Genomic DNA, 72089 nt, shown 5'->3' on the forward strand with positions numbered 1-72089 from the left:
ATTAATATCTATTCACTATTTAACCGGAAGTCACTACAGTGGTTGGGCGGAGGGGGAAGGCTAGCCCAGCTCACCTAAATGATTATATTACAAATTCATCAGTATTAATTGCAAACAAAGCTTTAAAGAGGCAAAAGATGCCCTAATTTATGCTGGAAATTCGGCAGAGTTTCCCCTGTACTTAGGACCTACCAACCTGCAAAGGGGTTTCAACAATACTTCTAAAGCTACAAATCATCTTAACAACAACACATGGCCCCTTTTAAGCCCTCCAACTTAGGCAAATCTCACACAATCTAACAATTCAATTATAAGGCTTAAAATGGATATTTTGCAAAAGTCATTCTAACTAGCTCTAAAAATTCTAAAATTTTACATCACGGTCCTTAGCAATATTATAGAGCTAATGCAAAAGGAATTATAATTTTCTAGCAACCCATGAATACTTTATGAAATTTTATTCTAAGCTCAATGTTAGTTATATGTACCCTAGAGCATACACTAATCTTGTACCTTGTAAATGACATTATGAATATTTTAATGGCAATTAACATTTCATTTAAATGTTCTATGTTTCATATCATATTTATTTGAAATTGTCCATTAGCAATATGTTATATATTATATTCTTATGAGATAAGAATATGAGTGACAGAATATATGGAACATTTGCTATAAATCAGAGTTCGTAGCTAAAGGATATTTTGGTGGGCACATTATATCCAAAGAGTTATCACCTCTGTTTATCTCCATTGATCAGTATGAGATACTGATGTATATGGAATGGTGAGTCTCATACCATCTGATATGAGATATCGGGATAAACACAGTGGGCACTTATATGATAAGTAGGTCGAACTTGCAATGAATAGATTACATGAACATGCAATGAATAGATTACATGAACATGTCATTTACTCAAGTCAATAAAATATTATCTGCGTCATACTAGTGAATATAATCCTCATACCTGAGATGACACAGTTGTCTCTTATATGGGTGGTTTGAGTTTGATACCACTCACATATCTGTACTGTGTATGGATATTTCTGTGTGTGTTGGCTCAGATCGGTCATATGTTAGGACAGATGTTCAGTCAAGAGGGGATCCGTAACCTTGAGTAAGCAGGGTTAAAATTCCTATGCGGATTTGAGCTATTCTTGACAAGATTAAGTTCCTGGCCAGGACAGATGACTTTATCAGGAAAGATGTTTCCTAATGGTAAAGTCTTATATGTCAAGAATTAGATTTCAAATGAGTGCATAAGATACCATAATAAGGGGTTTGACTCTCCCATGACCCTTAATGGGATTAAAATATAATACGAAGGGATTTTAGTGCACGATGATGTATGATTAAAGGTTCATATTTTAAGGTATTCCTTATTACTAATTGGGTGGCCATGGCATGCTATGCTAGGTGTCAACCATGGTCTATGAGATGCCTAAAATGATTTAGAGAAATCATTTATGGTAAGGAAGAGTTCCAATGATATTAACAGTTAATATCATTTTTCATTGCCAATTAGTAATAAGCCTAGTAAGTCACACACCTACACAAGTTAACCACCAAGCATATAATGATTTAATTGATTAATTAAAGAGTTTAATTAATTAATTAAATAGATTTGGTTTGCAATAAGATTGCAAAGTCCCTAGCATGGCTTAAAACCAAATCTTGGATATTAGATGTATTATATAAATTGAATTTATATTTAAAGAGTTTAAATATAAATTTAATTATGAAATTAATTAATGGAGATTAATTAATTAATTAATTTATATGTGATATAAATTAATTTAAGGGAGAAAATTACAATTTTGAGTTGAGAATTCAAAATTGTATGCAAGGGCATTTTGGTAAAATTGCATGGTGACACGTGGCACTCATAAAGGTGTGCCACTTATTTTCCATTCATAGAAGATGATTATTTGATGATTTAATCATGGCTTGACACATGCCTTAATGAGATTAAGACAAAATAGAGCTAGATTAAATAAGATAATGACATGTGGCACTCAATTAATGTCTTTTCTCTTTTATTTATATAAGAGATAAGAAGAAGAATAAAAAAGAAAAAAAAGAAAACTAACCTTCTTATTCTCAAGTTGGACAGTAACTTGACTCTCTCTCCCTCTCTTCATTTCTTCCATAGATTCATCAAGAAAAGCTTGTTATCTTCTAGAATCAAAATTACTAGAAAGTGTTTCTAGTCTTATACATCCATAAGAACCTCACCATAAGCTAAAACCCCAAAGTTTATTGGCTGGCAAATCACTAAAAGGGAGAATTGGGAGCTACCATTGGTGAGCTTGGTGGAGCTTGTGGTGGACAAGCTAGAGGAACTCCAATTGGTATTCTTGAGACTTCTAAGGGTGTAAGAAGTTTGATTCAATGCCCTAAAAGGTTAGAGTCCTCTAAACATTTTTTTAGTTAGGGTTTAATTTATTTAATTATTAAACAATAATCCTTTATGGTAAATGAATGTCTAATGCTTGTTAAAAGTGTGCTTTGGCGTGCCTTTGGGTATTAAAGGTTGGTTAAGACCATAATGCACTTGATATGTTTGCATGAAACCCTAGAAAAATTTTGAATTCCAAACTCTAAAACCCTAATTTTGGGTTCCCAAGGCTTTCAATTTGTATTAGAGCCACTATATTTGCCATTAAGATTGTTTATGGGACTTAATTGTGTGATTGGAAGTGGTTTGGATCAATTTGGATTGGATTCGGATTGGAGAAACCCTAGAAAAACCTTACTATCGCAAAGAACATGGCTTGGACGTGTCCCAGGCCACAGGCTGTGTTTTGGGAATTGCTGAGCACAGCCTAGGCATGACGTGTGACACAGCCTGTGCTTTCATGTGCCCAGGGGCATGTCTCGCTACACGGCCTGTGTAAATGCGTGCCTCAGGCAGTGTAAACGGAGCTTCTGGCTGTGTTACTGGGCTTGGGGGCATGTTTCTTTTTGTAGGGGCATGTTTTTGGCTGATTTTAGGGTTTTTATGCAATTATTGCATAATTTGTGACCCAAAATGAAGCCTATACCTAATTGAATAGTTCAATTAGGATTTTTAATCATACAAATAAATTTTGAAAATTGTTTTCATGAAAATTAAATTTGAAAAACGTTCCTAAATTTAAAATTAAACTAAATGAGATTCAAATTGGTTTTCAATTGAGTATGTGATATTCAATTTAATTTAACATGTATATTTATGTTTAATTGTTAAATGTTAATATGCATGATGGATGATCATGGACAATAAAAGACCAATGTCATTAGATTCAATTCTTTTATTTTTGTTTGGGATGTAATAATTAATTTTATTTATAGTAGCATGTATTATGAGAGTTATGTTACATAGGATGTATTTTCTTTTATTTAAGGACTCTAATTGTAACGCCCTCACTTTAGGTAGTCCGTACATTCTAGTGTTCTGGTGACTAATGTCTATTCGGACAGCCAGGATGTTTGGAACTACACTTAAACTAGAGTGAGGAGACAGAAATTGATGGAATAAAGATCAAGTAAAATTAAGAAAAAAAAATAAAAGAAATAAATTGCAACTCAGTTAAATGAGCCGGAGATCACGGCGATAGGTAACCCTGACGGGAAGTGACTGTGAGGACAATTGCTAACTCCAGACTTATGGGGAACCTTGTGGAATAATTATTTGGGACTTAATTGAATAATTTATGAGGTTTAGATGACAATAAAAATGTCAAAGGAATGTAAGGAAATAAATCCAATTGGTACAGACAATTATAACTTGGTGAACACAATGAAGGGCATTTTTATCATTTCACTCTTAGAGATGAATTTTGACATAAATGTCAATTAAAATTGCAGAGATTAAAACACTAAGAATGAATTAAAATCATGTAGTGTGAAATAGAAATGAGAAAAGAAAAGAAATGAAAAAAAATCAAATTTATGACATAAGCATGACCAAGCATGACATCATTAAATTCTAAGAACCTATGAACATAAGACACCCATTTATTTTGTTTTATTTTAAGTGATAATTATCTTCTTCTCTAGCAATTCTCCCGTCCAGCCCTCTCTCCTCCATTTTCCTCTTAAATTCTTTCATTTTCCTATCATTGAAACACCATTTCAAGCTTCCAAACCATTACCTTCCTTCACCAAAATTGTTGGCAGCCTTGATAAACCTCCGTAGCCAACTGTAAAACCCAAGGAAAGAGGGAAGAAAAGTAAAAGGAAAATCTGGTTGGTAGTGTTAGTAGTATGCCCTAGAGCATATCATTTAGTATGTATCATGTACATATTTTTATTAATAAAAGGCATTTCCACTTTTCCGTTTACATAATATATTTATGTGTAATAGAAAAGGTCCATTGATATTTTGTTAGAAATTCTATTCTTAAGTTGTTAAGAATATGAGTGACAGTATTTCTAGTACAAAGTATCAAAAATAGGTTCACAATCGAGGATACTTCATAATAAGGACATTACTTATCCAGAAAGATTGTATTCATGTTTGTTCCCAAGTTATTTATATGAGATATAAATAAGATGAAATGGTGAATCTCATGCCATATAACAAACATGATAGGCACTTATACATGATAAGTAGGCCGAACCAGTGACACTTATGACAAGCTCATGGAGTTTACTCTTGTCAATGTATTGTCATAAATCATATCAGTGCATATAATCTTTAGACCTGAGATAGCACAATTATCTTATATATAGGTGGTTTGAGTTTGATACTGCTTTCATACTTGTACAGTGTATGGGTATATGGGCATGTGTTGGCTCCTACTAATTATATATAGAGATAGGTGTTGATCAAGATGGAATCTGTTCCTCTAAGTAAATAGAAATAAAATCCTATGTTCATTTAATTGTTCTTGATGTTTAAAGTTCCTGGCCAGGACAGATAGATTTATTCAGAAAGAGTTTCTGATGAGAAAATCTTTTTAATCAAGAACTGGAATTAAAAGAGAACATAATATTCATAGCAAATGGAGTTTGACATAAACCATGACTCCAGCTTGAGTTGGGATTTTGTAACATAGATATTCTATTGCATGGTAACATATGATTATAGGTTCATTTAAGGTAAACCTTATTACTAATTGGGTAGCCATGGCATGCTATGCTAGGTGTTAACCATGGTCTATGAGGTGCACAAAATGATTTAGAGAAATCATTTATGGTAAGAAAGAGTTCTAATGATATTAAGAGTTGATATCATGTCTCATTGACAATTAGTGATGAGCCTAGTAAGTCACACACATATTCAAGTTATCACCTAATTAAATATGATTTAATTAATTAATTAAAGAGTTTAATTGATTAATTAAATAGGTTTGGTTTGCAATTAGATTGCAAAGTCCCTAGCATGGCTTGAAACCAAATCTAAATTATTGGATGTATAGTATAAGTTAAATTTATATTTAAAGTATTTAAATATGAATTTAATTAATAAAAAATTAATTAATAGAGATTAATTAATTAATTTATATTTGATATAAATTGATTAGAAGAAGAGAAATAATTATTTTGGGTTAAGAACTCAAAATTAAGACACAGGGGCATTTTGGTAATTTCACTGGGTGACATGTGGCACTATGAGATGGTGACACATGGCACTACACATAAGCTTGCAAAATGTTTTTAATCATGTAAGATGATTAAAATTAAGGTTAAATATAGGTTTGACACTTGGCACAATGTGATTGGGTCAATTAAACCTAGAATCAATCAGTGGGTGACATGTGGCAAGGGTTTTATGTGTTGACCTACCTATATAAGTGTTGTTATGAAAAGAAAAAAAGACAACCAGCAGCTGCTCCTCTTTGTGCCGCCACCCAAAGGCTCCTCTCCCTCTCTTTTTCTTCATCTCTCATCTATTCCAAGAGATTAGCAAACAATCTCTTGAATTAAAAATACTAGAAATTGTTTCTAGTGTCCTGTTTCCATCTTTAATCTCTTAAAAGGAAAAACTTGATTTTCTAATTAATAGAAAAAGCTTTAGAAGCTATTCAAGGGCTGCCATAGGTGTTCTTGGTGTGGACAAGCTAGAGGGATAACATCTGGTGTCCTGAAGACGCATCCGAAAGGCACAATTACACTGCAGTGCATCAAGAGGTTAGTGTATTTGTTCTTGATCTCATCTAGGGTTCTAAAATTAATCTGATTAATTTTAAAATTTTAAATGGCAAATACAAATCTAAAAACATATTAAAAGTGTTTTAATATGTTGTTTATCATTGAAATCAAATAGATAAAAATAAATCTTGCATGATGCATGTGACCCTAGGTGAAACCTTTTGAATTCAATGGTAGAAACTTGTGTTTTTCATGCTTCCGCTCCTTCAATTGGTATCAAAGCCACTATATTTGCCATATATATTGTTGATTATATGATTTAATTGTGTGTTTTGATCATGAGATGATTTATCCATTGCTGATTGCAATGGATGTGTTGCGGCATGCTTGAAGAACACCATCTTTGGTGTGCCAATTTTGGCTTCCATGGGTGGCTCAAGGTTTGGCTTTTTAATTTGCAATTGTTGTACGATCTAAAAGCTCATCCTATGTCTAATTAAATTATTTAATTAGAATTTTAATCACACAATTAAATTTTGATTCAAATCAGAATTTTAAAAATTGTTTGAATGTGATTAAAATCTGAATTTTAAAAGTTGTTTGAATGTGATTCAAATCTGAATTTTTTAAATTGTTTGAATCATATTTAAATCTAATTTTTTAAAGTTGTTTGAATAATATTCAGATCTGAATTTTTAATAATTGTTTAAATATGATTCAAATCTGATTTTCTAAAAATTGTTTGAATGTGATTCAAATCTGAATTTTAAAGGTTGTTTAAATGTAATTCAAATCTGAATTTTTAAATTTGTTTGAATGAGATTCAAATCCGAATTTTTAAATTTATTTGAATCATATTCAAATCTAGATTTTTAAGTTAAATATGAGATATTCAATTTAATTTAAGTATGTATATTTTATTTAATTGTTAAATAGTGATATGCATGATGGATGATCATGGACTATAAAAGACCAATGTGATTGGATTTATTTCTTTTATGTTTCTTTGGGATTGTAAATTAATTAATTTATTCTAATTTATTTTGGGCATGTATTATTAAGTTTGTAATAATTTTTGGGTTGTAATTTCATTTATTTATGTTCTTGTAAATTCGCCTTGGTATGCCAAGGATTACTATGTAATATTGGATTGCAAGAAGTTCAAGGAGGTCAAGAGCATTGGTGGGACCAGTGGGAGGAATTCAAGATCAAGTTTTGATTATGTATTCCTTCAGCAACTCTTGTAAAATGAATGAATAAAATACACCTAGGAATGCCCTGATTCAATTCTTGGTGGCTCAGAATTGAATCCCTTAGAAAGTCCATGATCATACCATATTTACTGCTTATCCATGAATGCATGAGATGTATGGAAATGTATGCAATTATATGATATATGCATGCTAAATGGATAATGTGCAAAGTGAGACCTTAATAGTAATTAGGATGACTATAAAATTTTCCAAACAAATGATTAAGTTGGAAATGCTATAATTAAAGTAATTATAACATGAGCCCTCCATGGGGGCAATTATTTTAAGAAATTTTAAATAATTACATAAGATGTAATTAATTTAAGAGATTTTCTTAAGAATAATTGTTAAGCATGAGATTTTGTAAATATGTAAATAGTTTGGTGCCCAATATTGGATGTACCTGAGGATATTAAAATTATTTGTATAATTACTGGCTCAATGGGATCAACTTAACTAATACAAGATAAGTCAATAATGGATGTACCTGAGATTTTGAGCATTAGGGGCTAGGTAAAGGATTGAACCTCACATGAGATGTGATGGGCAAGGAGTTGCTTACTTATAGTTTATTATAATTCCAATAATGGATGTACCTGAGGATGATCAATAGAATTATAAGAATTCAATCACCCACTAGAAATCCATCCAACTAGGATTTTCGTTTTCTACTTTGGAAGTGTAGGATTCGCTAAGTTAGTGGGAGGACCAATTTGATTAAAAGACCATAATCATTTTGATTAATTACTTGATACATTTACTAATTAATCTAGTTATTTTCTGCAGTTAATTTTTTGATAATAATGAGCACAGAACAACCACCGCCATCCAATATCCTTGCAAGTATACTTGATCGCAATAGGTTGATAGGACCTAATCTCTCTGATTGGCTAAGAAATTTAAAACTTATCCTGAACCTTGAACATATAGGATATGTTCTAGATTCAAATGTTCCCGGTCCCTTACCTCCAAAGGCCACTCAAGAGGAACATGAAACCTTGGATAAGTGGAAGGAGCATGATATGAGAGCTAAATGTTACATGCTTGCTTCCATGAGTAATGAGTTACAGAAGCAGCATGAGAACATGCAGAGTGCGAGTGAGATCCTCCTTCACCTACAAGAGTTATATGGTGAGCACAAGAGGAATGCTAGGTATGAGATATCTAGGCAGCTGTTTCGCATGAGAATGTCTGCGGGACAGAATGTTGGGGATCATGTCCACAAGATGATTCGGCTAATTGAGCAGTTGGAACATCTTGACTTCAACATGGATTTCCAACTATAGACGGATTTGATCCCTTCCTGAATCTTTTGGAAATTTTGTGACAAATTTTCATATGACTAAATAGGAATGCACCTTAGCTGGTTTACTCAACATGCTGGTTATTGCCCAAAAGAATATGTCGGGTAATAAAGGAAAAGAGGTAGCTTTGATTGCATCTTCTTCTGCTAGAAAGTCCAACAAGAAGAAGGGCAATAAGAAAAAGAAATCTCATATTCTTGGTCCTTCCAAGAAAATAGCTAAACAAAAAGGGAAGACTAAAGCTGATGGAGGCAAAGGAAAATGTTTCCACTGCCAGAAGGATGGGCAATGGAAAAGGAACTGCCCAGAGTATCTTGCTTCTCTAAAGCACAAGAAGGATACACCTTCGAAAGGTATGTACATATCTTGTTATTTAGATTCTGATGATACTCATAGTTCATCTACAGCTTGGGTTTTAGATACTGGTGCCAGTTCTCAAATTGCTAATGATATGCAGGAACTAGCAAATAGTAGTAGCTTGCATTCTCGAGATGTTAGACTCTGGACTGGTAATGGCTCGACTGTTGAAGCTTTAGCCATAGGATCTAAATCTTTTTACATGTCTGGACATGTTTTGTGTTTGGATAATATTTTATATGTACGTGATGCTTTTAAGAACATCATTTTTATATCTAGTTTGACTAGAAATGGCTATGAATTTCGGTTCACAGATGATGTTTGCAATATTTATTTTGGAAATAAATATGTTGGTTCGGGTTATATGAATGATAGTCTTTATTATTTGGATAATAATGACAAACACAAAATGAATGCAAGTGATCTAAATGAATGCAATGCCATGGTGAAAACCAACTCAAGTTCAAAATATATTTGGCATTTAAGGTTATGTCATGTTGTAGAAGATAGGATTGCAAAACTAGAGAAAATGGAGATTTTATCCTCATTGGGCTAAGCCAGAATCTCTATGGGTTCTTCTTCATATGTGAGGTCTGGATTCACTTCAATTCTTCTACTGGTAGTACATGAGATGGGTCTGATCGATACCTCCTCAACATAGATACATGAAAGACATTATGTATCTTCTCCAACTCTGGAGGTAGTGCCAAACGATATGCCGAAGGACCCACTCTTTCCAGAACCTCATATGGCCCAATGAAACGAGGACTCAGTTTTCCCTTTCTGCCGAATCTCATAATTCTCTTCCAAGGGGAAACCTTGAGGAAAACTTTCTCACCCACTGCATACTCAATATCCCTTCTTTTCAAATCAATGTAGGACTTCTGACGGTCTGATGCAGTCTTAAGTCGATCTCTGATCACCCTGATCTTCTCCTCAGTTTGCTACACAATGTTGGGTCCAATCATCTTTCTTTCACCCACATCATCCCAACACAATGGGGTTTTACATTTTCTGCCATACAAAGCTTCATATGGAGGCATCCCAATACTTGATTGGTAGCTGTTGTTGTAAGCAAACTCAATCAAAGGCAAGTGTGTATCCCAACTGCCCTCAAATTCAATCACACAAGCCCGTAGCATGTCCTCCAAGATCTGAATTACCCTCTCAAACTGGCCATCTGTCTGTGGGTGGAATGCAGTACTGAAGTTCAATCTAGTTCCTAGGGCTCTCTGAAGACTACCCCAGAATCTATAAGTGAACCTAGAATCTCTGTCTGATACAATGGATATTGGCACTCCATTTAGTCTCACAATCTCATCGATGTACAACATGGCCAATCTTTCTAAATTGTAGTCCATCCGGACTGGCAAAAAATGAGCAGACTTGGTCAATCTGTCAACAATGACCCAAACTATATCATGACTCTTCTGTGTCCTCGGAAGTCCTATCACAAAATCCATTGTTATTCGCTCCCATTTCCACTCTGGTACTGGTAGTGGATGTAACAATCCAGCGGGTACTTGATGCTCTGCCTTTACTTGCTGACAAGTTAGGCATTTGGAAACAAACTCTGCCACATCTCTCTTCATTCCCATCCACCAGTAATGCTCCTTTAGCCCTCTATACATTTTTGTGCCACCAGGGTGCATGGAAAAAGGAGACTCATATGCTTCCTTCAAAATGATCTACCTCAAATCAACATCATTAGGAACACACATTCAGCCCTGGTGTAGCAGTAGACCATCATCTCTGATTAAGAATTCTGGTTTCTTGCCTTGTCGGACTTTTTCCAACAGCTTCTGATACCTTTCATCATTCTGAGCAGCCATCCTGATCTGATCAATCAACACTGGTTGTACATGCCATGCAACTGCTATCTACCCATCATCATTAATCTCTAATCTAGCATGCAATGATCTTAACTCATGTACTATAGACAAAGGAATAATTCGTAGACTTGCCATAGTCTTGCGACTTAAGGCGTCAGCCACAACATTAGCTTTCCCTGGCTGATAGTCTATCAGATAATCATAGTCTTTTATCAACTCTAACCATCTCCTTTGTCTCAAATTCAACTCTTTCTGGGTGCCCAAATACTTCAAACTCTTATGATCTGTGTAGATGTAACACTTTTCCCCATACAAATAGTGTCTCCAGATCTTAAAAGCAAACACTATAGCTGCTAGCTCCAAGTCATGTGTCGGATAGTTCCTCTCATGCGGCTTTAGCTGGCGTGATGCATAGGCAATGACATTTTGATCTTGCATCAATACACAGCCTAACCCATTGTGAGAAGCATCACTGTAAACTGTGTATTCTTAACCCTGGGTAGGTAAAGTAAGGACTGGAGCTTCAGTCAAACATTTCTTCAATTCATCAAAACTCTGTTAGCATTTATCCGTCCACTGAAATTTCACATCTTTTCTAAGCAGCTTGGTCAATGGAGATGCCAACATGGAGAATCCCTTCATAAATCGACGGTAGTATCCAACTAAACCCAGAAAACTGCGAATCTTTGTGATATTTCTGGGTGGCCTCCAATTAAGGACAGCTTCTATCTTACTTGGATCTACCTTGATGCCCTCTTCTGATACTACATGCCCCAAGAAAAATATTTCTTTCAGCCAAAATTCACATTTCGACAATTTGGCATATAGCTGTTTCTCCCTCAAAGTCTGCAGTACAATCCGCAGATGTCTATCATGCTCTTCTGCACTCCTCGAATAGACCAATATATCATCTATGAATACCACAACAAACTGGTCGAGGTATGATCTGAAGATAGTGTTCATCAGATCCACAAAAGCAGCCGAAGCATTAGTTAATTCGAATGGCATAACCAAGAACTCATAATGGCCATAACGGGTTCTGAAGGCAGTTTTAGGAATACTCTGCTCTTGTAATTTCAGCTGATAATAACCTGATCTCAGATCAATTTTGGAGAACACAGCTGCACCCCTCAACTGATCAAACAAATCATTAACGTGGGCCAATGGGTATCTGTTCTTTATTGTCACCTTATTCAACTGCCGATAGTCAATGCATAATCGGAGAGTGCCATCTTTCTTCTTTACAAACAACAATGGCGCTCCCCAAGGTGACACACTAGGGCAGATAAAGCCCTTGTCAAGCAATTCTTACAACTGCACTTTCAACTCTTTCAATTCTGCAGGTGCCATTCTATATGGTGTTATGGAAATTGGGTCCACACCAGGCATAACATCAATCTCAAACTGTACCTCTCTTTTTGGAGATAATCCTAACAATTCATCAGGAAATATATTCGGAAAGTCACACACAGTAGGGATGTCCCTCAGTGCTGGACTCTCCACTTGGCTGTCTATCACATGTGCCAAGTATGCTTCACACCCCTTTCTGATCATTCTTCTGGCTAGTGCAGCCAAAATGATGTTTGATGGCAGTAAATGCCTCTCCCCGTGTACTACCACATCACCGTACAGAGGGAGACCAAAAGTGACTATCTTCAGTCTACAGTCAATCATGGCGTGATGCCTGGCTAACCAATCCATGCCCAAAATGATATCATACTCTCTGAAGGGCATTTCAATCAAATCTGACAGGAAAACATGTCCTTCGATCACCAAAGGATAGTCTCTATAGATTCTGTTGACCCGGACCTCTTGTCCTAACGGACTAGTTACTAGCACTTCAAAACCCATTTGCACACATGGAATAGCAAGTGAACTGACTATGCTAGCACTAACATATGAATGGGTTAAACCCGAATCAAACAACACAAATACATCTTGATCAGAGATAGAGAATGTACTAGCTACCACATCAGAAGTCTCAGCCTCTTCTCGCTGTCTCTTTGTGTAGTCTCTAGCTGACGCACTTCCTTGTGCTGACTGATTAACTGTGCCCTGACTGCCAAAAGCAGTGCCTCTACCTCTGCCTCTTCCTCTGCCAACTAATTGGGAACCTCTGGGAGTAGGACTCTGAATAGATCCCTCGACAGTAGTAGGAGCTGGACCATATTTAGGAGCACTAGTACAATCTTTTGCTAAATGGCCCTTGCCTCCACAGTTAAAATAGGCTCCAGTGGCCCAATAGCATTCCCCCATATGAATATTGCCACAAGTCTCACAGGGGCGGGTAGAATATGAACTCCTGCTCGACTGCTGACCAGACCTAGGGGGTCTCTGTCCAGAAAATCTGCCCCAACCAAATCTTCCACCTTGACCCCAGCTGGGTCCACTAAATTTCTTCTTTTTCCCAGAAGTACCACCAGAACTTTGTTCAACTGATTTTTCCCCCTTGTCTTCCTCTAATTTTTCCACTTTTTCTGATTTTTCTTTTGTTGGGGTCGCTTCTGATTCAATCCTCTTCAGCTCAAGTGCTTGAGACATAAGTTCTAAAAAGTCGCTGTGTCTGAATCCCACTACTTGCATTCTTAAATTGGGCTTCAAATCAGTCTCAAATCTCTTGCATCTTGCCTTGCTGGTAGAAAGGAGACTCCCAGCATAGTGACTTAAGCGGGAGAAATCCCTCTCATACTTTGCCACTGATCGGTTCCCTTGTTTCAAACTCAAAAATTCTTGCAATTTCTGATCAACATATGCATCTGGGATGTATTTCTGTCTGAATTCTCTAATGAAGTTATCCCAAGTCAGTACTGGTGGTTCAGCCAAGCTGTGGGGGATGGTCTTCCACCAATCATATGCATCCCCTTGCAGGAGAGACACAGAGTATTCAAACTTCAGTTCATCTTGGTAGTGCATCTTCTTAAATACTCTGTCCATTCTTTCAAGCCATTGCTCTGCCTCTAAAGGGCCCACTGTACCCTTAAATTCTGTAGCCCCATACTTCAGTAATTTATCATACTGTCTGGTTGGAGGCAATGGTTGTGCCACAGGTGTCTGGGGTGGAGCTTGAGCAGGCATACCCCCAGCCATTTGATGAAACATCACAGCCATCTGCTATGCGAATCAGGCAGAAATCTGGCATTTATGGTGGTGCTCTGATCCACTGACATTTTGTAAAGCCGGGGCTTCCTCTTGTGCCTCAGCTTCAACAGATTGCTCAACTGAGTGATCCCCTTCTTCCATTTCAGTCTGAAGTTAGGGTATCTCCTGAACAAATAACACAAGGAGATTTCCCTCCGTTAGTTCATATTTATGATGTAATGCACTGTATGTAACAAATATGGACATTGAGCAGTTGTACTTAACAAGGAAAAGACACAAATTCTCAAGTTAAAACATACTTCAAAAATTTTGCTCTGACACCACTAAAACATGTCACACCTTACCCCTTTGTAAGGCATAACATGATCCCGTAGAATACCTAATGAACTACCGAACTTCACCTACCGATAACTTATTAAGTACCCTACAAGGGATTTTAAAACAATTTTCTTATTTTTGATAAGTGGTGAGCATTTTCTAATAGGTATTTAAAACATTTAATTAAATTTAAAACTAGTTAATATTTTTTATCCATTTTATTTTTTCACAAATTTTATAAAAATTTTGACAGAGTTCCGTCTGTATTTTGAGAAAACAGTTCTTCAAATACCTGAAAAAAAAAAAAAAACACTTCTAATAATTTTTCAACAACTTCTTCAATTTCACAATCAATCTCAACTATTTTCTCAAATATCAAAATTCAGCCATTGTCAAAATACTGTCAATCAATATCATTCATTCATATTTCTTTGAAGATAAACAATTTATATATACATCATACTAAAATGTACATTAAGAAAATCCAAACTAAAATTTATTACAAATTTTATATAAATTTTGTACAAGCTGCTCATGACCCATTTTTACATGTCCATACATTTATGTGCAATACATACATCAAAAGAAATATTTACAATTAGGGTATAAATTATACCCGATAACTTCAAGCTGACAGATTCTCAATCCTCAGCGGCTCAGTCTGCTGCTCCTCTAGTCTCTAAATCTACGACAGCAATAAAAGCTATCGCTGAGTACTAAGACACAGTAGTGCAAAACATACTAAAAGACTCTTTATGCAGAATTTAAATCACATTTATTCAAAAATTGAACTAAGCATGCGAGTTAAACACAAAACATGAATTATGAGATTTTATTCCAAACAATTTCATTTTGAAGTATTAAACACATTTCATAAAACCCACAGTTAGATCATGCCATTCAAAACAAATATAATCTCAATAGCCAGAGGCTAAGGAGAAGTCACATCACAAGGCTAGCTAGCTCAAATATAAGGATATCCATTCAAATCCTCTTCTACTAGCACACCTCAACACTGCTCCAGAGAAAGAATCAAAATTCGAAACTAATTACCCCCACTAGTCATGTTAGTGAGGTGTTCAAATATATGGTCATGACACTGTGGTTTCAAAACTTATCTTAACAATTTGCTAAACATTGCTATTTCAAATATACACAATAACTTTCACAATTTAAATCAAAACATCATAAATAATGTCACAAATAAACTTTCAACAATTCAAAGCAAAAGTAAAATACATATTTCATTCACTTTATCAATGAATTTTAAAGCATAGTGATGTTGTGCACAAACCTCAAGCGAGTCGCCTCTTGGCCTTGACTCGGTTCCTCGGGTTCTTTCCCGGTATTCTTTTCAACTGAAACACACAATTTTACAGTGTTTCAGTACCATAACTTAGCATAAATCCAAAAATAAATTTAACTTCACTTTTACCTAGCTCTAACGTGCTAAACTCGACGTTTTTGAAATTTTGTGTTTTGGGGTTACTATTCACTTTACTATTCAAGTCAAATTGTTGACTTTCTAAGGCTTAATAGGTATGGGAATTCCAACTTCACCCACATACCACATTTTGGTCACTAAATTTGTTGGTTTTGGTTGTTTATTCAAATTCTAAGTCTTTTAGGCAAATTTGATAAATTTTCAGTTTTGGTGTCTAAGGTTGCACTGTTCTATTGGTCACTTTTCTGTTGGAATTTGGTAAAACTTTCTTCATAGAAAATGTTCCCTATTGTCTTAAGTTTATTCTCCTTTTTGAATCACTCCAATTGGAGTTTTGTAGCCCAAGTTATAGCCATTTGAACCATAGCTGCCGGATTAGATTCAACCCAGATTTTCTGGGCAATTTTGGTTCTAGTAGTTTTAGGTCACCAATTTGGGGTGGCCAAATGACTTGGTTAATGGCATAATTTGGGTTTGTGTTCTTCATGAAAGTTTTAGGTCTATATCTCATCTAATCACTGGTAAAATTTCAGGTCATTTAGACCTGCCTAGCTCAAGTTATGGCCAAATGAACAAATACTATTCATTTGATCAGTTTGTACAGGGCAGACTGTGATTTTCTAAGTTTGGTCAATTTGTTTACTAGGTTTTGGTCACTTTTTGGGCATGCTTCCTAAATGAAAATTGTGTCATTTAGTATCTATTTTCATTCCCAATTGGTTTCATACCAATTGGACTTGTAAAATTTCATTTTTAGTCTCTCAAAGGTAACTTGGTCATGCTGCCAGCAGCATGACCACACTCAATCCGAATTTGCTTTTGATTCAAACACTCCTAATACACCTCATTAGGTTACAATTGACTATTTCTCTCCTTAAACTAGGTCAAGGACATCATTTACAAATTTCTTACATTTTTGTCTCTAAACCCTAATGTTCAAAACCCTAATTCACACTAATTATTGCATTTAACCAATTCAATGCTTTTAACTATAATCATTCAACTAATTAAGGTCCATATACTCATTTAAATCAATCAAACCATGCAACAATACCCTCATACACATGCTGGCCGAAATTCAACTTGGTCCCTCAACAATTTGTTTCATTTCATTTTAAATTTATTTACAAGTTAATCAAGCTAAAAACACAACAAATAAACTAATTTTGCATCTTAAATCACTAACCTTGTTAGGTGTCTTTTTCCTCTTCTTATTTCTCCTCCTTTCTTCTTCTTTTTGTAGGCAATAGCTAAATCAAAGGTCTAGGTTAAGATTTACTTAAGGACTTTAGGGGGATTTATGGTTAATTTAGGATATATGAAGCTTGACTTAAGAGCTCTAATGGAGTTTTGAGCGAGAGAACTAAGGGAGAGAGAGAGAGGCCGGCTGGTTTGGGAAAGAAGACCAAATGATATTTTTTTTTCTTTTTATTTCTTTTATGTATTTTGTCTTATGGAAGACCAAAAAAAAAATCAATTTAATTAATTTATTAATTATAGGATTTATGACATCATGCATGATGTCATGCATGATGTCATCTTCCTTCACTTTTTCATTCTCTTTTTTTTTTTTTATTAGTTCTTTAATTTAATTCTGGATTCTGAAATTTTCTTTTTTCCGATTTTATTTGACAGTTAGGTCAGGATTCAGCTCTCGGGGTCAATTGGCCAAATTGCCCCTCTCCGGTCCAACCCGGTTTGCAAATAATTCAATATTTCTTCCGGCTCCTTGACCTAATTATTTGACTGGCTTAACAATTCTTTTTCATGATTTTCTCTTTTTCACTGTGTTCGTAAGGGTCCTAAGGACCGCGGCGTCATATTTTACTGTTCGAAATTTGAGTTTAAAACGACTTCGCAGTCCTTCCCGAAAAGATCACCCATCACTGTGACTCTCGGCTCGTTTAACTTCTTATGTTCTATTTTTCTTATTTATACTTAACTAATTGGACATTACTAATTATTTGTATTTATGGTTTCTCTAGTTGTCTTAGGTGTGGTCCTAATCCCTTTAATTGTCCTGACCGACACCGGTCACCAGAATAGTGAAATATACCAGGCTATACAAATAGAGGTGTTACAATTACACTAAATGTAAAGATGTCAAAACACAAAACCATAATGTAAGTTTAATAATCCAAAACTTCATAATAATATCATAGAATACCTTAAAATAATGAAATAATATTAAAATAATATTTAAATACTATATATAACTCCGCCTAAGTAGTTTGCGCTTAGCCGGTCCCAAGCCCGGATAAAGGAGGAGGGTTGCGGTAGGTGACAACCAGCGTAAAAATTTCGTCACACCCTATGATATGGATTCAAATGATATAAACGTTGGGGCGTCCTCTACTAACGACGCGCTACATCGGAGCCCGGGTGTAGTGATAAATATGCAAGGGTGTAGGGCGTTCACCGAAAGCGACGCGCCATGCCGGCGCCCGGGTGTGGTGTTAAGTGAGCAAGGGTTCCCACATCATGGACGGGTGTGGGTAAAGAAGTTAGTCCATAGGACAGATAATAGAACAAATAGTGGAACAGAACACAAGATAGACATAGAAAACAATAGAAGATATCATAGAAGGAGACTAATTAGGAAGGAGCAGGACAGGGTTGGTACTTGGAATGTTGGATCACTTACAGGAAAATTAATGGAGCTTGTGGATACCTTGGAGAGGAGAAGGGTGAATATTGCTTGCATTCAGGAGACTAAATGGGTAGGAGAGAAAAGTAAGGAAGTGGGTAATTCAGGGTACAAACTGTGGTTTACCGGAAAGGAGAGAAACAAGAACGGAGTGGGTATAATCATAGACAGAACATTGAAAGACGCAGTAGTAGCTGTGAAAAGAGTAGGAGATAGAATTATACAAGTAAAGCTAGTACTAGAAGGAGAAACAATAAATATAGTTAGTGCTTATGCTCCACAAATAGGACTAGACAGTGAAAGTAAACAAAGGTTTTGGGAAGATATGGATGATTTAATGCAAAGCATACCGAATGAAGAGAATGTTTTCATTGGTGGAGATTTGAATGGACATGTAGGAAGTGATAGACGAGGTTATGAGAATGTTCATGGAGGTTTTGGTTTTGGCAGTCGAAATAAGGAGGGAAAAAGCATCTTGGATTTTGCTATGGCATACGACCTAATACTAGCAAATACCTACTTTATAAAAAGAGAGTCACATTTAGTGACTTTCAAAAGTGGGCAACATAGAAGCCAAATCGACTTCCTCTTAACTAGGAAGACAAATAGAGCTCTATGCAAGGATTGTAAGGTCATTCCAGGAGAGGCTTTAACAAGTCAACATAGGTTGGTGGTCTTTGATGTCAAGTTTAGGAACAATTCAAGTAAGGTCAGAAGAAATAGCGTAGCTCGAACAAAGTGGTGGGAGTTCAAAGGAGTAAAGCAAGTGAAGTTCAAAAATGAGCTTCTCGAGTCCGAAGTATGGAACCTAGATATGGAGGCCAATGATATGTGGATACAGATGGCATCAAAGATTAGAGAAGTAGCTAGAAAAGCACTTGGAGAGTCTAAAGGACATGGACCACCCTCAAAAGAGAGATGGTGGTGGAATGAGGAAGTACAAAAGGCAGTGAAGAGAAAAAGGGAATGGTATAAGAAATTACCTAAATGTAATAATAATGAGGCATATGAACAGTACAAGATAGCAAAGAAAGAGGCAAAAAAGGCAGTTAGTCAAGCAAGAGCACAGGCCTTTGAAAAGTTATATGAGAAACTTGGAACTAAAGAAGGGGAGAAAGATATTTATAGATTAGCAAGGAGCAGAGAAAGGAAATGTCAAGATCTCAATCAAGTTAGGTGCATTAAGGATAAAGAAGGAAAAGTGTTGGTGAAAGATGAGGACATTAAAGAAAGATGGAGAAATTATTTTAATGATCTCTTTAATAATAGTCAAAATGGTAATAGCGTGAATATAGATTATAGAACAATAGAAAAGAATGTAAATTATACTAGAAGGATTCGATCTTTAGAAGTAAAGGAAGCACTTAAGAGAATGAAAGTGGGTAAAGCCTGTGGACCCGATGAAATACCAATTGAAGTGTGGAAGTATTTGGGAGATATAGGAGTGGCATGGTTAACTAAATTATTTAATAAGATTTTAAACTCAAAGAAAATGCCTGATGAATGGAGGAAGAGTATTTTAATACCTATTTTTAAAAATAAGGGAGACATACAAAGTTGCTTAAACTATAGGGGAATTAAACTCATGAGCCATACTATGAAGTTGTGGGAGAGAGTGGTGGAGCATTGACTACGTCATGATACTTCTATCTCTCTCAATCAATTTGGTTTCATGCCCGGTCATTCAACTATGGAAGCGATCTTTCTCATTAGAAGCTTGATGGAGAAATATAGAGATGTGAAGAAAGATCTACACATGGTTTTTATTGATTTGGAGAAGGCTTATGATAGTGTTCCAAGAGAGGTCTCATGGAATGTGTTAGAACAAAAGAGGGTATCTATTAGGTACATACAAGTATTGAAAGATATGTATGAAGGAGCAACTACTATTGTGCGCACAGTGGGAGGGGACACAAGAGATTTTCCGATCTCAATTGGATTACACCAAGGATCAGCCATAAGCCCTTACCTTTTTACATTAGTTTTAGATGAATTGACGAAACATATATAAGAGAGTATTCCTTGGTGCATGATGTGTGCGGATGATATTGTTCTGATAGATGAGACACGAGAAGGAGTCAATAGAAAGCTAGAACTTTGGAGAAGTACTCTAGAGTCAAAGGGTTTTAAGTTAAGTAGAACGAAGACAGAATACATGCATTGCAAGTTCAGTGAAGGCCAAACTGGTGATAGGGAAGGAGTTAGTTTGAATGGAGTGGTACTGTTACAAAGTAATCACTTTAAATATCTAGGCTCAGTCCTTCAAGTAGATGGGGGATGTGAGGAGGATGTTAATCATAGGATTAAAGCCGGATGGTTGAAGTGGAGACGTGCCACGGGAGTTTTATGTGATCGTAAGATTCCCAATAAATTGAAAGGAAAATTTTACCGTACAGCCATACGACCGGCTATGTTATATGGTAGTGAGTGTTGGGCACTGAAAGAGTCATATGCATCTAAGATAAGAGTTGTAGAGATGAGAATGTTAAGGTGGATGAGTGGCCATACTAGACTAGATAAAGTCCGTAATGAGAGTATTAGAGAAAAGGTAGGAGTGGTGCCAATTGAAGATAAGTTGAGAGAAGGGAGATTGAGGTGGTTTGGTTATGTGAAGCGTAGACATACGGAGGCTCCAGTTAGACAAGTAGAGCACATTAGGTTAGAGGATAGAAAGAAAAAAAGGGGTAGACCTAAATTGACTTGGAGAAGAGTAATACAACATGACTTAGAAGCATTACACATTTCTGAGGATTTAACCCAAAATCGTTCAGAGTGGAAAAAGCGAATCCATATAGCCGACCCCAAATTTTTGGGATAAAGGCTTAGTTGAGTTGAGTTGAGTTAAATACTATATATGAAAATGTAAAATTTATATTTTAAAAAAAAATCAGGTTATTACAATATATTTATTACTTTAACTACTACATCACAAAGGGTGTCTTCAAGTATAATGGACAATAGACCCTTCCTCTTGGACTATGCATTTCTCCACCTTAAGCCAAAACCTCTCTTCTTCTATAGGACTGCAATAGGTAAGTGCCACTTTCCTCAATGGGTAAAAGCCTTTATCTTAAAATGGGCAAATGCCACTCCTCAACAGTGGACAAAGCCCCTCACTCCATAGATTGAAAGCCAAGTAACTTTTTCACTATACTCCAATTTATAATGTTAATTTCCTCAATTCTAATCTAATTAGGAATTATACTCAATTCAGGAATAACACTAAAATAGGAGTTCCACTCTATATAGGAAATATTCTTCTATCATATTAAGAAATATTTATCCTACTCAAACTAGGAAAAGGGTCTTCCAAATCAACTAGAATTTTAGGTCATAAATCTAACCATTCTATCATAGATACTTTGTTAATTGGTCACTCATTATGGAAGATGAAGGCTTAATGAGATGAATCAATTGGATGCCTAGCTTCTATGATTATAGGCTTATGATTATTATCTTCTTTACTTGCATTATTTAGGAAAACTTGAAAGCATAAAATTTTGAATTGATCAAGAGGGAAAAAAAATTAAAGTACAACCCAAGCCATCAAAATTACAAGTTTATAAATTATTCTAAATAAAGTTAAAAAAAAAAAAAGGAATCAAATCAATTATTTTCCATTGAAAGAGGCAAAATATGAGCACATGGAAGCAATGGAGTTTTGCTAGTAGTAGAGGCAAGTAGTGGTGGAGGATCTGTCATCTTTGACATAGAAAGGAAAGGGAAAGAAGGTAGTCATTGCAATCAGAAAGCCTCAAAGAAGATAAGACTCGAAAGAGGGATACAATGATGCGGAGGCTGGAGGCATGTTCATTGTGATGGTGAATGAATAAGGAGGTGAGAGATTTCAGACTTTAAGATTAACATAGTTTATCTTTTTCTTTTCTGTAATAAAGAGAAGCAACAAAGCTCAAAACAACTGGAACCACAACTTCTAGTATAGGCAACACTATAAACATCATGTAACTTTACGGTCAGCATAGTTTTTCATTTTGATGAAAGTGATAAACGATAATTCTTTTTTAAGGGACATGAGTATTTTTATCTAATTATTTAAATTAATAATTTTAATTTGATTTGTTTGAACTTTTCAAAATTAAAATCAAAATTTAATTAAAATAATTGTAAAATTTAAAAACTAAAACCAAACTTATCCAATTAAATCAAATTACTATAAAATTTGAATAAAAAAAAATAAATTGAATCTATTTAATTTTTTATTTTGATTTGAAGTCTGTTCGCTCTTAATTATTATGCTTTTAGCTTCAATTAAGCCTGTTTGTAATTATGATGGATGAGGAGAGATTTATTGGGGTTGATCTAAGACAAGTAATTTCTCCATGAAATCATCCTTTTTGTTATTAGATGAATCAAATTGGGGTCATAAGCTTGTATGATATATAGTGTGGAAATGGGAGGATGGATCTTGACCAAATATGATTTTTGCTAAGTTCTTTAATGGAAACTTTTAACCGATGAAATGAGAACTGGGAGACATATGATCAGAGTGGTTGATGCCTTAAGCTACGTGGGTCGTTGATATTAGTTGATGTACCGTTGACATTAGTTGATGTACCATTAATCAAGTGGTTGTAGGCTCATTAAATGTAGAGCTCGATGTTCTTGTATAGTTGTTGTCATCTTGAATTGGCCTTTCATATTGTTTTGGTTCATATTCAGTTTCCATCAGTTTGACTCACCTTGTCAATATAATTTAGTCATCTGTTCATACTGTTGACTCTAACAAGAAGACATACATATCTTTCAGGATATTAATTTTAGTTTCATTTTCAGCCTTTATCATCAAGCTAAAATTGCAATTTACTTGAGAGGGACATACCTTTTTCAATTTCACTAAAATGAGAAATCAAATAAAGGGATAAGAAATAGAAAGCATATCATTTCGATATTTTCTATTCACAACAAATATAATTATCACTAGACTTGATTCACTATAGACTTAAAATATAAATATATAAGATTCATATATTTAATAGGTGAGTCTTATTATTCATGTTGTGTTTTGAGTTTATAGCAAATTAGATCTAGAAAAAATAATCCGAAAGAAAAAGGAAAAAAAAAAAAAAAAAAACCTAATTCCATGGTAGTTCCTGCATAACTTGATAAAGCAATTCTATACTGTCATCATCATGAGAAACACAAGGTGGCATAAATCCCCCATCTTGGTTATAGCTATTATCTGCTACAAATGGTTCAGTCCAGAAATCCCCCAAAGATTCTTCAAAAGTTTGAAATGATGTGAAACTTTCTGCAATCCTACTTTTATCACATGGAGTAACGAGAGCAGAATCAGATGTCATAGGGAAGAATTTACTAGAATGTGTTTCCGGGGATAATGGGGAACTTTCTAATATTAGGTGCGAGGGACCATTTGGAAAGAAATTTTGAGCTTCAAGTAGTTCTGCATTCTCTCTGACATCGCTTTGGGAACTTTCACTTGCTAGCTCTTTCAACCCAGATGGGTTTTGCATTTGCTTGCGTTTCACTCTCTTCTTTAGATGGGAGTGCCAATAGTTTTTAATTTCATTATCTGTTCTTCCCGTTAACTTGGCTGCAATCAAGGACCATCTGCAATATGACAGAATTTTGTCAATTTGAAGGATTCTGAAAGTTAATTAAGATGAGAAATTTTATGTGCAATTGGTTAAAAATCTGCATTACAAGTGTAATTAACTTCAGATGAATTCGAAAAGAAACACAAATCCATACTTATTTCCCACTTCTTGGTGTAATTTGATGATCATATCATCTTCTTGCTCGGAGAAGCTTCCATGTTTTACACCAGGCCGCAGGTAGTTCATCCACCGTAATCTGCAACTCTTGCCACACCTTGACAGACCTGTAAAACACAATCAACCTAAGAATTATAGTCCCATTACTGCAACTAGCTATTTCCCAGTTGCTGAAATCTTCAAGAAAAAGTTGCGTACCTGCGAACTTGGGAAGTTCTCGCCAGTTCCAGTGACCATATCTTAGCACATAAGCTCTTAATTTCTCGTCTTCCTCAGGACTCCAAGCACCTTTCTTGAGTCCATTCTTGTCAAAGAAAGGAGCTCTCACCATCTTTGACTCAGACAGAGAGTGTTTCTTTTGTCTGAGATTTAAGAAATTCAGTTCCTCAGCTAGATCATCAAATCTTAATAATCATCAAAACTTGCAGGGTTACCAGCAATTATTTATAGTACCCTCAATTTGAAACTTGTAAAACGTGCTAAAATTGTTTATAGATACCAACGTAAACAAGCATGGAGAATGGATTTTCAGAAGGTGCAATGTACCTGTAACTTTCAGGTTTTTAATATTTTTCCGGACGAGGACTTCAGGGTCAACAACAATATTTATAATTGTTTAAAGAATTTTTTTTATTAACCTTTTTAACAAAATGAATTTTATTAATCAATTATTAAATGAATTATTAAAATATAAAAATGTAAACAAAAATTAAATAAAATAATGTTAAATTCCATGTTATAAAAATAATTAAAAGCTATATTATAAGAATAAATTTAATTTTATATTTTAATTTTTTTAATATAGTTTCAGAGAATCTTTGATTAACAGCATCTAAAATATTAAATTTAATATAAAGTAAATCATGTCTATAATTATTCATGCATGATAATATATAATGAATTAGTATGAGAGGACGTATGTAAAATATTAAATATTAAATTCTAAATTAAAATATTTTTAATATGTAAAGTGCTTTGCAAATAGAATGTCAATGAAATTTTATTGTAGTGGCAGAGACCTCATGTTTTCCTCTCATTATCGTTCATTTTTATTTATTTGTATTATTTTCTATTTATCGATTGTACTGTTCAATTATTAATTGTACTTATATAAATGTATTTTAACTTGGATCAATTACAATGTAATCCTTCATGAATATATTATCATTATATGCCTTGCACTCCATTCTTGGGAAGGGAAAAAAAAACAAAGATATTATAAGTTTAATGTTCCTCTTTAGAATCTCCACCAGCACCCACTTTAAAATTAAAGTTAATAAAAATTTAAATATTTGTAAAATTAATGTTAATGCTTAATAATTATATTTATTTTTAATTAAAAAAATTAAAATTTATCTATTAAATCTTTAATTTTTAGTTTTTTCTTTATCTTTATAATAAAATTACTTTAAAAATATATGTAATGAATAGCATGGTATGGCAATTCAGATAAAATATATATATATATATATATATTTTTTATTTTTCATTTAACAGTATTATTTACAAAGTAGAAATTTTAATTTAACTTAAAGTAATTTGAATTCAAAATGATACAATTGCCAAAAATTAAATATTAAATATTCTAGCTAAAGTTGAAAATGTAAAAAATGACAATTGCAATTAGTAAATTAATAATTATGTCAATGTCTTGCATAAAATATTTATTCAGGAGATGCACGTTTGAAGAAAAACTCGCATTTATCATATTAATATAATATATATATATATATATATATATATATATATATATATATAAGTAAAATTGAGAATTATCACCACGTGTTGAGACAGTCAATTGGAAATTATTTAATCCTTCCGCGTTTGTTTGGAAGTCGATGCCATTGTAACAAGTGACAATAAATTAACAGAATAGTTAACTATTTATTTCTTGTCTTATATCATGTTTAGAGGTTAAGACAAGGAAGATTCGGACTTGCAGGTAGCATTTTCCTTCAGCGTACTTGATCAATTTGATCCCAAATTATTTTAAAATAATAATAATAATAATTAATTTAAAACCTCATATCACTTATAAAGAGAGTATGTGTAGGATATATAACTTAATATATCTTGATAAAATTATTCTAATTTTATTAAGGATTATGTGTGATGTCCTCATTTTATGTATGTTCTAAAAAATAAAAAATAAAAATAAAAAAAACTAAATCCATGCTTATCTAGAGTGTAATGCTGCATGCTATCTTCTAGATATCTCTGAGCGTGGAGTTGATTTTTAGAGATCCCACATTGCTTGTACAAAGTGTGTAGGATATATAGATTAGGATGACTTGACAAAAATACCATATTTTATTAAAGAGTATTTGACGTTCTGTCCTATGTGTGTTATCTTTTAAACAAAAAAGGAAAAGTACACTTAATTATCATGTTGTTTACATGTTTTACGGAAAGGCGTATACACACACATACGCGCGCACACACAAACACACGTAAGAGCTTGAGGTATAACATCGTTAGCACTTAAGCGATAGGTTGACTAATGGCATCTGATATCCCCATCCCCATCTCCATCTAGCTCTGCCTCACTAAGCCCCTTTTCTTTTAATTTTTATTTTTTTATATCTTTTTAATACCCTCAACTGTAGCAATTTCGTACATTCAACTGTTTCGGTGACCGGTGTCGATCCGAACAGCTAGAATGTCTGGATAAATATTTAAACTAGAGTAAGGAGTCATAAATAACTTAAATAATAATAAGAAAAATTTAGGAAAAAATTTAGAAATAAAATACAACCAAGTTAAATGAGCCGGTGCCCTAATGATGGGTAACCCAGTGGGAAGTTGCGGTCTTCGCAACTAGAAGCCCTAAACGTGAGAGAAAATTTGTGAAATAATTTTTGAGACTCCAGAGAAGAGTCATTGAGGTTTCAATGGTATTAGAATGCCAAGAAAATGCTTAGAAAAAATTTTCAATCGGTACAGACAATTTTAGTTTGTTAAGCTAAACATAGGGCATTTTGGTCATTTCGTCTTCAGAGATTATTTTTGGCTGACTTGTCCAATTAAGTAAATAATTATTATGACATAAAATATGAATAAATATTGCTAAAAATTGAATTGGAAATGAGTAGAAAAGAAAAGAAAAGAAAATTAATTAAAATTACAATTTTGACATCATGCTTATGTCACTAAGCACTCCCACCCAATCACCACTTGAAAAAATAAATAAAAGGGATAAAAATGAAGCAAAAATGAGATAAAAACTAAGAAATCTGTTTCATCTTCCCCAATCAGCCGAATCAAGAGAGAAAGAGAGAGAAAAGGAAAAGAAAGAAAGAAAGGAAGAAGGAGAAGGAGATGAACAGTAGCAGAAACAGGGGTTCAGCAGGGGCAGCATATTTCTCTTCCGCCCAGGTGAGTTTGGCTCAGCATCTACCACTGATTTTTGGATATGTTTGAGATATGTATGTGTGGAAGTTATGGTTAAAATTTGGTGATTGTTCAACGGTTGGATTTGGAGAAATATATTGTTGAACACAGACTGTCTGCAGGTTGAATTCTGAATTTTAGCTACTGAAATTTGAGAAAAATAAATAGTTAGAATGCTTATAAAATTATGAAATTTGGTACAAATGATATTTGGGATGTTGAGGCTGTTGTGTTAAAATTTGGTGAATTTTAAACTTGTGGTTTATGAGATATAAATTGTTTTGCAAGAGCTGTCTGAGTAAGATTGATTTCTTCAAAAATTCAGATTTTGAAGGGTTGAATGAATGTTCTGATATCTCATGATATAGTGACGATTTGATGCTAAAATTTTTACTAATATTGTATATGGATGTCTTGAATATATGGTTAAAATTTGTTATTTATCTGACGGTTAGATCATTATATATAAATTTGAATGCACAAGCTGCCAGATTGGGTATTAATGGTTTGTGGATTTTAGATTTATGATAGGAGTTTAGTTCAATTTAAGGAGAAATGCTGTTGAATTTTTATTGGATATTTAATTTGGGAAAGTGATGTTATAATTGATTATGATTATTATGGTTCTAGGAGAAATCTTGAAGAATAAAAAGCTTAAGTTTGGTTTCAAAAAGGTTAGTGCTAATTCATCCTTAAAACTTTGTATATATATCATGTGGAGTATGAAATGAGGGTGAAATTAAGAGAATTGAAACAAGTTTTGCATGAATAAATTCCACCAATTTTGGCAGCCTTAGGATACATTAGGTTTCATTGATTAGATTGAGTTATAATTGTACATGGCTGCCATTGAACATAAATTAGATGCTTTGATTCATTGATTGCATGTATATGGAGAATTGAAATGGTAGAGTTAGGGTTTGGGCACAAATTTGAGATTTTGTTTATGTATTGAAGAAAAGAAGTTGTAATGGTCAATTAGTGACCATTTGGTCATGTTTGAGTAGGAAATTGAGTGAATGGTGCCAAGGGAATGAAGGTTAGGCATGTTGTCCAATGTGCTCTGCAGGACTGGTTGTGAGTCCAGCAGGTTTAGGCAGCTATAAATGGAGTTGTATAGGTTCAATTGGTGCAAGACTAATTGGACATGAAACTAGACACATAATGGCACAACTTTGATGAAGAAACCCTACCCAGAAAACCAAACCAAGTTGACCTAAAAATTACCCTAATCCGAGTGACCAACAGGTTGTCCCTAGAGAATGATCAAATAAATAGTATTTGTTCAAATGGTCATAACTCAGTGTAGAAAAGTTCAATTGATATGAAATTTTACCAGAAGAAATATGAGACATAGCCCTACAACTTTCATGAATAAACAAATCCAAATTCTGACCATAACCTAGTCAAATTGCCAACCAAACTTAGGTCACCAAATCTGGCAGAACCAAATTGTCCAGAAATTCTGGGTACAGGTCACTCCGGCCAGTTATGGTAAAATGACCATAACTTGAGCTACGAAACTCCAAATGGAGTGATTCAAAAAGGGAATTAAAGAAGACACAATAAGGAACAACTTTGATGAAGAAAAGTTAGCCTAGTTTCCATTGTAAAATTGTCCAATTGAACAGTAAACTTAGGTAATCAAAACTGAAAATTTAGAAATGCATCTAGAGGACTTTAAATTGCAATTGGCAATTAATACTAGCAAATGTAAAACTCAAAATGTGAGATCTTGGTGTAATTAGAATTAACATATCCATTAAAGTATGAAAAAGTCAACATTTTGGTTGACTAGTAAGGTGAATAGTAATCAAAATGATTAGCAAACTAAGATGAAGACCTAGAACCAATTCTAAGCTTAAATGCTTAAAATTGTATGACAAATGGGGACTATGCATCCTAGTCAAAATTATTAAAGGAAAATTAAGGCCATAAATTTGAAATCCATGAAATGTTCATGGATTGCTTGAAACATGAAAAGTAAGTCACCTAATTGATGTGAATAGATAGTTAGGGCTTATATGCCCATCATAAATAAAATTCATAAAATGTTAGTAATTCAACTTGAAATATAAAATTTATAATTACATAAGTAGATTTTTGAATGTATAAATGAGAAAGGAAAAATATTTTAAATACAATGGTACATGTGACCATTGTTTTGAATTGTGATCAATATGAATGATATAATGAATAAATAAATGAATCATATTAATGTATGAATGAGACATTAGTTCTCATTATTGTAGAAAGGAAAAGTACTTTGAGTACAATGGTATAAAAGGATAATTGATGTGAATTGTGATCATATAAATGATCAAATGAATGTATACATTATAATTGAAAATTATTATGAAATAATAAAGTCATAAAACACAATCTATTAATATTTAATGATATTATGTGCCCTTGTATTGCCTAGACATATGTGTCAGATTGGATAGTTTGGCATGCTAATAGGGTATTGTTTTAGCAGTACTACAAAAGGCTTTATGCCTGTATTCATGGCTTTATGCCCGCACTCATGGCTTAATGCCTGATTATGTGTTATCATGGCTTTTTAGCCATTCTGATTGCATACGTGGTTGACGTTCCGCGTCCCATGGTATGATGGCCCGAGGTACCACGGTGTCCAGCGCCAACGACCCGTTATCTAGTTTAGTCAGCCTGTCGTAGGTTACTTAGGCAGTCTAATTTATTAAAATAAGTTATGAATATTAGCAATTAAAAATTCTAGAAAGTAAATAAATGAGAAGAAGTTCTGAAATAAATTAGATTAGCTCCAAAAATTTATTCCTTAGAATGATTTGAAGTAAATTAAACTAGTTCTAAAAATTTTAAATATTATAAAATGATTGTAAACAACTTAAAAAGTATCAAGGAAGTGATAAAAAGACTAGTAGAAGAATTATAACTTAACTAACATTACAAATGTGACTTTCATAAGAATATAAGTATAAGTATAAATTTTAGATTTATTTGTACATTATATAAATGATTATTGTAAGCTTATGAAAGAAGTGATTCTAGAGAGCAATATAAATGACGAAAGATATATTGTATGGAAAATTTCATATGAACCCAGTAAAATTCTTGAGTATAGAAAATATGCTCCAATTATTTTTATTTGTATACATTATTTCTTATTATATTATTGCACCACTAAGCAGTAATGCTTAGCGCGATGGATTTTTTTTCCTCGTGCAGATACTGAAGTTAAAAGCCCAGCAAATACTAAACAGAGATTTTGTAGTCTGATCTGCAGAGTGTTCAAGGTTGTCACCTCCTCAGCAATGCATATAGATAGGGCCCATATAGATCATATTATGTATTTTGTACATTATAATTAGTTATTATTTGTAATGTAAACTATGAATTATATGTTGAAATATAGATTATGGAACTGTAATTTAATTTGTAGATCATGTAATTTATGAATTTATGTAATCAGTCTATAAATCATGTAAATTAATGAAACTTGAGAATTTATATATATAAATTGTGCATGAATGGAAATGCATGGAAATGAATATGTAATTGAGATATATGAATGAGATGTGAATTATGAGATGGTTATAAGAATAATTGATGAGATTTTTATAGTAAAATATTATTGAAAATTTCAAGCAGGTGAATAGTGAAGTATGCCAACTGATAATAAAATATGGAAAACCCTGCTAGTTTCTCCGTCTAAAAATAATTGATATTAAAATATAACGAGATTTGTAACATCCTCCCGGTAGCAACTCCGTACATTCTACTGTTCCGGTGACTAGTGTCGGTCCGGACAGCTAGAACGTCCGGAAAAATATTTAAACTAAAGTGAGGAACCATAATTAACTCAAATATTAATAAGAAAAATTTAGTAAAAATTTTAGAAATAAAATACAATTAAGTCAAATGAGCCGGTGCCCAAGCGATGGGTAATCCAGAGGGAAGTTGCGGTTCTCGCAACTAGGAGCCCTAGACCCGGGGAAAAATTCATAAAATAATTTTTGGGACTCCAGAGAAGGGTCATTGAGGTTCCTATGGCATTAGAATGCCAAGAAAATATTTAGAAAAATTTTTCTATCGGTACAGACAATTTTGACCCGTTAAGCCAAACGGAGGGCATTTTGGTCATTTCGCCTTCAGAGACGATTTTTGGCCGACTTCTCCAGTTGAGTAAATAATTATTATGACATAAAATATGAATTAATGTTGATAAAAAATTAATTTGAAGTTAGTAGAAAAGAAAAGAAAAGAAAATACAATAAAATACCAAATATGACATATTATGATGTCATTTAAAAGCTTCCTCCAATCACAGTAAAACAACCAATTAATTAACTAATAAAAGAGACCAAAAATATGAAAAACCAAACTGCATCTTCAACCTTGGGCAGCCTAAAAAACGTTGAGAGAGAGAGAGAGAAGAGGTTCCACCATTAAAGCTTCCTTGTAAGCTTGATTTCTCCCTTCATCCCACCATAAAACTCCATCTTCCCTTCACAAAAATTGGTCATCACAATTTGTGCAATACTTGGGCAGCAAAAAGAAGTGAAAATAAAGAAGTTTTTCAAGCTTGGATTGGCACACAACAAGGTTAGTGCCCAATTTATTCTCTCTCTCACTCAATTCATGTTTAAGGACATGATTTAAGTTGAAATTGTAAATTTAATATATAAATTGAACTTTGAGAACTTGGAGACTTGAACAAAAATTAGGGTTTGCTCATGAAATTGTTAAAGAACATTCTAATGGTCAATTAGTGACCATTTGAGGTAAGTTGACCATAATTTGAAGTGCATTAGAGTGTTACAAAGTGTCTTGGTAGGCTGCCTAGTGACAGCAGCAGGGAGACTGTGAGTCCAGCCTGTTTGGACTACCATATCTTTGGCTGTGTAGGTTCAATTGGTGTTTGGCCAATTGGACATAAAACTAGACATATAATGGCACAATTTTGCTGAAGAAACCATGCCCAAAAGACCAAAGCAAGTGGACCAAAAGTTGGCCTCAATCCGGATAACCTGCAAGCCAATTCTGCAGAATGACCAAATGAACAGTAACTGTTCATTTGGCCATAACTCACTGTAGAATGGTCCATTTGACCTGAAAGTTTTACAGCAACAAGTTAAGACCTAGACAAACAACTTTCATCAAGAAACCTACCCCAAATTATGATCAGAACCTAACCCAAATGGCAGTCACAGTCACTGTTCATTGTACTGTAGATTTGGTAATTCTGCAGTTTTTCCAATCCGGCCAGCTGTGGTTTTTGGATCATATCTGGAGCTACAAAACTCCAAATGGAGTGACTCAAAAAAGGAAATTCAACTAGACAAAATAAGGAACAACTTTCATGTTTACCATTTCCTCAAATTTCCACTGCAACAGTGCTTAATGGAATAGTAAAGTTAGGCTTCAAAAACTGAAAATTCTGCCCTCTTGTTTTAAGCTTAGAAATGGTAATGGTAATCAATTCTAACAAGTTTTAAATGTAAAATGTGGTGCATTGGGAGTGTTAAAACCAATGTACTTATTTTCTATCCAAAAGTCAACATTTTTGTTGACCAATGAGGTGAATAGTGACACCAAAACTTGAAATTCAAAATTTGAAATTAGAAATGCATCTAGGGGACTTTAAATTGCAATTGGCAATTAATACTAGCAAATGTAAAACTCAAAATGTGGGATCTTGGTGTAATTAGAATTAATATATCCATTAAGTATAAAAAAGTCAACATTTTGGTTGACTAGTAAAGTGAATAGTAATCAAAATAACTAGTAAATTAAGATGAAGACCTAGAACCAATTCTAAGCTTAAATGCTTAGAATTGTATGACAAATGTGGACTATGCATCCTAGTCAAAATTGTTAAAAAGAAATTAAGGCCATAAATTTGAAATCCATGAAATATTCATAGATTACTTGAAACATGAAAAATAATTCACCTAATTGATGTGAATGGATAGTTAGGGCTTATATGCCCATCACAAATAGAATTCATAAAATATTAGTAACTCAACTTGAAATATAAAATTTGTAATTACATAAGTAGATTCTTGAATGTATAAATGAGAAAGAAAAAATGTTTTGAATACAATGGTACATGTGAACCATTGTTTAGAATTGTGATCAATATGAATAACAATATGAATGAATAAATAAACTATATTAATGTATGAATGAGACATTAGTTCTCATTATTATAGAAAGGAGAAGTATTTTGAGTACAATGGTATAAAAGGATAATTGATGTGAATTGTGATCATATAAATGATCAAATGAATGTATGAATTATAATTGAAATTTATCATGAAATAACGAATTCATAAAAAACAATATATTAATATTTAATGATATTATGTGCCCTTGTATTGCCTAGACACGTGTGTCAGATTGGATAGATTGGCATGCCGATAGGGTATTGTTTTAGCAGTACTGCGAAAGGCTTTATGCCTGTATTCATGGCTTTGTGCCCGTATTCATGGCTATGCACCCGCATTCATGGCTTTATGCCAACATTCATGGCTTTTATGCCCGATTATGTGTTATCATGGCTTTTTAGCCATACTGACTGCATACGTGGTTGACGTTCTGCGTCCCATGGTATGACGGCCCGAGGCACCGCGGTGTCCTGTGCCAACGACCCCTTATCCAGTTTAGTCAGCCTGTCATAGGTTACTTGGGCAGTGAAATTTATTGAGATAAGTTAAGAATATTAGCAATTAAAAATATTAGAAATTAAATAAAAAAATGAGTAAGATGACCTAAAATAAATTAGGATAGTTATTTATTAGAAAGAATCAAAATGAACTGGACATATATCAAAATTTACTTATTATGAAATAATCTGAGACAACCTAGCAAGTATAGAGAAAATGCTAAAAGATTAGCAAAGAAAATTATAACATAAATAAATATTGCAAATGTGCTTATATAACAATATAAGCATAAATTTATTATTTTCAAATCATTTTTCTTTGTACATTATTACTGTACATTGGCAAATAAACACTTTCAAAGAAGACTAAATTAGGATAAAGCATATTAAATTTTAGAAACCGCATGTGAAGTATAAATAAATCTTAATTATTTAAATTATGTTTTATTTCTATCTTTATTTGTATATTATTTCCTTGTTATATTATTGCACCACTAAGCAGCAATGCTTAGCGCGATGGAATTGTTTCCTTCGCGCAGGTACTGAAGCTAGAACCCAATGGACGTTTGGTAGGAATTTTGGGAGTTTTGATCTCGGAAGTATCTCAAGTATTCAAGGTTGTCACCTCTCAAAGAATGCATGCAGATAGGGCCCATATAGATCCTATTTTGTATTTTGTATAAAATGCTAGATATTGTATTATGATGTAAATTATGAAATTTTGTAATTATTTTGTAAATTATGTAAATTAAGGAAATTTGAAAATTTTGCTTATGTAATTTGAGAATGTTTACATATGAATTGAGTATGAATGGAAATGATTATGAAATTGAAATGTATGGATGAGATTTGAAATATGAGATAATTATGATTAGCATGGATAAGATTTTATTTTAGAAATATTGTTGAATTGAATTTCAAACAGGTGAATATTGAAATACGCCAAATGATAATAAAATAGGGGAAACTCTACTAGTTTCTCCATAAAAAAAAAAAATGATATTAAATTAAATTAATTCAAAATTATTAAAGAAATAAAGTAAGATAAGTTAGGGTGCTCCGGCACCGATTGTAGCACGCCTTGCTCGGCTACACTGTAGTCGAGTGAGGGGTGTTACAAGATTAAATTATTAAAATAATAAAGTAAGACAAGATAGGGTGCTCCGGCACCGAGTGTGACATGCCTCGCTCGGCTACACTGTAGACGGGTTAGGAGTGTTACATCTTTACTATTAATTTATTTAATATATATATATATATATATATATATATATATATATATATATATATATATATATATATATATATATATATATATATATATATTAAGGGGTTTCGGGACGGGTTTTGAGGTGAGGTGCTTAAATACTGACCTTGCACCGTTTTTGGTAATATATTTTTTGGGGTAGCCGAAACCCTGTCAAAAGTTGAAAAACTTGCCCCGATCGAGACAGGGCGAGGCGAGTCCCTACGGGGTCAAGAGATTTTGCTATCTCTAACTGATATGGTGCCACACTATCAATTTTAATGCCATTATCTATTTTTGGGACTTAAGTGCAAAAGATTGAAAAGCACAAGTTCATTAAGAGGCAAAAAAAGAAAGCTCAAGTGAATGCTAAATGTTTAAAAGTACACGATATTTAAGTGTAGTTTTCCCTAAAAAAATTTTAAATGCTTATTTCAAATTATTATCATCCTTTTTCCTTTTAAAAATTTTCCCTTCTCTCTTTCTCATTTTCTTCTCTAGCTGATCCACGTGTAACTACAACACTTAGAAATTTTTGAAATTAATTTTAAATATTATTTATTAATATTTTATTATTTAATAATATGATTTAAAAATGATATGTAGATATTTCAACTATATTATTGTGTTATGAATTGAGCAGAGTTGGACTCCTCATATTTGAATTAAATTAATTTATTATTATCATTTATTTTAGTTTGGGCTTGATTATGGGATTAGTGAATAATAAGACTTACTATAAGATTCAGGGATCTTATACCAGCTCAAGCCCTAGTGCCATTCTGACTTGTAGAATTAGATTGTAACAGTAATGCCTGGCCAACTATATAGTATTGTTTACTTCGACCCATTTGGCCCTATAGATTTGTCCCTTGAGCCTTGACATCTTCGAGCCCAAAAGTTTGCTATGCAATTAAGTAAATCATGTCCTAATGAATACCTTTTACCTTTTACCCCTTTTTGATGTGAAATGATTCATTCCTACCATATTTCACCTAGAAGCCTACCATTTGTGACCAAGTTAATGTTCGTCAGTTTCAGCACCACATGGAAAAATTTTTTGCTCATAGTTTGTAATTTGTTTTAAAGTTTTGAATCTTCTAACTTTTTTTTTTCGAATTTTGGAAATACCTTTGAGAAAGATAAAAAGATATAGACAAGGAAGAATGTAACACCCCTTACCCGATCTATTGTGCAGCTGGGTAAGGAATGCTACATTCTGTGCCAAAGCACCTTATCTTATCTTACTTTATTCATTATTAATTCCCCTTCCATTTTATTTTTAACGCACAAATTTTAAATGGAGAAACTGATGGAGTTTTCCCTATTTTATTAGCATTTGCCCTGTTAATTACAGTCACCTGTTAAACTAATTTTCATATCAAATCTCATATTCCATCATTGTCTCAATATTTCAAAAATCATAATCTCATTCCATATTCATTTCCATAAAATTTACATATTCATCCATATCAAATTTTAACTCATATTATACATGGGATTTACAAATTTTATTAATTTACACAATGTACAAATTAATCATACAAATCTCATAATTTACATTACAACTTAATGAATATTTACAATGTACAAAAATTAACTACTATAGCCTGGCAGACCCTACCAAAATGCACTACAGAGAGCAGGTGACACACTGGACACTAGTGCAAATCCGGACTCCAAAATCCCAGTCTTATGTCTACTGGGCTTTATCTCCAGTACCAATGTGTGGAAAAACCAACGCGCTAAGCATTTCTGCTTAGTGGTGTAATAATACAATGAAGATATAATATGCAAATAAAAGTAATAATTTCATGGTTGTAGTAATTATAAGGAAAATGCATATTTAATGAAGTATGGATTAGTTTAAAATTAAGTAAGATTTATACTATCAACTCTTTAACACCTTATTGGTTAATCGCATAGTGATTTTGAATATCTCTCCTTTTTTTTTTTTATATTTTTCCAGAACTTTGGAAACATTTATTTTATTGGGATCTTTCTTTTTCTTTATCTTAATATTCAGTTTCCTTACTTCATTTCAATACATATTTAATCTCATTAATACTTTTCAATGCCCAAGTAACCTATAACAGATTAACTGGACTGAATAAGTGGGTATCACTAGCATTGGACACAATTTTTCCTCAGGCCGTCATACTATGAAACACATAATGTCAGCCAGGTATGCAACAGAATGGCTAGAAAGCCATAATAGCAAATTGGATATAAAGCCATATACATCATAATGCAATAGAATGGTGTCGCAATGGGATTTTGCGGTCGCCTGGACGATCACTCACCGAAGTGGGAAAGAGTGAGGAGTCGCCACCTTAGTTTTGAGGGGAACTAAAGAAAACCATTTGAGAAGATAAATAAAGAATGAAACCACTTCAAGACAGAGATTCTAGGTTCGGGGTCCGTAAACGGGTGGGGAAGGTGTTAGGCACCCCACCTCGTCCCTTAATAAGGGTAGGTAGATTTAATTTTGCGTCCTTTATAAATTAGTTAGAGGGGCTCGGATGGGAATGTTAGTCCTTTTGGTAAAAGGAATGTTTGATTTTTCACTGATTAGGATCACCCAGATACATAAGTAAATGAGACAACCTTAGTGAATTACTTTTGCATGTTAATTTTACTTGAAAAGGAATGTTTTATTTAAAATTTAATTTAGAAGATCGGATAAGAACTCTCCTCCGATCCTCTTTTAGATATTCATTAAAATTTTGATTGGGGATCGGATAAGGACTCTCTTCCGATCCCTATTAAATATTTATTAGAGATTTTAATTTGGGATCGGATAAGAACTCTCCTCCGACCTCTTTTAAGTATTTATTAAAATTTTAAGCTGAGACCGGATAAGAACTCTCCTCCGATCTCTTTTAAATATTTATTAAAAATTTTGAATTGAGGTCGGATAAGAACTCTCCTCCGACCTCTTTTAAGTATTTATTAAAATTTTAAGCCGAGACCGGATAAGAACTCTCCTCCGATCTCTTTCGGATTAGCAGAGCACGGAAGGGGCTTTGCCGATCTCCCGAATTTCAATTTCAGCTACATGTCACAAGAACCTAAAACTAAGGTTTCTGGCATTCAAAAATGCTGGAGATAAGGTTTCTTGATACCCTATGACTAAATGGGTAATACTAAACTTGATTTACCGACCTTCCATGTAGTCATTTCACGCATACCTATTAATGTCCGATGCATTACGTCTAGTTTATTTTGGTTTTATTCCTCTTCATGGTATCTTGCGAATTCCGTTCACGTCGACCTAATAGTTTGGCTATTTTCCTGACGTGTTATTCAAGCTTTCTCTTTTAAAAGAGGCCCTTAAGTTGCAGATACCTATATTTTGCCTGACCACTTACACGCTACTAGGAGCTAAAAGCTCGTATTCAGAAATGACGAAAATTGACGAAATGATGGACCGATCACTAAAGAGATAATTCGAGAGTAACGTTCTTTGAGATTTTTTTGCTTAGAATTAAAGAAAACCGCGTACGTAAAGAGAACAAAGAAAGTGCGAAAAGTAAACGCAAATACTTAATAAAACAGTAATATGAACTCTTACCTATGAGGAGCCAAATATATTGAAATAACTGTGAGGTGGTAAATAGTGATGAAGATGGCGGATTGATCAGCCTGAGAGTTGATGTCTGTGAGGAGCCAAATGTATTGAAATAACTATGAGGTGGTAAATAGTGATGAAGATGGCGGATTAACCAGCCTGAGAGTTGATGTCTGTCGTGAAACCGAGAGATGCTTTAGCTAAAAGGTAAGGGTAAGAACCGGTGGAAGGAAGTTGAGCTTGAGCAGAGGAAAAGCGAGAGATGGCGAGTATGACGGATAATGAACAAACTGGAAATGTAGAGTTCCAGATTCAAAATCTTTTCCAAGAAAACACTCACGAAAACTAGTTTCAAAAGTCTTTTGATCACTACAAAACAATGCAGAGTAACAAATCGAATGAAGTTTGAGTTCCTCCACGATAATAGCGACCTCTTGTCTATATTTTTTTGTCCGTCCTTGAGCAGCTTTTTCATGCGGTATTTATAGGAATCGGGTGCTCCCCATGAAGGGTCGGGATTTATTTTGAGGAGATGGAGGGTCAAGATTTTGAAGTACATGATCGGATGTTCAGAATTAAAGAGAATTAAAACGAATGGTGAGATCGCTTCCCGAATATTTGTCCTTTTCCTCTTTTAATCGACGGTCTTGAATCCTCTTGTCCGAACGATCGAGGGCTAAGAGTGAAAACGCTGTATTGTCTTCTCTTTTGATCCAAGGGTTCGGATTCATCCTTACAAGTGAGGTCAACGGTGGAGATTGGGATGTACAGGATGTCATGACATACCACGGCACTGTCGGCATTGCGGGCGATTCTTAGGCGTGCGGTGGAGATCTCGTCGCCACGCTTTAACTACCTCGGCTCTAATCGGCGGCGGTTATTTGTCTTATTCTTTTTGTCTTCCGATCCCTCCCCTAGCTCCTATTCCGATCTCTCATGCTGATCTCCTATCTCCCGATCTATAATATCCCTTAATCACTCTGGATTCGCACCAAGCATTAATTACAACTCGAATCTCGAAGCGTCACCTTCGATTTCCGCTCAGCAATAAAAGCCCATATCTCCCTATATATACCCCTGTCGACGGAGACATTTTCTTAATCGACTTTCCTCTCTTCTTTTCTTACTTTCCACTGTTCATTTGCTCGGTGGGAGTTACGCTATAATCGTGGCTTTGATCTTTTTCCGATGAACTTCTTTACTTACCGACTGAAAATTCACGATCCCGGTGATCGAATGACCTTTACTGATGATGGTGAGAGGTGGATTTGATCGATCTGTATTGCGGACTTTGGTTGTACCGATCTCGAGTCGCTCTCGAGTTCATTCGGCTTCTCATCGCATTGGGTGTTCGGCGTCTTTCCTCCACATTGGGTGTTCCGACAGCAGTCGGTTTCAGTGTGGTAACATCGGTGGCGATGTCTCTCCTCTTCATGGGAGTCATAGTCACCCCATCCGATTGTCAGACATCTATCCGATGCCAACAGCCGGTCTCCTGGTCAAACACATCTTTTGATTCAGCCACAAGACTAGGCTTTGACATAGGCCTTTTAGATAGGATGTTCCACCGGTCTCTAGAGATCGCCCAAATGATGTAATCCTGAAATGTAATCAGATCTCTAGAGATTGCCCAAATGTTGTAGTTAAACCTTTATTGTAGTCCGATCGCTAGAGATCGCCCAAATGATGTATTTTATTTTCAATGCAATCCGATCTCTAGAGATCACAGAAATGATGTGATCCAATGTTAGTGTAATCCGATCCCTAGAGATCGCCCAAATGATGTAATCCGAACTTTTGAAAATAAAGACTTTATTTTATCGGTTATCCTCTTATTGTTTTTGCATTGATTATTTTCCGATCCCTAATGTGATTATCCAATCTGATTCTTTACCTGAATGACACTTAGCTGATCCTTTATTCAAAATTTTTAACTTATTATGCCGATCTCTAATAAACCGATCTCAGAACATTCGGATATTTGAGAAAAGTGTCGAAACAGTGCCGAGTCCCACCAATCGATGCGCTGCCTAGAACCTCGCGAGCATTAAATGCTCGGACTAGTATAAATAGGGGTGGGAGGGTTAGCCAGTTGTTCTCTCATTCCATTTTCAATCCCCTGCTCACAACTTCGAAGTTCTCTCATTTTCTCCAGTCTCTCCGACGCCGATCAGTTTGGAAATTTGCAGGTGAATTTGCAGGAAATTCACCGTCCAAAATCATGGTCTGGTGTCAGAAAAGTTACCACAGGGATAACTGTCTTGTGGCAGCCAAGCGTTCATAGCGACATTGCTTTTTGATCCTTCGATGTCGGCTCTTCCTATCATTGTGAGCAGAATGTAAATCAGGCTGGGGGTGATCCCCCAGCCGAATAACTTGTACAAATTATGAAATGAAATGGAATATCTCTTTTGTTCAATGAATGGATGTGATTGGAAAATCTTCGAATTTGCCTAAGTATTTGATTGTATGAGCATAGCGAAACATGAACTAAATGCCATTATTAATCTAAGTATAAAAGATCGGAAAGCACAATAAGCATGAGATCGGTGGGGGAGAAATGCTGAACGGGACTTGGTTAAAATTGAAAATTTAACTTGAACACTTAAGATCGGAACCCTCGTTAAACCGAACCCAAACTTTAGCTCTTAATCTTCCGAAAAGGAGGTCGGCAATAAAACTGGTAGGAAAAGATCTAGTGCCAGTTCATTTTATTTATCAACAGAGATCAGGAATATACTTGACAGGTCCGGAAATTCGACAACGGGTTTGAGAGGTCGGTAAATGATTTGAGAGATCGGCGAGGCTTAATGAATATGAGGACTCAGCATTAATTCAATTTTTGTGAGGAGAGATCGGAAATGTGACCGCCTAAAGAGGGATCGGAAACGAGATTAGCTGTTCAAAGAAGAATTTTTATTGATTCTAGGGACCGGCCAAAATATGGTGTCGACAGCTGCCCCTCTTTACATAATTTCTATTAAAGGAAAAATTTCCGTATAGGAATTATGTAAAGATTCAGACTCATATTTTGGACGATTAGGTGTTCGAAATTAGGGAACTAAAGCACACCTAAGTTAATGACCTCGAACATTAAAATCAACTTGGATCTAGAAACCAGAGGTTGATAACAGGAATTAAAATTGCATGAAATTAAAATCAACTTAGATCAAGGAACCAGAGGTTGATAACAGAAATTAAAATTGCATGAAATTAAAATCAACTTAGATCAAGGAACCAGAGGTTGATAACAGGAATTAAAATTGCATGAAATTAAAATCAACTTAGATCAAGGAACCAGAGGTTGATGGTGGAATTGCAGGAAATTAAAATCAACTTAGATCAAGGAACCAGAGGTTGATGGTGGAATTTCAGGAAATTAAAATCAACTTAGATCAAGGAACCAGAGGTTGATAACAGAAATGTAAATTGTATGAAATTAAAATCAACTTAGATCAAGGAACCAGAGGTTGATGGTGGAATTGCAGGAAATTAAAATCAACTTAGATCAAGGAACCAGAGGTTGATAGCATGAAATGTAAATTGCAAGAAATTAAAATCAACTTAGATCAAGGAACCAGAGGTTGATAGCATGAAATGTAAATTGCAAGAAATTAAAATCAACTTAGATCAAGGAACCAGAGGTTGATAGCATGAAATGTAAATTGCAGAAAATTAAAATCAACTTAGATCAAGGAACCAGAGGTTGATAGCATGAAATGTAAATTGCACGAAATTAAAATCAACTTAGATCAAGGAACCAGAGGTTGATAACAGAAATGTAAATTGCATGAAATTAAAATCAACTTAGATCAAGGAACCAGAGGTTGATAACAGAAATGTAAATTGCAGAAAATTAAAATCAACTTACAAAACAAGTCTGACTTTGGCACATGAAGTTATTCCTTGACAAAGTGTACTTAACAAGATAATGAAGGCGGACGATTAATGGAGGAGGAGTTGTAAGGCCTGACCTATGACCTCGTTCTTTCGGATGTCCCTTTTCTGCTCCCGACTTTCTCCTTATTCTTCGGAAAGCGCCCTTGTGGGTTTTCACTTTCTTTTCGTCCATTCGACCAGAAGCGCCCTTTCGGGTTTTCACCTCTAGTTTTTTTTTTTTTTTTTTTTTTTTTTTTTGGCGGCTATTCCCTGCAAATCTCATAGTAAAGTACGCGAGGTTATCAATTTTTAAATTCAAATCTTATGGCAGAAATTTAACTAATCAATAGCGCATTAGTCAAAGAGAAAGGATAGTATTAAAAAGTGAGCAAGCAGGAAAACAAAAGCAGAAGGAATGGAGTATAACTTTATCATGGCTTTAGGAAAAATAGACTTTCAAAGGAAAAGGAAAGGTACAAGGATAGATCTCATATATTCCTTTTAGTTGGTTTTGAAGTCTTTTAACTGCCATATTCCAAGTTCTCTGAAGTCCCTTGCCGTGGCGGTTGCCTCTCTACCCGCGGTTTCATGCCCCCTTCCTTATTCCTCCAGTTTGGTTCATGGGACGCCCTTTTTGGTTTTCACCCCAAGAAGGTTTTTTTTTTTTTTTTTTTTTTTTTTTTATGACGCCCTTTCGGGTTTTCATCCCTTCTCCTTTTTATGCATAGTATCTATTGACAGGTGTCGGCATTCATGTGTCTCGAATTCTTCACCGTCCATGTGGGTCAAGATCAAGGCTCCCCCAGTAAACGCCTTTTTAACCACATAGGGTCCCTCGTAGGTTGGTGACCATTTGCCCCGGGGATCGTTTTGGTTTGGTAGTACTTTCTTTAGAACTAAATCCCCGGGTAGGAATTCCCGTGGGCGTACGTTTTTATCAAATGCTCTGGCCATTCTCCTCTGATATAATTGCCCGTGACATGTCTCGTTAACCTTTTCTCATCCAAAGAAGTTTAATCGATCCAACCTTGACTGGATCCATTCTGACTCACCAATCCCTGATTCCTTCAGAATCCTTAGGGAAGGAATTTCAACCTCAACAGGTAATACCGCTTCCATCCCGTAGACTAGTGAGTATGGAGTTGCCCCAGTTGAGGTTCTTATGGAAGTCCGATATGCATGAAGAGCGTAGGGGAGCATGTCATGCCAATCCCTATATGTGACCGTCATTTTCCGGATTATCCTCTTTAGATTTTTGTTCGCGGCTTCCACCGCTCCATTCATCTGGGGGCGGTATGGGGAGGAATTGAGATGTCGGATTCTGTATTGATCACACACTTCCGAATCTTGGACCGTTCAGGTTCTTGGCGTTATCAGTGACAATTTCATTCGGGAGACCATGCCGGCATATGATATTGTTTCTGAAGAATTTGAGAAACGTGTTCTGCGTGATGTAAGCATAGGATGTTGCCTCGACCCATTTGGAGAAATAGTCGATGGCTACAAGGATGAATCTGTGCCCATTGGATGCCTTGGGATTGATGGGACCAATCACATCTATGCCCCACATTGCAAAAGGCCACGGTGAGACGAGATTGAGCGACTTGTGAGGTGGCACATTTATCGGATCTGCGTAATCGACACTTGTGGCACTTAGGAAATACTCGATGCAATCCTTTTCCATTGTGGTCCAAAAATACCCACGCCGCATGATTTGCTTGGCCATCATGTGTCCATTGGCGTGAGTTGCACAATTTCCCTCATGAGTTTCAAAAAGGATTCTCTTTGCCTCCTTCGCATCCACACATCTCAATAATTCACCGTTGGAGCTTCTTTTGTATAGGGTTTCCCCACTGGGAAAGTACCCCAATGCTAACCTCCGAATCATCTTCTTTTCATTTTTGCTTGCCCCTGAAGGGAATTCTCCGGTTCTCTGATGAGACCAGGATGTCGTGATACCAAGGCTTTCCATCGAGCTCTTCTTCAATCATGAAGCAATAGGCTGGCTCATCCCTTACTTTAATCTTCAACGTCTCAAACGTCGCCCTTCTTCGATTTGAGCCATAACAGCTAGAGTAGCTAAGGCGTCAAGAAATTGATTCTTGTCTCTACTCGGATGAGTGAAAGAGATTTCTTGAATTCCGATCATTTCGATGAAGTATTTACGGTAGGGGATTAGCTTGGGATCCTTGGTTTGCCATTCTCCCTTGACTGATAAATTATCGAGCCGAGTCTCCATACACCTCCAACTTTCGATTTTCATCTCCATAGCAGCATGTAGACCCATTACACAAGCTTCATATTCTGCGACATTGTTGGTACAGTTAAATCCCAACTTAGCGGCTATTGGGAAGTGCTTTCATACGGGATACTAGTACGGCTCAATTCCATTCCGGATAAATTGATTGCTCAGTCAAAATACATTTCCACACATCGATCGACCCCTCTTCTTCGTAGTCTACTTCATTAATATGTTCGTCGGAACTCAAAATCGAGCTTCATAATCCGGGATAGGGTTTTCCGCTAGGAGGTCGACAATTACGCTACCTTTCACCGCTTCCGGGTCATGTAGACTATATCATCCGGGAGAGTATAACTGCCACTTGGCTATCCTTCCCGCACGAATGGGCTTTCGAATACGTATCGATAGGATCCATCCGGGAGATCAGCCATGTTTTGTGATTCAACATGTAGTGCTTGAGGCGATTTGCTATCCAGGCTAACGCGCAGCAAGTCTTTTCTAAGAAAGAGTACCTTGACTCACAATCATTGAACTTCTTGCTCAGGTAGTAAATGGCCCTCTCTTTTCGGCCGGTATCATCATCTTTGTCCTAAAACACATCCCATAGAGCTCTGTTGGTGCCATGTACAGATCGAGGCACCTTGCCACAGGCGGGACCAATACTGGTGGGTTTGACAAATACTGTTTGATTGTCTCGAAAGCCTTTTGACAATCCGAATCCCATTGGGTAGGATTGTTCTTCCGGAGTAGTCTGAAAATAGGCTCAGCTTTAGCAGTGAGATTAGAAATAAATCTTGAGATGTAGTTCAACTTTACTAGAAAAGCTGCGCACCTCCTTTCTGCTTTTGGGGACGGCATTTCTTGAATAGCTCGAACTTTGTCCGATCCACTTCTATCCCTTTCTCGCTACTATGAATCCCAACGCTTTTCCGATCTAGCTCAGAAGATGCATTTAGCGGTTCAGCTTCAACTTGTATTTCTGAGCCTTTCGAGCACCCTCCTCATCACCTGAACGTGGCTCTCTTTTCCCCTGGATTTAATGATCATATCATCCACATATACCTCCACTTCATTATGCATCATATCATGGAATAATGTGACCATTGCGAGCTGGTAAGTAGCCCCGGCATTCTTCAACCCGAAGGGCATGACCCGATAGCAAAATACCCCCCATTGGGTGATGAAAGCAGTTTTATCCTTGTCTTCCTTGTCCATCGGAATCTGATTGTACCCTGATGCCCCATCAATACACGAACACCTACCCAATCCCGCAGCATTGTCAACTAACACATCAATGTGAGGGAGAGGGAAATCATCTTTCAAACTTGCTTTATTAAGGTCCCTGTAGTCAACACACACCCTGACTCTCCCGTCTTTCTTCATTACTGGGACGACATTAGCCACCCATTGGGGATATTTGACTACTTCCAAGAATCCGGCGTCATACTGTTTCTTGACTTCATCCCGAACCTTGAGCAGTGTATCGGGATTCATTCTCCTCGCTACGCTTCACCGGGATCGTTCCTGGAATTAAGGGAATCTTGTGCGTCACTATCTGGGGGTCCAAACCGACCATATCATCATAGCTCCATGAAAATACGTCGAGAAATTCCTTAAGCAGACCGATCATATCTCCCAATTCCTCACTCTCCACTATCTTAAGTTCCCTTTTTACTTCTTCCGAGCCTAAGTTTATTGTGCGCGTTTCATCTTCACAAGGCACGAGGGAGGGTTCATCTTTTTCACTGCTTTCTTCTGTAAGGTCTTCCTCAGAATTACTTGAAGTAATGGCAGTTATGGGGATTTCAAAATTAACCAGAGGAATTTCGGAGTCTATTGGATTATTAGGTGTTAATTGATGAATGGTCCTGAATGAATAAAGAATAGAACATGTTATAAGGATGGAATTAAAAAAGGAAAGAGAGTATTGGATTTAAAATGCGCTATCAATTCATTAATATTAATGCCATAAGAAAAGGTCCATTCTGATTACACTTGTCACCATGGACAAAATGATCAAGTGTAGATAACCAGAGGTACTTTACTCGAAATTGAGTACAGGGATATCCTCCGTTGTCCAGTTGTCAAGCTCCTGCTCCTCAGCCATGGGTGAAACTAGGGCCTCATACAAGGAATCCAGTTGGATGACATCTATGGATGGATCATCTGGCGATTCTTCTGTACTTGCCGGATGTTGGATGACCGGTTTGGCGAAGATCTCCGTAATTCTCGGGACTATTTTCATTTTTCCCGTCTCCTGGTCGAACCTCTGATCCCGAAGCATCCTCCTCATCCGAATCGCCCATCCACGAGGCATCCTCCTCATACCCCAAACCACAACGGCCTATCTTACGAATAGCGGTATAGGCTCGACGATTCCTTGCAAGCGGTGCCCAAGCCTTTCCCCTCTTGATACCGTTTCTTGACATTACTTTGGCCACCATAGCCATAGCCCCTCTTTCCCGGTATCTTGCGGCTCAAGGGCACGGAAAGAACTCTCCAATGATTCCTCGCCGCTTCCACATAGGGAAGTGATTGCGGCTTGGTGACCAAGATGGCCTCTTCGCCTTACGGTGATGATTTTGCCGTCCTTAATGTATTTGACCTTACGGTGCAAAGTCGAAGGAACAAAGATTCGCAGAATGGATCCACGGCCTTCCCAACAGCATAGTGTAAGCCGGCTCAATGTTCATGACCTGGAACGTGACATTGAAAGTACATGCACCAACTTGGATTGGCAAGTCAATGTCCCCAACACCTCTCTCACGTGCCGTCAAAGGCTCTTACCACCATAGCACTCTGACGTATATATGATTGGTCAACCGGCAGCCTGGCTAAGGTAGCGCTAGGCAGTACATTGAGGGCTAATCCGTTATCGATGAGAACCTTGGCCACTATACAACCCTTACACTTCACAGTTACATGTAGAGCTTTATTGTGCCCTAAGCCCGCAGGGTCTACCTCCTCTTCAGAAAAGGCTACAGAGCTGGATGCCTGGATTTGTCCTACTATTTTCTCAAACTGCCCCGGAGTAATGTCGGGGTTCACAAAGGCCTGATCCAGGATTCTTTGTAGGGCTTGTCGGTGGACTTCCGAGCTCAGGATCAGTGATAACAGTGAAATTCGGGCGGGGGTTTTTCTCAATTGCTCCACCACGTCATACTCACTCTGTTTCATTATTTGGAGCAGCAGTTCTTCATCTTCCTTGTGCTCAATAGGCTCTGCTTCCCCTGCTTTCTCAACCTCCTCTTCCGTGTTTCTGGATGACTCTCCCATTTTTACTTTCCCTTTTCTCTTCTCTCATTCTTCGTTCCCGTAACAACTCAAACTTCGAGTTATAAACTCGACTTCTTGCTCAGTGGAGAGGATTTTGTTGCAATAACGGGTCTAGAAGCGGCAGGAGTAGTGTTGCTAGCAGGTCCAGCATAAGTCATTCTGAAGTGCTCGTGAGGAGCGAAACATGGTTTTGGTGGTGCCGGAGGTGAGGCAAGACTAGGAGCGGATGTACTGCTTGATGCTCCCTGAGTGAAAACTTGGAAGTTATAATTCCAAGGGACAGAGTGAGTATTGGTGATGGGAGCCGAGGTGGAGTTTGGATAAGCATTCTGGCGGAGAGGCTCTGGGGTGAGAAGGTGATTAGGTTTGGAGGTGGGCGTTACGGTGTATCCGGTGGTGTTCACTCCTTTTCCATTTTCACCTTGTGCGGCATCTCGGAACCACGAGAGACAATAAGTTCGGACTTCTTGCTGAACCCCTCACAATCTCGCGACTCATGGTGTTTGCCCCTCCATGGTAAGGACACCTCGTACTCTCTTTGAATCCCGCTACCTGAGGGCAAAGGTAGCCTTCCCTCGTTGCTATAGTAAAAATCTCCTTAAAGTATGGAACCAGCTCATCCACTTCTGGTGTTGATCCCTCTCCTTTAGACTCTATCATATTTACACCACTGCCCGCATTGTGGTTAGGCGGGGTTTGAGGTAACATTGGGAGGGAACCATTTCACTCGATCTTCAGCCACTCGTTTTGGATTAAAGCGTGCACTCTCCCTCTGAGTGCCCCGCAGTTGTCAGTTGAATGCCCTTGTGCTCCTCCATGATACTCACAACGGGCAGTGGCATCATACCACCTGGGATATGGCGGCTGGATTGGGTCTAAAGGGACTGGTACGATTTGGTTTATACCGACAAGGTATCGGTATATTTCACTGAGAGTGAGGGGAAGGGGTGGATCAGGATTCCTTGGAGGTCTTGGGTTATTTTGTGGTGGTCGTGGTTGAGCTGGAGGAGGAGGTGGTCTTGGTTGGAAATTTGCAGGTGGGGCGTATTGTGGGCGTGGTTGTGAATAATTAGGGAAAGGGGGTGGGATGTTTGCGATATTTGGGCCATGAGAGGGAGGATATGGCCGGTAGTTATTTTGGGGGAATTGGGGAAAATTATTCTGTCGAGTGATGGAATGTACATCACTCTCCTTCTTCTTGCCAAAATTGGCAGTCTTTTTCACAGGGTTCTCAGTCAACTCCTGTAGCCTTCCTATTCTCAGATTAGCTTCAATTCTCTCACCGGCTTGGATGATATCTGAGAAGCTGCTGGAGGTATTTCCGATCATCAGGTTGAAGTAGGGAGCCTTCAATGTTTCAATGAATAGGGAGCAGAGTTCATTGTCAGTCACCGGAGGATATACTTCTGCAGCCTTCTCCCTCCATCGTTGGGCGTACTGCTTAAAACCTTCCCGGTCTTTCTGTACCAGGTTCTGGAGGTCCCTCCTTGTGGGTGCTGCATCACAATTGAATTTGTACTGCTTAAGAAAGGTATCGGCTAAATCTTTCCAGGAGTGCAGCTTGCTCCTGTCCAATTGTATACACCATCTCAGAGCTGCTCCGGAGAGGCTCTCGTGAAAGAAGTGAATGAGGAGTCTATCGTCTTCTGTTAAGGCAGACATTTTGGCAATGTAGGTTGCCAGGTGGATGCGGGGGTCTGAGTTTCCGCTGTATTTGTCGAAATCAGGAACCTTGAATTTGGGTGGTACCACCACATCTGGCACCAATCTCAGTGACGACACATCGACTGAGCCATACATGTTCAACCCTTCTATTGCTCTCAATCTTTCTTCTAGGGCAGATAGTTAATAGTTTTCTCTCGCCTATGTTCTCCTTCCACCGCATGATACACTCCTCCAACCGAGCCGAGGGGTGGAGTAAGCTGGAGGATCGGGATTGAATGGTGAGTCTCGTCTTTTGAGACGGCATTTTAATATGAAAAAGGTGGGTCATTATTTATGGTCACCGGATTGACAGTGATTGTCGGGTCCGGAATGGGAGACTGAAAGGTAAAAGAGGTTGAAGCTTGCTGAGGATCATTTGTTGTAGGAGGCGGAGGAGGTAATGGTGGGCTAGGTTCTGAAGCAGGTTTGCTCTGAGACATTTCCTTCATTAGTCTCATAATTTCAGAAAGCTGATCCTTCAACTCGGAGACCTGTCCCTGTAGGTTCTGTACTTGCTCCTGATTTTCCATTATCTTCCTCGTTCGAGATCTTGTTAAGTACACTCGCTTGGGTTGGATCGTGTGCTTGGTCAGACTTGCCTTGTTTGAATCAATATTGATTTCCTGTGAGGATAAAAAAAATTTAAATGAATTTGAGTTTTGCAAAGAAACTAAAAGTCCTGGTCTGGACGAAGGATACAGTGGCATTTGAGAGCCAGGTTGGAATCTGCAAAAGGATAATCGCCTCAGCTTTATCATGGCATCGTTCGATAGTCTGACCGTGAATGACGGGATTGAATGCGCATTTATGATACCTGTCCATATAGCGCATTTCAATTTTTCACATAACCCTAGCGAGGGAGTTCCTACGGGAGTCATATTATTCATTCACAAATCTGCTTAGACAATGGTCCAAAAATCATTTCATTAACTGAATAATTTGTACAGCATATTCTTTACATCGGCCTAGGTTCTGGGAGGTTCTTTATAATGAGATGACATTTTCTGAGATACTCATATAACCTTTCCTCTTGTTTGGCAGGATCGAACACTTTCAGAGCATACTCGGATTCAGGTAATAGTTCCTTTTTTCCCTGTGCTATCATTTTCTCCAACTGGTCCACATTTTCTTTCAGTCCTTGATAGAGGGCAGCTTGTTTCTCTTTCTCTTTCCTTTCTTTAGCACACTCTTTCAAGATGTCGTTGATGAGGAGTGCCTGTTCTTTTAATTCAAGCTTCTTCTTCTTGTTTTCCTGTTTATACTCTTCAACGAGTACCTCTTGGTACTTCATCCTTTCCTGAAGCTTACTATTCTGCCCTTTCATCTCTTTGACCTCAGCTTGGAGAGAGTTTCTTTCTTTTCCCACTGTACCTCTTGCTCTTCGAACCCTATCCTTTCGGCCCTTGCCTCTTCCTTGATCTTTCTTACCCTTCTCTTAAGTTTCTACTGTTGGTCCTCCAATTGTTTCATTCGTTCTTGCAGCTGTGAGTTCTCGGTATTTGCCTTTTGTAGCGAGTCAACCAGGCGATTATCAGCTTCCTCTAATAGGGCGTCTTGGCGAGGGTTGTCGTCCTTGAATTCTATGGTAGAGCGTTCTTGGTCCCTATCAGCTCTCCATTTAAGGTAATCGCCCGAGGCACTTGGGCCTTTGGGTGATCTCTCCATTAGAGTGATGTTTTCCCAGGACTTGCGAGCCCTTTTCAACCCTTCTTCTTCCTTGAGCTCATGGTAGAAGTGACCTTGGTGGTATTCTTTAATGTTGATCATGGACTGTGTTGAGCCAAACTGCCTCATTACGGTCTTTGGAGTGTAACTTGTATGCCCGGTTATTCCAATCAGGGACACCGACTGAATACCTCCTGTACCAATCAAGACGGGTTGGCTTGACGTCCACAGCTTCCTCCAACAGTAATCATGGCTATTGAAACTCAAAATCCGTTCCCGCCACTGTTTTTCATTCTTCGAGCTGATCACTAACCGGATCATCTTCTCAATGGGAGGCTGGTCAAGGTACCAAGTCAATCCTTTTGTCTCCACAGGACACATGTGACTGATAGTCCAGAGGTATAATAACTGAGAGCAACACTTAATGGACCCTTTCCCCTGTTGTCTGCAGTAAGTTAGGGTTAACAAGGTTTCGGCAAGAATTGCCGGTATCGGATTGATCCCCTGCCTTTCTACTGTCCAAAATACCTCCACTGCCGCTAGTGATGATCCCCAATGGCCCCGGGAACAGGATCAGACCATAGATTCCCAAGGCGAGTGCTACGGAAGCTTGATCCCACTGTTTCTCTTGGAGGTGATGATCTAACCGCTTCTCAAGGTACGTCCAATGCCATCCATGCGTGTTCCCTTTGACTGTTTCTCTGGACTTTACTTCTTCTGGGGGAGAACCCAACATATGTGCCAACCGTTTCCAGGTCTGCCTATGCTCGAGGTGTAAGTAGATCCGGTTCTGCAATGAGTATGGGATCCCCAGCAATGCCTGATATTCCTCCATAGTGGGGGCCGTATCAATGTCATTGAAAGAGAACACTCCGTACTTAGGATTCCAAACCGTCAACATGGCTTTTAATGCAGGGATTTGGACCTTGACTTGCATTAAGGTTGCAATCCTTCCGTACTTCTCTTCAAACTGTACCTTGACCTGGTCGGGAAGCAACCTCCATCTATTAGACAGACCCTCGAGGTTGTTCATTTTGACCTCTATTTTGTCCAGATCCAGTGAAGGTATTGAGCTAATGTATGCCTCGGAAACATCATTTTGCGAGGGTACCGACCAATGAGCTGATTTGGACCAAAGTTTAGCATCTCGAGCCTCTCTGCCGTCGACTCGAGGATGCCATGATAAAAATGATGCCTATCCTTATAGACTCTTGGTTTGGTAACGCTCATGGAAAATTTGTTAGTAAGACAAATTAGGTTATTTTGAATCATATCATTGTGTAGTGACACGTACACATTTATCAAAGTAGGAAAATGTGTAGGCGTTTAGTAGGATTCAAGATTACCTGAAAAGAAATGAACAAAAGGAAATTAAAGCGAGAATAGGTAAGAGTAAGTATGCCCCTTTGTCCTATATTAGGGAGACTCCTAACACCTGTAAGCGCTACCTATCCGGATAGTTCTATCTTTAGAGGCTGTTTACTACGGCTTTCAGCTATCGTGACGGTTTAGCTCAGGATCTAATTTTTCTAATAGCCACAGGTTCCCAAATTGCCCCTACTGTAAACAGTAGAGCCCCATTCTACCCCCATGATATTGTCGGGAAAATTCCACGGGTATCACGGTAAATAGAACAAGTTTCAATTTGAGCAGCCTTCACGGATACTAACGGGTAAAACCCACTGCACCGCTACATGACCCCCTCCTACTTTCCTAAAAGGGTGAGAAAGCCCGGGTTAGGACCATAGTGTGTGAGGACATTGTGTAAGTGTTTAGTGTGTGAAGGGACACTTTTACCTCTTCCCAATTCAGGGGGATTTTATTTTTCCATTTTTTCTTTTTTCTTTTTCTTTGAAATGAAGAAACCTTTGTAGGAGATAGAACAGGCAAAACAAAATAGTTAGTAGCAATAATAATTAGCATACAAGACATCGCCGAGTGAGCCCCCCTAAATATAATTTGATCGGACAAAAATTAAGCCTACTTTTGGACCTCTAGACTGGGGTTAGGTCAATAGGTCCCCAGTGGAGTCGCCAAGCTGTCGCAATGGGATTTTGCGGTCGCCCGGACGATCACTCACCGAAGTGGGAAAGAGTGAGGAGTCGCCACCTTAGTTTTGAGGGGAACTAAAGAAAACCATTTGAGAAGATAAATAAAGAATGAAACCACTTCAAGACAGAGATTCTAGGTTCGGGGTCCGTAAACGGGTGGGGAAGGTGTTAGGCACCCCACCTCGTCCCTTAATAAGGGTAGGTAGATTTAATTTTGCGTCCTTTATAAATTAGTTAGAGGGGCTCGGATGGGAATGTTAGTCCTTTTGGTAAAAGGAATGTTTGATTTTTCACTGATTAGGATCACCCAGATACATAAGTAAATGAGACAACCTTAGTGAATTACTTTTGCATGTTAATTTTACTTGAAAAGGAATGTTTTATTTAAAATTTAATTTAGAAGATCGGATAAGAACTCTCCTCCGATCCTCTTTTAGATATTCATTAAAATTTTGATTGGGGATCGGATAAGGACTCTCTTCCGATCCCTATTAAATATTTATTAGAGATTTTAATTTGGGATCGGATAAGAACTCTCCTCCGACCTCTTTTAAGTATTTATTAAAATTTTAAGCTGAGACCGGATAAGAACTCTCCTCCGATCTCTTTTAAATATTTATTAAAAATTTTGAATTGAGGTCGGATAAGAACTCTCCTCCGACCTCTTTTAAGTATTTATTAAAATTTTAAGCCGAGACCGGATAAGAACTCTCCTCCGATCTCTTTCGGATTAGCAGGAGCCTGGAAGGGGCTTTTGCCGATCTCCCGAATTTCAATTTCAGCTACATGTCACAAGAACCTAAAACTAAGGTTTCTGGCATTCAAAAATGCTGGAGATAAGGTTTCTTGATACCCTATGACTAAATGGGTAATACTAAACTTGATTTACCGACCTTCCATGTAGTCATTTCACGCATACCTATTAATGTCCGATCTGTTCTGTCTAGTTTATTTTGGTTTTATTCCTCTTCATGGTATCTTGCCGAATTTCCGCTCACGCCACCTAATAGTTTGGCTATTTTCCTGACGTGTTATTCAAGCTTTCTCTTTTAAAAGAGGCCCTTAAGTTGCAGATACCTATATTTTTCCTGACCACTTACACGCTACTAGGAGCTAAAAGCTCGTATTCAGAAATGACGAAAATTGACGAAATGATGGACCGATCACTAAAGAGATAATTCGAGAGTAACGTTCTTTGAGATTTTTTGCTTAGAATAAACTTAAAGAAAACCGCGTACGTAAAGAGAACAAAGAAAGTGCGAAAAGTAAACGCAAATACTTAATAAAACAGTAATATGAACTCTTACCTGTGAGGAGCCAAATATATTGTAATAATCGTGAGGTGGTAAATAGTGATGAAGATGGCGGATTGATCACCGAGAGTTGATGTCTGTGAGGAGCCAAATGTATTGAAATAACTATGAGGTGGTAAATAGTGATGAAGATGGCGGATTAACCAGCCTGAGAGTTGATGTCTGTCGTGAAACCGAGAGATGCTTTAGCTAAAAGGTAACCGGGTAAGAACCAGGTGGAAGGAAGTTGAGCTTGAACAGAGGAAAAGAAAGCAGAGATGACGAGAGTATGACCAGATAATGAACAAACTGGAAATGTAGAGTTCCAGTATTCAAAATCTTTTCCAAGAAAACACTCCTGAAAACTAGTTTCAAAAGTCTTTTTGATCACTACAAAACAATGAGTAACAAACTGAATGAAGTTTCAGAGTTCCTCCACGATAATAGCAGCCTCTTGTCTATATTTTTTGTCCGTCCTTGAACAGTTTTTCATGCAGGTATTTATAGGAATCGGGTGCTCCCCATGAAGGGTCAGGATTTATTTTGAGGGAGATGGAGGGTCAAGATTTTGAAGTACATGATCGGATGTTCAGGAATTAAAGAGAATTAAAACGAATGGCTGAGATCGCTTCCCAGAATATTTGTCCTTTTCCTCTTTTAATCTGACGATCTTGAATCCTCTTGTCCGGAACGATCTGAGGGCTAAGAGTGAAAAACGCTGGTATTGTCGTCTTCTCTTTTGATCCAAGGGTTCCGGATTCATCCTTACAAGTGAGGTCAACGGTGGAGATTGGGATGTACAGGACTGTCATGACATACCACGCACTGTCAAGATTATGGCGATTCTTAGGCGTGCGGTGGAGATCTCGTCTGCCACGCTTTAACTACCTCGGCTCTAATTCTGACGACGGTTATTTGTCTTATTCTTTTTGTCTTCCGATCCCTCCCCTAGCTCCTATTCCGATCTCTCATGCTGATCTCCTATCTCCCGATCTCTATTATCCCTTAATCAGTCTGGATTCGGTCCAAGCATTAATTACATCTCGATTCTCGAAGCGTCCGCTTGCTTTCCGCTCGACATTAAATGCCCATTTCCCCTATATATACCCATCGCGGAGACATTTTCTTCATCGACTTTCCTCTCTTCTTTTCTTACTTTCCTGTTCTAGCCGCTCCGGTGGGAGTTCGCTATAATCGTGGCTTTGATCTTTTCCGATGAACTTCTTTACTTACCGATCAAAAATTCACGATCCGGTGATCGAATGACCTTTATCGATGATGGTGAGAGGACTGGATTTGATCGATCGTATTGCGGACTTTGGTTGTACCGATCTCGAGTCGCTCTACCGAGTTCATTCGCTTCTCATCGCATTGGGTGTTCCGGCGTCTTTCCTCCACATTGGGTGTCGACAATGGTCGGTTTCGAGTGGTAACATCGGTGACGATGTCTCTCCTCTTCATGGGAGTCATAGTCACCCCATCCGATTTGCACATCTATCCGATGCCAACAGTAGGTCTCTGGTCAAACTCATCTTTTGATTCACCACAAGACTAGGCTTTGACATAGGCCTTTTAGATAGGATGTTCCACGGTCTCTAGAGATCGCCCAAATGATGTAATCCTGAAATGTAATCGATCTCTAGAGATTGCCCAAATGTTGTAGTTAGACCTTTATTGTAGTCCGATCGCTAGAGATCGCCCAAATGATGTATTGTATTTTCAATGCAATCCGATCTCTAGAGATCACAGAAATGATGTGATCCAATGTTAGTGTAATCCGATCCCTAGAGATCGCCCAAATGATGTAATCCGAACTTTTGAAAATAAAGACTTTATTTTGTCGGTTATCCTCTTATTGTTTTTGCATTGATTATTTTCCGATCCCTAATGTGATTATCCAATCTGATTCTTTACCTGAATGACACTTAGCTGATCCTTTATTCAAAATTTTTAACTTATTATGCCGATCTCTAATAAACCGATCTCAGAACATTCAGATATTTGAGAAAAGTGTCAGAACAATTTGCCGAGTCCCACCAATCGATGCGCGCCTAGAACCTCGCGAGCATTAAATGCTCGACTAGTATAAATAGGGGTGGGAGGGTTAGCCGCTTGTTCTCTCATTCCATTTTCAATCCCCTGCTCACAACTTCGAAGTTCTCTCATTTTCTCCAGTCTCTCCGACGCCGATCAGTTTGGAAATTTGCAGGTGAATTTGCAGGAAATTCACCGTCCAAAATCATGGTCTGGTGTCAGAAAAGTTACCACAGGGATAACTGTCTTGTGGCAGCCAAGCGTTCATAGCGACGTTGCTTTTTGATCCTTCGATGTCGGCTCTTCCTATCATTGTGAGCAGAATGTAAATCAGGCTGGGGGTGATCCCCCAGCCGAATAACTTGTACAAATTATGAAATGAAATGGAATATCTCTTTTGTTCAATGAATGGATGTGATTGGAAAATCTTCGAATTTGCCTAAGTATTTGATTGTATGAGCATAGCGAAACATGAACTAAATGCCATTATTAATCTAAGTATAAAAGATCGGAAAGCACAATAAGCATGAGATCGGTGGGGGAGAAATGCTGAACGGGACTTGGTTAAAATTGAAAATTTAACTTGAACACTTAAGATCGGAACCCTCGTTAAACCGAACCCAAACTTTAGCTCTTAATCTTCCGAAAAGGAGGTCGGCAATAAAACTGGTAGGAAAAGATCTAGTGCCAGTTCATTTTATTTATCAACAGAGATCAGGAATATACTTGACAGGTCCGGAAATTCGACAACGGGTTTGAGAGGTCGGTAAATGATTTGAGAGATCGGCGAGGCTTAATGAATATGAGGACTCAGCATTAATTCAATTTTTGTGAGGAGAGATCGGAAATGTGACCGCCTAAAGAGGGATCGGAAACGAGATTAGCTGTTCAAAGAAGAATTTTTATTGATTCTAGGGACCGACCAAAATATGGTGTCGACAAATGGCATAAAAGCCATGATAACAGAATGATATAAAAGCCATAATCATAGAATAGCACAAAGCCATAAGCAGTACTGCAAAGCACAACCCTTCTTAGCATGCCAATCTATCCAACCCATACACACATGTTTAGGCATACATGGGCAATTAGTATTTATACTTCATAATATTTTTGTTCCAATCATGCTGAGAAATATAAGTTCCAAATACACATTTACATCACAATCATGTTCAATAAGTCATTGGTATTAATTACCAATCATATTTCAAGTTATTTTAGGAGTACATTGTAGTAAGGGATGTCACATACATCATAAATTCCATAATTTCAATCTTGACTTTACTCTTATATTAGGCCAGGCTACAGTAGTAATTTGACCACACTTTCTTCATGAAATTTGTCCTTATTATCTTAGCTTTAATTTGCTTTTTGAATCACCCAATTTGAAGTTTTTTAACTGTAGTTATGATCAATTTACCAAGTACTGGTCTAGTGACCAATACTGTTCTAGAATAGGATAGATTCTGGAACTCAAATTTGTCAAGCTAATTGGACAAGTTACAGTCATACTTTGGCTTGGTGTTCTTCATATGAGTTGTTCTCTTGTGTCTTATGGTTACATAGGTTCAAGAATCACTAAATTTGAAGTTGTGCAGGGTAAGTTATGGCTAATTAACCAACCCAGACTCTTAGATCTTATAACTCGAGGATTTCAGGTTTCAGGTCTGTTTTACAATTAATATTTAAGGGTCTTACACCCTAAATTTGAGTAAGGTTTCTAAACTAAAGTTGTAGCCCTAATTCTTTGGTTTTTAGATTATTTTGATTCATCCCAATTGAAATTTTCTAGTGGAAGTTACGGTCTGATTGCTGTCCTATGGTAAAATGGCAAAATGGTTCCAGTGCAGGAATTCTAGGTTAGAAATTCCTGATTTCTCCTAACAATTTTACTAAGTTGCTTTAGAATCTGGATTTTGGTCAAAACACAAAAATTATAGTTCTATACTTTATGAGCATTTTAGCTTTGGAATCACTACATTTGCAGTTTTATAACTCAAGTTATGGCATTTTTGAGACAACTGATCGAATACCCTAAAGTTTAGGTTCCTAGATTCAGGTTTTGTCCAGGGCAGGTTTGCTAGGCTAAATTTTCCTAGCAATTTGGTTGAGTTAGAGTCATAATTTGGCTCTAAGTTCTTAATGAGAAATGTTCTCTTATGTCTCAGAATTTCATAGGTTCAAGAATTAGGTCAATTGGAGTTTCCTAGAGTGAGTTATGCTAAATTTTCTAAGTACTATTCATACGGCCAATTCTGCCCAGGTCTAGAATGTCAATTCCGGATTTAAGCCTAATTTAGGGCAACTTATGGTCAGTTTCTAGGCAACCTTCCTCCATGAAATTTCTAGCATTATTCTTAAGTTTCATCTCCAATTAGCCTCACACCAATTGGAGCTATGTAGCTCAACTTATACTCATTCAAACCTACTGGACTCAAGGGTCTAGAATTCTGGCACATGTACCACACTTCCAAATCATTAACTCATCTCTCTAACCAACTTCATTTCATAATCATTCCACATCTATTGGTTAATATTTGACCTCAAGAACATTGATCACACAACATAGCATAAAATCCCCCAATTTTCCTCAAACCCTAATTAGACATCTTCTCAATCTCATACAACTCATGCAATTCAACTTATAATTCATTTATACACATCAAATAACACTACTAGGCAAGTTTAATTCCATCAAATCCTTAAAATTCTAATTCTCTCTACATTAGCCAAAAATCCATAACCCTTAATCATGCATCATCTTTTTTATTTCTCATGTAATTCCATCTCAATTCAACTCAATTTTAAGAATTAAAGAAGGAAGAAAGCAAGATTAGGCACTAAACTCACTTGACCAATTTTTTCCCTTGCCAAAACTTCAATTTCCTTACTTCCTTTTGCTATTAATCACTTCTCCAAGGTCTAATAGGAAGATTTAATGTTGGGGGTTATGGGAAATATGGAGAGAAGGGCAAGAAAATTGAGCTTGAAGAAGTGAAAAATGGTGGAAGGGTTTGATGGAGGTGGTTCCGCCAACTTGGTATGAAGAAGAAGAAGAAGACTTTTTGATTCATTTAATTATTTTGTCTCTATATATATGTGTGTCGAATTATAATTAGTTCAAATTTTTAGTTAGAATTAATTAATATAATTATAATTATATCAATTCTTTTAATTCCCTTCATGTCCCTTTATTAATTTTCATACACTCTTCTTATTTTTAAGTCATTTTTCAATATTTTAATCTCACTCATTTTAATTGACATTTAGGTTAAAAGTCAACTCTATGAGTGAATTAACCAAAATGCCGTTCATCGGGTTATAGTCTATCTTTTTTGATAATGATATTTAAGTTCATAACCCGATGGTCATTTTGATTTCTATACTGCTTATTTTACTTTATTTTCATTTCATTTTTAGTTCTCAAACTAGTTTTGAATAGTACTATTCATGGATTGAAAATAGTACTGCTCAGAGCCCAGAAGTTCAGGACATTACAAAGAGACTATGAGAAAAACACAAAAAAGATAACTGAAAATGAGGAGAGAGAAAAGGGAAAGGGGGAAAGAGAGAAGGATAGAAGGAGACAGAAATGGAGAGAGGGAGAGAGAGATGGAAGAGTGACCCAAATAGAAAGAGAGGCAGAGGGCAAAAAAGATGGATAGAGGGAGACATAGATGGAGATAGGGAGATAGACCATGGAGAGAGAGAGAGAGAGAGAGAGAGAGAGAGAGAGAGAGAGAGAGAGAAGGAGAGACAGAGATGAAGAGATTAGAAATAATTTAATATTTAAAGACATATTTATTAAAATACAAGGATTTATTTGTAAATCAAAGGGAAATGTACATTTAAGTATCTTGTACTTTTAAACTTTTAACAATTAGGGTCTAAAGTTTTTTTTTTTTTGGCACTTAAGGGACATATGCTTTTCAACCTTTTACGCTTATGTTCCAAAAATAAATAGTGGCAATAAAAATAAAATTGATGATGTGTCACTACATCAAATGCCACACCAAACATGTCAGCACCACATCAGTGCCAAGTCTACCATGTCATCCACATCAGCGCCATGTCAGCACATATCTAACGCTATCAGTCAATATGTCCCTTAAGTGCTAACAGCATTATACCTTAAGCTCTTAAGTGCCAAAAAAAAAAAAAAAGCACTTAGACCCCTTTTAATAAAACACATAAATCATAGGATACTTAAGTGTATTTTTCTATAAAAAAATAAATTTTAATTTAATTTATTTTTAGTACTATGAGATTTGCAGTTTAAATTTAAATCAAAGTCAACCACAACGATGATGATAATGATGATGATGATGGGGGTTAAAATCTTATAAATTTTTTTTTTCAATTGTCACCTATTGAGATTTGTATAGAAGATCTCACCATCTTAAAAATAAACGCGAATATTATTAAGTTAAAAATTAATGATTTAATTTTGTGTTTTCATAATTAAAATTTTCAATTTTTAATATTTAAATTTTTCATACTTTTACTTGCATACAAATTAAGGAATTTACATAATGCACTATAAATTTGTATTGAATTTTAAGTCTTGTTTTAAAAATACTATAACCTGTTTATGTGCATTTAAGCTCCTTGAATTATATTTATATAAAAAAAAAACTTATTTAATAATAAAAATAAAAATAAAAGTAAATTTATTAATTCTGCCAGAAAAGTTAAAAAGAATTTAAGTGAGTACTCTTTTACCAATCAACATAAAAAAGAATTTAATAAGAGAAAGTTACTATTTAATCCCTGCATTTTAACGAAACTATTTAGTCTATATATTTTGAAAAATATAGTATTTAGCTTTGTATTTTACCTTCCTTTAATTATTTAGTCCATCTGTCAAATTGTATATTAGTCAATGAATCTTAATGCCAGTGAAATTACTATTTAGTCCTTCTATTTTGGTGAAACTAATTAGTTAGTCTCTGTAGTTTGGTTCCATTAACTTTTTGGTCCTTCCTTTTTTTTTTTTTATATCCAAATTGCCTTAACCATCTCCTCCTTATTTTTCTCTTGCCCTCTTATATTTCTCTTTTTATATAATTCTTTCTCTCTACACCCACACCCTTCTCTCCCTCTTTTCATATTTTGATAGAATTGATTTAAGTTATATGCGTAGAATAGTTAATCAATTCCCCTAGAACTCTAAGTAATATAGGTGATAATATAGCAAAATTCTTTTCCAATAGAGAAAACACAAAATGATGCCTAAGAAATTGAATGAACATATTTGAAAATTTTAAAAAATATATAAATTCAAATTTAGGCTCCACACAATAAAATTTTCATTTTGGTCTAGGAATATGTTTTTCAAAATATTGTGTTTTCAAAATAAAAGAACTAACTAATTACTTTCACTACAATAAATGAACTAAATAGAAGTATTTTTCAAAATACAATGACTAACTAATTAGTTTAACTGAAATAGAGAGACTAAATAGTAGTTTGATAAGCATTGACTAATATAAAATTTGACGGAAGGACTAAACATTTAATAGAATCAAAATACAGAGACTAAATAGTATATTTTTTAAAAATAAGAATCAAATAGTTAGTTTTGTTAAAATGTAATGACTAAATAATAATTTTTCCATTTAATTATATTAGAAGAATTTACTTCCCTCAGAAGAGTTAAAAAGAATTATGGAAAATCTGTATTCTTCATATTAAAGAAAAAGATATGAGTTTATATTATGAAAAATAAAAAGATGGATATGTCAGGATGCAAATACAACAACTCACAGCATAACATATAAAATTTTATAATTATGAATTCCCATATGGTGACATTTAATCGCATAAAGTATAAAATATACTATCTATGCGTTTGTTTGTTTTACGAAAAATAACTTGTATTTTTCATAGAAATTGTTTAAGAAAATTTTTTCCATTCCATGAAAATATTTTACATTTTTTAGTTGCGTTTATATCATACATGCATACGTGTTTTATATTTTAATAAAATTATCAAAATGTAGAAAATGACTTTATTTTCCTTAAAAATAACTTAGTTTTTTCTTTGAACAAGAAAAATATTTTCTGTTAACCCATTTTGCTAGAAAATGCAAAAAATATTTTCTACAAAACAAACTGAGCCTTAAAAAAAATATTAGGCAAATCATACAAAAAAGTGAAACATTTGCATGCGTTTGCATTTTAATCCTATCATTTTAATTTTGGCACAAAAAAAAAGCAAAAATTGAAAGGTCTGTAGAAATTTTATCATGCTTTGAAATACAAATTAGAGGAGTGTTTCTTTGATGACAAGGCATGCTACCTGGCTTTTTTAATTCTTAAAACATGGGACTCACTTGACACATTACATAATAATTAAAAAAATATTAACTCTTCTCCCCCCCCCCCCCCCCTTTCTCTCTCTCTCCCTCCCTCTCCCTTTCTTTGATATGCGTTCTTCACATATGAACACTAAAAAGTTTTGGGCATATTTTCTTTTATATAATCTGTAACAACCCTTATCCGGTCTACAGTGTAGCCGAGCAAAGAATGCCACACTCCACGCTAGAGCACCTTATTTTTTCTTACTTTATTCCTTATTAATTTTAAGGCTGTTTTATTTAAAAACTTATTATATTTAATTGGATAAATAGACGGAGTTTCCCCAGTTTTATTAATACTTGGCATATTACACGATTCACTTGTTTAAGAATTTCATATCAACTTTCACATTCCAATTTATAATCTGATCTCAATTTCAATTTTTCATCATTCCATAATATCAAATAATATCATCCATTCTCATCCATGTCCATTTCCATGAAATTTCCATATTCATCCATATCAAAATTTCAACTCATATTATACATGGAATTTATAAATTTATTAATTTACATTATGTACAAATTAATTATACAAACTTACAATTCACATTACAACTCCAAAATTAATTACAATGAACAAAAATAAAATACACTAATATGATACATGCGGGCCCCACCAAAATGCACTGCAATGACGAGGTGACACTAGACGACACTATCTATAGATCTGTATTCCAAAAATCTCAGTCTGAAGTCCACTGAGTTTTATCTTCAGTACCTACGCGTGGAAAAATCCAATGCGCTAAGCATTTCTGCCTAGTGATGCAACAATACAATAAAACTATAATATACAAGAAAAATTAATACTTTCATATTTGTAGTACTTATCAGAAAAATGCATATTTAATGAAATATAGATTTGTTTAAGGCCAATTAAAATCAACTCTCTTACGCATCCTATTAGTTAGTCCTATAATGATTTTAGACATCATTTTTCATTTTATTGATCTTTGGGAATATTTATTTTATTAGGATCTTTTTTTTTCTTTATCTTGATATTCAATTTTCGTTTTTGTTTTAAAACATATTTAATCTCATTAATACTTTTCACTGCCCAAGTAACCTATAATAGACTAACTAGACTGGATAAGTGGGTAAACTAGCACTGGATACACTTGTGCCACAGGCCGTCATACCATGAGACACATAATGTTAACCAGGTATGCAATAGAATGGCTAAAAATCTGTAGTAGTAATCGGGCATAAAGCCATATACCTCATCATGTAACAGAATGGTTGGAAGCCATAAATAACAGAATGACATAAAGCTATACGGAGAACTGCAAATCAGAACCTTATTGGCATGCCAATCTATCCAACCCATACATAAAGTCGAGGCATACATGGGCACATTAGTGTTCTTAAGCATTCATAGGTCTCATATTCTCATTACATTTTATATTTATGCTTCATAGCATTTTTGGTTTCAATTATGATGGGAACATGGGTCCCAAATACATATTCATATCACACTTATGTTCAATAATTCATTGGCATTAAATACCAATCATATTTAAACTTGTTGTGAGTGTATTTCATGAATTCTAGAATTTTAGTCTTGTTTTCACTCTCATTTTAGGTCAAGTTACAATAGTAATTTGACCATACTTTCTTCATGAAAGTTGTTCCTTATTATCTTAAGTTTAATTTTTTGAATCATCTAATTTGGAGTTTTCTAGCTCAAGTTATGGACAATTTACCAAGTACTAGTATAGTGACTAGTATTGTTCCAGAATAGGACAGATTCTGGAACCCAAATTTATCAAGCTATTTGGACTAGTTGCAGCTATAATTTGGCCTAGCATTCTTCATATGAGTTTTTCTCCTATGTCTCATGGTTACACAGGTTCAAGAATCACTAAATTTAGGGTTGTCTAGGGTGAGTTATGGCTAATTAGACAACTTAGACTCCTAACCCTGTCCATGCAGGATTTCAAGTTCAAGTCAGTATTTGCAACTCATATTAGAGGTCCTTACACTCAAACTTGGAGTAAGGTTTCTAAACCAAAATTGTAGCTCTATTTCTTAAGTTTACAGATCAATTTAGCCCATCCCAATTGGAGGTTTCTACTGCAAGTTATGGTTCACTTACTATCTAGGTGTCAAATGTTCAATTTGTCCAGGTGTCGGAATTTCTAGATTGAGAAGTCCTGAATTCTCCTAGCAATTTCCCTAAGTTGCATTTGATTCTAGGTTTTTGTCTAAACATCAATATTGTAGTTCTATGTCTTATGAACATTTTGGCTTTTGAATCACTGCATTTGCAGTTTTGTAGGCTGAGTTATGGCATTTTTTACCACAACTGGTTGGATGGTCTAAGGTTTAGAATTTCTAGGTCAATTTTTGTCCAGGTAGATTTGATGACCTGAATTTGCCTAGCAAATTGGTTGGGTTAGGGTCATAATTAGGGTTTCTGATCTTCATGAAAAATGTTCTACTATGTCTAAGCTTTTCATTGGTTTAAAAATCAGGTCATTTGGAGCTTCCTACAACGAGTTATACCTATTTGAACATTTACTGTTCATATGGTTATTTCTATAGGTCCAAATTAGGTCAATCCAGATTCAAGCCAATTTTAAGGTAATTTGTGCTTAGTTTCTGGGCAAGGTTCCTGCATGAAAATTTTGGCTTTAGATCTTAAGTTTCATCTCCAATTGCCCTCACACCAATTGGAGCTATCTATTGCTACTTATAACCATGCAAGCACACTGGACTCAGAGGTCTAAAAATCCAGCACAAAATCAACACTTCCAATTCTTCAATTCAACTCAACCAACAACATTAATTTACTATCAAAATACATAAATTAATCATTATTTGGCCTCCATAATATCATTTGTGTATTATAGCACTAAAACCCCCAAATTATTCAAAACCCTAGCCATCCCAATGCACCATATCACCCAACTCACGCAATTTAAAGTATACTTTATATATATCCCCATAACTACGCTAGGATTCAAGTTTAAATTGAATTAAGCACATCAAACCTCCTTCATGCAAGCTGGCCAAAATTTTATGCTCAACCCTCCATGCACATATGTCATCATTTTCTTCAAAATTTCTATACATCCTAACTTAAATTCAAGAAATCTTTAAAAATTTAAAGCTACTTTGCACATACCTCTCTTATGTCAATTTCCAAGCTTCCCAAACTTCAATTTCTTGGCTTGCTTTTGCTTCTAATCTCTCTAGCTAGGTTAAATATCAAGTTTTTTTTTATGTTTGGAGGTTGAGAAAATATGGAGCAAAAAGCAAGAATTTGGAGATGAAAATGAAAGAAAATGGAGGAAGAAGAGTTATGGAGGAATTCAGCCAAGAGGACCCAAGGAAGAAGATGAAGGATTTTGACTTTTTATGATTTTGTCTTTTATTTACATATTTATCTTTGATAAGTGCATAATTTATTAATTTTACTCCCATCACATTTAATATTTCTAGTATGGTTTTATGTATAATTCAGTTGGTTAAGTATATTTATCATTTGGGCATATGTTTAGATAGTTGTTGGAATAATTGTGTTAAATAAAGAAATTTTCAGCATTTGACCTTTGTTATAATTTTCAGGTGTTTCTAAAGTTATGGGTCTCCAAATTGATTACTGTTTAATCCATTGAAAAGCTAAGATAGAGCACTTCAAATAATAAGGAGGGACCAAAGTCCAAATCAGTCTCCAAGGTTGACAAAATGAGCTATGGATCTATTGCAAAAGCCCACACTTGATTTTCATGACCAGTTTTAGTATTTATTTTGTTTCTGGAGTTCCAGAGGTCCAAATGAAGTAAGCCTAAGCCCAATTGAACCTTAAGAGCCAGGTTTACAACTTCTATGAAGGGTTGGAAGCAAGATAAGACCATTTTAATTGTCAAAAGTGGCAATGAAGTCATCACTATGGGCTGGACTGTCTGTCTGAACTAGTCCCAGTTTTTAGCCATAACTTGGGTTGTAGACCTTAGATTTAGGCAAATGAGTACCCGTTGGAAAGCTAAGAAATAGGGCTACAACTTTCCTGAAGAGGGCAGAGACAGATTCGGAAAGGAAGTCGCTGAAAAATGGTCTTGATTTCAAAGACATGAATAGAGGCTGAAAATCTATCTTTTGAATTTGAAAACTTTTCGTAGTTTGGTTCCAATCTTTGGGATTAGGTTTTTGATTATAAATGCATCTTTGGGCAGCAGCTAAAACACATCCATTCAGACCTTCAAACACCATAGAAGACCTTCATTCTCCACTCTCTTTTTAGATTTATTCTTTATTTTTCTTCATTTTTCTATAAGCCATGAACATGAGTGGCTACGTTTTTAATTCAGTTTAATGGATTCAAGTTCTTTTGCATGATTTGTGAGACCAGGTTCTTAATTTAAATTTATGTCTTTTTGAATATCTATTGTTTCTTGATTTCATTGTCTTCGATATATTGAATGATTTGCTAAAAAGGCCTATTAGTTAATTGTTTGATGTGATCAATTGCTAGTTCATCTTTATAATCCGCAATTGTTGTGTAAGATTGAACGTGAGTAGCAATTAGGTTTTATTGATTATGATCCAAGTTTTTGACAATAACCTAAGGAAATAATAGGATGAATTAAATGGTTTATGCTTTATAAATCATTGTTCAGCTTAACTACTTCCTGTTCTTAAAGCAGTTATTAATTTGATGAGGATTGCTTAATACTAATTCAATTAATAATTAGAGTCAATAAGAGTGCTGGGCTCGAATTGAAGAGTATAGGGAAGATAGGGGTTTTACCTCACTGGTTGGTAAATCTATGTTAAGTATTCAATAAAGGATAATTGTATTTCTTTTGTTTATGATCGAATAAATGCATTGGGATGAGAATTACCTTGGCCTGAAGTTTGTTTAATTTGAGAGTTTCATATTTAATTTTATTTCTTAATTTATGATTTCTGATTTCTTCTTTGGACTGCGAATTATCCCCCCTCCCCCTAACCTTTGTTTCTTTCTTTTTCCATTACACAAGTACACAAAATTTTAGTAATTCAGTTCTAGGGTTCGACCTGGATTTTTTACTTGTTGTAGAAAATATTTTATAGCTGATAATTTTAGTTAATTTAAATTTTGGTGGATTCGACAACCATCATTCTTCTTTTAATTAGATTTTTAATTTTTAATGATGTCATCATGTGGTAAGACTTATGACATAATTCAATTATATTTTCTTTTCTTTCTTTTCCCTTTTCCATTGCACAATTCATGATTTTAATTTATTTTAAATGTTTTGTTCTCACTCATTTTGATTGAAATTTAGATCAAAATTCATCTCTGAAGGTGAAATGACCAAAATGCCCTTCATAGCTTTCATCACATCATAATTGCCTTTACCGATTAGCATTAAAGTTTCTTGCATTTTCTTGACATTTTTAATGTCATTTAAACCTCATAAATCCTTCAATTAAGTCCTAATTAATTATCTCACAGGGTTCCCATGATCTGAGTTTGGCAACTGTATTTACAGTCGCTTCCCGATAGGGTTACCTATCGTCGAAACCTCGACTCCTTTAACCCAATTGCATTTCATTTTTTTGATTTCTCTTTGATTTTACTTAACTATTATTTAATTTATTTATGGCTCCTCACTCTAGTTTAAGTATAGTTCCAGACATTCAGGCTATCCGATCATACATTAGTCATCGAAACAGTAGAATGTACAGAACTACCTAAAATGAGGATGTCACAATTCTTTCCTTTAAAATAAAATTTTGTCCTCAAAATTTACCTGATGTAAGTAGTCGAGGAACTACTACCTCATTGCTTCTCCACTTTCCCGTGTTACCTCTTCCATGTCTGGATTTTGCTCCTCTCGAGCCTCTATGGCATATGCACGTGATGCTATCCTGGCTTCAGGCCTCTCAGCTATCTCTGAAGCAGCCTTCTATGAAGTATCAGCCAATTCTGCCCTACCAGGTCTTCTACCCCTTTGAATTGTAGGGGTAGGTCTATCATCTTGTGCTAGAGTTATTGAACCACTCCTCTGGGGGTAATCTCTTATGACATGATCCGTAGCCCCACACTTGAAACACCCTCCAGTCAGCAATCGACCCTCCCCTCTGTGTCTCCTACCGCAGTGGGTATATTGAGGCACTGGGATTGATCCCCTTGTTACTGTACTTGAGGAACTAGCTACAGATATCCCAGACTAGCCTCTCTGGCTTGATGTCTGATCCTGTAAACCCTTGAGCTTCTTACTAGTAGTCGGCATACTCAACTGTCCTAGTCCAGATTCTCTCTTATGTCGTCTATCTCTCCTACTCTGCTCACTATTTCTGACCCTTTCCACATTTAATGCAGCCTCTACTAACTGAGAGAAATAGGTGATTCTCAAGGCTGTGACATACAGCTTAATATTGTCATTTAATCCGTCTTCAAACCTTCTACATCATTCAGCTTCAGTTAGGACTCTCTCTCTGCCATATCTACTCAATCTGACAAATTCTCTTTCATATTCAGAAACTGTCAATTGCCTCTGTCTTAAACTGATGAACTCTCTCCTTCTTGACTCTAGATACACATTACTGATATATTTCTTTCTGAACATTGCTAAGAAGAAATCCCACGTCAACTGCTCTGGATGAACCACATGTGAGACTGTATCCACCACAGATAAGCTTCCTCCTGGAGCAGAGATACTGCACACTCTAACCTCTCCCCAGGAGTATAGTGAAGCTGTTAAAGGACCCTTTCTGTCCTTTTTAACCAGTACTCAGCAGCTGAAGGGTCATCTTCCTTCTTACCCTTGAAGTCTACAGCCCCATATTTCCTTACTTTCCCTAAAGGGGACTTCTGCTATGGTTGGGTTGTGGAATTACCTCAGTCATCTGTCTGAAGAATGTTGTCATCTGCTCAAACAAGGCCTATTGGGGTTGTATAAGCCCCTCAGCCACTGGTGGAGTAGGACCTCCCCTGCCTCCAACATCAGCCATGGGCGGAGCATGACTCTCCACCTCTTCCTCTATAGCTCTCTGGGACTCTGGGTCCATACCTTAACCTAAAACAAACAAAGAAAACAAATCTGTATTAGTGTCACCACGACTCTTTCGAATGCAATGCATGATGTGCACTCTATCTAGGTCCAGAAACGCCTAAACCATGCTCTGATACCACTAAATGTAATACCCCTTACTCAGTCTACAGTGTAGCCGAGCAAGAAATGCCACACTCTGTACCATAGCACCTTCTCTTATCTTGCTTTATTCCTTATTAATTTTAAGGCTGTTTTATTTAAAAATTTATTATATTTAATTAGAGAAACAAACGGAGTTTCCCCAGTTTTATTGATACTTGGCGTATTACACTATTCACCTGTTTAAGAATTTCATATCAACTTTCACATTCCAATTTATTAATCTCATCTCAATTTTAATTTTTTTTTTATCATTCCATAATATCAAATAATATCATCCATTCTCATCCATGTCCATTTCCATAAAATTTCCATATTCATCCATATAAAAATTTCAACTCATATTATATATGGAATTTAAAATTTTATTAATTTACATTATGTACAAATTAATTATACAAACTTACAATTCACATTACAAATCCAAAATTAATTACAATGAAAAAAAATAAAATACACTAATATGATACATGCAGGCCCCACCAAAATGCACTTCAATGAGGAGGTGACACTGGACGACACTATCTGCAGATTCGTACTGCCAAAAATCCTAGTATGAAGTCCACTGGGTTTTATCTTCAGTACCTACGCGTGAAAAAATCCAACGCGCTAAGTATTTCTGCCTAGTGGTGTAATAATACAATAAAACTATAATATACAAGAAAAATTAATAATTTCATAGTTGTAGTACTCATCAGAAAAATGCATATTTAATGAAATATATTTTTGTTTAAGGATAATTAAAATCAACTCTTTTACGCATCTTATTAGTTGGTCCTATAATGATTTTAGACATCATTTTTTATTTTATTGATCTTTGGGAACATTTATTTTATTGGGATTTTTCCTTTTGTTAATCTTGATATTCAATTTCCTTTTTCATTTTAACATATATTTAATCTCATTAATACGTTTCACTGCCCAAGTAACTTATAACAGACAAATTGGATAGGATAAGCGGGTAAACTAGCACTGGACACATTTGTGCATTGGGCTGTCATACCATGGGACACATAATGTCAACCAAGTATACAATAGAATGGCTAAAAAGCCATAATATCACTCAAGCATAAAGCCATATACATCATCATGTAACAAAATGGCTGAAAGCCATAAATAACAGAATGGCATAAAGCCATGACAATAGAATGGCATAAAGCCATGACAATAGAATGGCATAAAGCCATAAGGAGTACTGCAAATCAGAACCCTATTAGCATGCCAATCTATCCAACCCATACATAAAGTCCAGGCATACATGGGCACATTAGTGTTTTTAAGCATTCATAGGTCTCATATTCTCATTACATTTTATATTCATGCTTCATAGCATTTTTGGTTTCAATCATGATGGGCACATGGGTCCCAAATTGATATTCATATCACATTTATGTTCAATGATTCATTGGCATTAAATACCAATCATATTTCAACTTGTTGTGAGTTTATTTCATGAATTCCAGAATTTTAGTTTTGTTTTCACTCTTATTTTAGGTCA

The 72089-nt window shown here is 35.9% G+C and overlaps 1 protein-coding gene across 1 annotated transcript; it reads right to left on the minus strand.

The window, feature by feature from the left end:
• Nucleotides 1-23322: 23322 nt before the first annotated feature.
• Nucleotides 23323-24532, minus strand: LOC110663867 (transcription factor MYB15-like). The gene is made up of 3 exons (XM_021823322.2): nucleotides 24287-24532; nucleotides 24066-24195; nucleotides 23323-23924 (listed from the first exon to the last, which is right to left on the minus strand). The coding sequence occupies exons 1-3, from the start codon at nucleotides 24417-24419 to the stop codon at nucleotides 23429-23431; spliced, it is 759 nt and encodes a 252-aa protein (XP_021679014.2). The 5' UTR covers nucleotides 24420-24532; the 3' UTR covers nucleotides 23323-23428.
• Between the last annotated feature and the right edge of the window lie 47557 nt (nucleotides 24533-72089).

This window comes from Hevea brasiliensis, chromosome 10, assembly GCF_030052815.1.
Source record: "Hevea brasiliensis isolate MT/VB/25A 57/8 chromosome 10, ASM3005281v1, whole genome shotgun sequence".
Taxonomy (NCBI): Eukaryota; Viridiplantae; Streptophyta; class Magnoliopsida; order Malpighiales; family Euphorbiaceae; genus Hevea; species Hevea brasiliensis.

Excerpts from the sequence above, each read along its gene's own strand:
- LOC110663867 (XM_021823322.2), bottom strand. The coding sequence starts at position 24,419 with ATGGTGAGAGCTCCTTTCTTTGACAAGAATGGACTCAAGAAAGGTGCT. Across the intron at positions 24,196-24,286 it reads AGAACTTCCCAAGTTCGCAG|GTCTGTCAAGGTGTGGCAAG; the intron begins GTACGCAACTTT and ends TGTGTTTTACAG. Across the intron at positions 23,925-24,065 it reads CACCAAGAAGTGGGAAATAA|ATGGTCCTTGATTGCAGCCA; the intron begins GTATGGATTTGT and ends GTCATATTGCAG.